Source organism: Lycium ferocissimum, chromosome 1, assembly GCF_029784015.1.
Source record: "Lycium ferocissimum isolate CSIRO_LF1 chromosome 1, AGI_CSIRO_Lferr_CH_V1, whole genome shotgun sequence".
Taxonomy (NCBI): Eukaryota; Viridiplantae; Streptophyta; class Magnoliopsida; order Solanales; family Solanaceae; genus Lycium; species Lycium ferocissimum.
The window spans coordinates 8144011-8214237 of record NC_081342.1 but is presented as its reverse complement, the minus strand read 5'-3'; the positions used below and the strand labels follow the sequence as shown (position 1 = coordinate 8214237).

Here is a 70227-nt window from a genome sequence, read left to right as displayed (position 1 = left end):
TATTAAAAATTTAATAAGGCGCTAGATATGATTAGAATTAGAATTTCATGCAGACGGATAATTTTTTGTTAATTGTGCTTTTGCAATGTCAATAAATACCGATTGAGTGGGTTCACTATTCATGAGTTTGAACTTGCATTTTTAGCCTTTAAATTTCGCATAATGCATCCCTTATTCTAAAATTAAATATATCGTTCTCAATTGATTAGCATGGCACTGGGACAAACTTCTACATGTGAAGCGTTTGCAAGTATAGCCGACATTGCTCATATTCACATGTAAACTCTATGTCGTTGAGACATAAAACAAAATAAGAAAATTATCAAGTTGAATATTTGGTATGACAATTATATTTATGTAACTAAATTTAGGTGTTCAAATGGTATCTAGTCATTTTACGTACAACTATTAAGTCGACATAAAACAAAATAAGAAAATTATCAAGTTGAGTGCTTGGTATGACTATCATATTTACGTAACTAAATTTAGGTGTTCAAATGATATCTAATCACTTTATGTTCAATTATTAAGTCGGTCAAATAGATTCATCGGTCATCAATTTGAGCTTGTATTTTAACTGTTACTCCCTTCGTCTCAAATTATCGGCTGCATTTTAATTTTACGCGCCCCTTAAGAAATATTAGCTAAAGGGGCATTTGACTAACTTTACCCTTATTTATGTCTTAGTTATAATCACTTTCCATTAAATATTTACTCTATTTATGTGTCATCTTCATTAATGAAAAAATACTACTAAGGATAAAAGGGAAAAAAATAATTAATTGTGTCTTGAACTTCTTAAACGATAAATAATTTGAGATGACTATTTTTAAAAATCGCGACAAAATAATTTGAAACGGAGGGAGTAGTACTGATAGCATGGAGAGCACGTGCAACGAGAGAGTAAATTTAAACGTGACAGTACAGACAATTTTAAGTCATCAGATTACATGCATAATTTGACAATCCAGACATATACTTACCCGCCTAGAAACAAAACACCCTGTATCTGACTGTACAACTGTGGGATTTGGGGAGTGTCTGACTAGAAGTGAAAGAAGCAGAACAAAGGTACCTCTGAACCTTCTTGGAGTGAACGAAAATGCAAAGCAAGCGAAGGAGAGGATACGATCCCAGTTGTGATCATATAAAGCAGCACTAGTGAGGAAGATGTTGTAGATCTCGTGGGTGATAGTAGCGATGAAGAGAGTTGTGGTAATTCGAAGAAAAGGAAGAAAATGGGGTTTTCTAGAGCTAACCAATCTACAGGTGGAGAAAATAGCAGGAAAAGGGAGTCCAAAATGTGGTGTCATCAGTGTAAGAAGAGTGACAAAGACAGAGTGGTGTGTTGTTCCAACTGTAACACTAAAAATTTTTGCCTTCCTTGCATCACTCGATGGTAAGTAAGCCTTTTCTTTATTTATCTTCCTCATCACGTTGGGACTTGATTGAGATTTTTTTTTTTGATGATGTAGCCTATTTTGGAAAGAACATAATTTTTTACTATCATTCCGTGAGAGTTGTTGATGAAATCCTGGACGATCATTTGCATTAATTGCAATGGGGCAAAGAGGAAGGGGTTTGAAGAAGCTGAGCAAACAATAGATATGACTTATGAGAAGGTTAAAACATAAATGAGTCAGGGCAAAAGCTTAAGCAAGTTAAGGCATGCCCTTCCATGTCCTGCCCCAGTTAAATCCCTAGTTTTGCTAAATACTTGTTTCATTGAGTTTTTTTTTTTTTTTTTTTCTGGTTGTTGAGGTTGTAAGCCTAATTGCCAATTCTTGAATATTTGGATCTTTGACAATCATATGATATGATAGTGTTTCCGGGGACTCTTCGATGATATATATCCTATCGAACAAGTTCCCAGAGTTGAGCTCACCTTGGTCAATGTTTTAAGAGATAATGGATCAAAATCCCCCTAAGTGTTTCCAGGAACTCTTCGATGATATATATCCCATTGAACAAGTTCCTAGAGTTGAGTTCACCTTGGTCGACGTTTTAAAAGATGATGGATCAAAATCCCCCCCTAAACTATCTACTTAAACTATGCCTAGTTTACGTTAAATCACCCCCCCCCCCCCCCCCCCCCCCCCAAAACCAAAGGCCTAGTCACTGTTCCGACATATTGCTACTTATTTGAACATTAACTCTGTTAATACTTTTCCTTTAGTCAGCCAAAATTGAGTAGTAATCACGCCTCTTTCTATCATGTTACATGTATGGTCGCACATGTAACCATTGGCTAGATCACCCCATCAAATTCTTCGGATGACATCTGTTTTTCTGTAACGACAGTTTCTGATTCTTATGTCATCATTAAGTTTTCTATTTGTCCTCTATGTAGGTACCCCGGGATGCTAGAGGAGGACTTCTTAAAAGCTTGCCCTGTATGTCATGACATTTGCAACTGCATAAAATGCTTGCGGTTAGATGGGTTAGCTAAAGTACGATTCTTTCAGTTCTTCTATTTGTCTAAGGCTCTAAAAACATTTAGTTATTGCTAATTGAGTGGTACTCTTGTTTGCAATACAGCATTTGATGAATGTAAAAGTGAAGTTCAGTGACGATGAACTACTCGAGTACTCTAAGTACATTGTACGAGCACTTTTGCCTGCTTTGGAACAATTTGATACAGAGCAAATGATTGAAAAGCAGATTGAGTATCAGATTCAAGGTATTAAAGCTCTCTATTTTATGGTAAGAAGGTTATACATTTATGAAGAGGTTGTCTCATTTAATACATTGTGTCATTTAATAAGTAGGCCAGTTTCTATCCATAAAGTTTCATTCTTGTCAAATGGAATGATATACAATTAAGAAGACTATGAGTTTTGCAGCAGTAATTCTTCAAGAAAAAGGTTCGTTTCAATTGAGTACCATTTTTCTTTCTTTGGGCAGGATTGGCAGATTCAGAGATTAATATACGCAAAGCAAAATACGAGAAGGATGAGCACATATATTGGTGAGCATTAATTCACATTTACCTTAGTCTGCTAGTAGTTGATAAGTTCACTAAATATTGAATGTCACCCGTTATTTGCAGCAACTATTGCAGTGCTTATATTGTTGATTTTCACCGGGGTTGTTCTAGCCGTTCCTATGAACTTTGCCTTACTTGTTGCAAAGAATTAAGGAATGGCAACCTGCAAGCAGATGCATCCGCAGTGAGAATCCAATATATTGATAATGGACCAGGTTATTTGCATGGTAAAGGTTGTAGAATAACTTCAGCTGGAACTACTGAAGTTAAAATAATGGATAAGACCAAGGTGGCAGTGGCATCTACATGGAAACCCAAGGAAAATGGTATCATTCCTTGCCCACCCAAAGATATCGGAGGTTGTAGTAATGGAACCTTAGAGTTGATAGTGAATGAAAGGAAAAGTAATTTTTTTATGTTTCTTGAAGTCCAATTCATGTCTAAATGGGTTTTAATGTGTGTGAGGGGACAAACCCACATTAAACCTAGATTGCAACAAACCCTATATATGTATGTGATATTATGAATGTTTTCCTCTATAAGAGATGCTTAATAATGATGGTTAAAGGTTGGTAATGATATTCTCATTGATGAATTAGGACATGAAAATCTTTCGTAAAAAAGTTATACGTTTTCAAAACATTGGTTGGAATGACTTATTCTTTCAATATGGCATAATGAACCGTAATGACAAGTTGACTATAAAGATGACTTGTATGTCTCTTTTAAAAATCCTTTTGACTATGAGGGTGATTTGTATGTCTATATTTCAAATTTCGTCTTTTCATGTATGTCTAGATTTTCCCAAAAATCTTTCTTGAAGTATGTCTATATTCCAAAAATCATCTATTCAACTATGTCTACTTGTGAAGTACGCTTATATTGTGAAAGCATGAATTATATTTGAGAATCCTTCCTTGATTGTTTGTATAAGTTATAACTCTTGTTTGGTGGAATTTATTCTGGAATTAAAGATGATTTCTTTTAGACAAGGTCATGCGTGTGTAGGGTCAAGCCCGCATCGAACCTTATACGAACTATACTACTTTGTGAAACTCGCTTTTCCCATTATTGGATGATTGAACTTAATCTTCTAAAGGTTGGACCTTAAACTTGTTTTGTTGTTGAATGGGTTTCTTGAACTTGAAATTGAATAAGATATTTGAATAAGATTCTAAATCAGTTATTGTAACACCCCGTACCTTTAACCTAAGCTTTGACCATGATCCTAGACTTAGAAAATTAGATAAAGGATGTGAGAATTGGAATTTCCCGTTCAACAGTAAGATGGAGGTTTACGCCCATGAACAGTGACCGTATTTCAGTATACGGTCCGTAAATCAAGTCGTAAACTGGTACCAAGGATTTCTGAACATTCTGGAATTTGACATTTTGATGTCACATGGTTAAATACGGACCGTATTTCGTTTTACGACCCGTATTTCAAAATGTATTTGGAATTTGGGAAAACTTCCTTGATGAAAGTTGTAGAGCATTGAAATACCTTTCTAACGGTATATTATGGGGGGGGGTCAAACGGACATCCGTGCAAAGAGTTATGGCCATTTTACAAGAGACGCAGTGCAGTCCATATGTCAAAATACGGACCGTATTTCAAAATACGGCCCGTATTTCAAAATACGGCCGTATTTAACTAGGCCGAAAATCTAACTTTTCCGAACAGTATATATTCATCCATATCAGTTCTAATCATTATTTTTCATTCCTTCAAGCCCTAGAACGACCTCCTACCCTCTCCCATCATCAAGAACACCAAAGTAAGCCTACTCTAATTATTCCAACTCAATTCTTATTCCAACTCAATTCTAACATATACTCTAATGATCTAAACAAGAAATTATCATTCCAAAACTAGGGTTTTCAAGAAAACCCATCTCAAGGTTCAAGAATTCAAGATTTTGAAAATCTTCTTCAAAGCTCAAGTCTTTAATTCAAGTTTTGGAGCGACTAAGGTATGTGGAGTTACTATCTACGTGTGGGAACATCCTTGTTTCTTCCCACGCCTCATAATCCATAAATTATGATTCTCTACTAAAACTAGGGTTTCTATACCATGCTCATGATAACCCTAGGTCCATGTCCATGATTATATTATGTATGAATTGTTATAATTCCATCATTGAGTTCTTAATATTTCTTTATGATTATTGAGAATCCGTCCGTAATTCATTAACCCATATCTTGTATTCCATGGGTTCTTGCATGCATGTTTTTAAATAAAAATGCTTATTTCATGAATATCCTATACGTCTACAAGTTTTCATGCAATTGTATTATATAACTATGTTCATGCCATGACTCAAGATACATACATGCTATTTACAAATTATTTCATGAAACCATGTTTACAAGTTATTTCATGAAATCATGTTTACAAGTTATTTCGTGAAATCATGATTACAAGACAAGTACAAGTTAATTCACGAAAATCATGGGCTTCTTAGCCAATTATATCATGTTCATGTTTTTGGGAGTTGCACGAATTACCGAGAAGGCTCAGATAGCCCGAAACTACGTAGCCACCGTAGGATAAGGATCGCTCCGCCCGCCAGGACGATACCTTAATTTTACACTGAATGGATCCATCAGGCACGTTACCACCTCATACCCTGGCAAGGTATGGGGGCTCTGCTGGTTCGGCGAGGTACCAGACTCCACGTACCCACGAGGTGATATCACATGGTCGGTTTATGAAATGCTCTCCCTACTTATCATGTTTTGCTTATGTTATATATATATATATGTACTCATGCTCATGTTCATGTCCAGGTTTTCAGTTTCAGTTCTTATCATGTTATTTCATGTCCCATGTTATTTCATTCAGTTGCTTTACATACCAGTACATTCAATGTGCTGACGTCCCCTTTTTTGCCGGGGCCCGCATTTCACGACGCAGTGCGATATACAGACGACACATCCGCTCGCAGGGACGCATTCGTATCGGCTTATCGCGAGCCCCATCTCATTCGGGTTTAGTCAACGCTTTATTTTATGATTAGTTATGCATCTAAGGTATACCGGGGGCTTTGTCCCGCAGAAGTATGTTTTCCGATCGTACTCATGATATAGGTTTCATAGACTAAACAAGTCGGTTATGTTATGTCGACATTCGAGTCGTATAGCCATTTTGGCTCATTCATGTTATTTCCGCACTCATGTTTAAACAAGTATTTTTATTAAATATTATGACTTACTACGTTTTATAAAGGCTCATCATGCATTCACGTTATATTCCGCTCATGTTATGCCTCATGATGATTCGGCACGAGCCACGTGGTTCGCTCGGTCACATGTACGCAAAGAAGGCACCGAGTGCCGTGTTTCGCCCAGGCCATGGTTCGGGGCGTGACAGTTATGACTTGAAATGCCTCTATTTTGAGATGATGACTTGACAAGTGAGATTCGGCTCTAAGCCATGATTGATGATTCAGTAATATGCCATGATTTGTATTTTGTTGGTGTTTGGGCCTGTATGGGCAAGCTGTGCTAATCCAGAGGACGATTGACCTCCGTTGCTTCCTAGCGCGGAGTATCTATTGTTGTGCTAGTCCAGAGGACGATTAGCCTCCGTATCTTTCTAGACCGGAGTATCTATGGTTGTGCTAGTCCAGAGGACGATTAGCCTCCGTTGCTTCCTAGCCCGGAGTATCTATTGCTGTGCTAGTCCAGAGGACGATTAGCCTCCGCGGTTTCCTAACCCAAAGTATCGATTGATTGATTAGTTTGCCTATGAGTGGCTTGTGGTGATACTGAATTCGTAAGTGAAATACTTAGCATGGTAAATGGTAAGGAGTTGTTAATATGTCTTTCGGTGATGGATTCTTTCATGACTCTTTAATGTTGCTGACTTATGTTATTCCTGGGTTTGAATTGTGATATTACTGACTTACGTTATTCCTGGGTTTGAATTGTGACATTCATTAATATCATTTTTATTATTTTTATTCATCATATCTTGTTTTGTAACTATTGCCCCTTAGACACTCACTGAGTACGAAGTACTTAGGCATACCATTGTTGTTTTTATGGTATGTTAGGTAACGGAGAAGAGCAGGTTCTTAATACTCACAGCGTTTAGGAAGGACTTGCTGCTGCAGCTGATTTGGTGAGCCCACACATTCATTCGTGGGGCACCCTATTTATTTAATTTCATTTATTTATATTAGTTTCCGGGCTGCGTCCTAATGAGTTAGACATTTATTCCTTATTCCTAGAAGCTCCTTAATATATATTCGAATGTGGGTAGAAGAAGAGTTGTTGTGTAACTCTTTTGGACACGTTATCATGTTTTGGTTGAATTATTTAAATTATAAAGACTTTCGCTGATCTAATTCATATATTTATGATTAGTTACATTTATTTTATAAACTGTTGGAGGCAAATATTGAACCTGGCGGATTCAAGTATTATTATTGTGTCGCTTAGGTTCTTCCGATGTTGTTCATGATGTCGGATGCCGGTCACGTCTAGGGTGGGTTTTGGGGCGTGACACAGCTAGGCTTATGTCAGAGGTTTCATAGACTAGTCAGTTGTGTTATGCCAAATATTCAGAGTCATATAGCCATTTTGGCTCAACATTATCATGTTTATTCAGACTAATTCCGCTTCATGTTTTGAACAAGTATTTTCATTTCTATTATGAGATTCCATAGCTATTCGGACTACCCCATGTTTTATATTATATTCTGTATTAGCTCATGCCCTATGTTGATTCAACAAGCCATGTGGTTCGTTCGGTCACATGCAGCAAGGCACCGAGAGCCGTGTTACGCCCAGGCCATGGTTCAGGGCGTGACAGTGTTGAATGGCCAACGATGAGAGATATTTTCCCCATATCTTGCTTTTGTAGGTTCCTAATTTTTCCTAATAAAAAGTGACGATAATAACCTTCAAATTTCAGATTTCCAGATCTGCGTTTTTAGCCACTTTTCTCATTTTCATCACTTTGACCTCTTTTTGACTTGTTTTTAACTTGATTTATTCATGATCACTTCTCAATCATATAAACCTATAAAATTGAAGCAAACCATAGTAAATGCACAATTTTTTTTCTATCAAACATGACAAAAATCTAAGATTAAAGAAGATATAAGTTGGTATTTACCAACTTATCAATGTTCATCAAAGAATGAATAATGGTCTTCAATGAATGAAAAAAAAGGTTCAAAGTAGCAGTTGTTTACCCCAAAAAAGGTACAGTTGAATTTATTAGTGGTTTAAAGGATACGTAAATTGATTTGTTATAAGTGGGTAACAGATAAAAACAATTAGTGATGAAATCAAGTAAACATAAAGCAAGAAAATAATAAAGTAAGCCTGGGCCGTATGAGCTGCGGAGAAGATCCTTTGTTGAATTTCCTTCCGGTGGAACACTTGGCTTTCAAGAACTCATATTAACTCGAACAAAAAAGAATAGTAAGAGAACAATTTTTCTTATAATTAGAATGGAATTGTATAACTGTGTGTAAGATGATTTATTTTTCAGATGCCTATTACACTGAGCTTAAGCTCCTTTTATAGTTGATAAACGTCAGCTTTGAGCTGTAAATCTAGCCTAATAATGGGCAATAATAACTAATAAATACTACTTTTAATACAGAAATGTAACGTTCAGCTCCGAAGCCGGACCGATTACGTAAAGTTAGTTGCTCATAAATGACCCGTATCAATTACTCCGTAATACTTGATCCGGCCTCATACGAAGTCACTTACTCCGGTTAAATCATACCATCGTTTGACTCCATCTGCCACATGTCCTTCTTTCTTCATGTCACGTGTAAAGCTATATTTTCGATGTATACAACATTTGTCATACCAAATTTAAGTTTTCTTTGGGATTGGAGAAGGACATCTTTGTTATTTTAATATTTTATCTTTGAATTAATAATTTCTGAATTGTTATCCTATATAGTGTGTCGTATAAATAATATTACAATTATGGTATAAAGAATATCAAAATTACTAATTATGAAAGAAAAAACTATCCAAACACGAGATGAAATAATCCTACAATCTGTCCAAAATTATTTTCTCTATTTCCACAAATCAAACAACCTAAAGAGTTCTTTGATTGATGGTTATAGTTATGTAAGTGTTAGTAATGCAGGATTAGTTAATTCATTTTAATTATTCCATCTTTTATCCACATAAAATGATACATAAATTAACTCATAATTCAAACTTGTTTTATTTACGTAGAATCGTAAAATGACAATCAAACATAGTACTTATTGTGTTGAATTTTATGCAGAACAACTAAAAAACTACTCCCTCTGTTTTGATTATTTATCTGGTTTAGATTTGACATGAAATTTAAGAAGTAAAGAACACTTTTGAATCTTGTGGTCTTAAACTAAAGATATGTTGAATGTACCCAAGTACCCTTTAATTTTGTTCTTTTAAATATGCCACATGAAAAGTTGGAATTAAGAGTTGCCAAAAAAAGGAAAGAAACATTATTTTTGAAATGGACTGGAAAAAAAAAAGTAAGACAAACAAGATGAAATGGAGGAAACTAAGTAGGCGTTTGGCCATAAAAACCACAAACTTTTTCACTTTTTTTGGAATTTTGGAGTTGGAGTTGTGTTTGGCCATAGTTTTTGCAAATAGTATTTTTTTTTTTTGTTGAAATGTACTTGTTTTGGTTGTGAAAAAGGTGAAAAACTTGAAAAACAAGTTTTTCTTGTTTTTCAAATTCCAAATACAACTTCAAGTTGTATTTGAAATTTTCATGGCCAAACACTAATTTTTGAAAAAAGTGAAAAAAAATTCCAGAAAAAAGTGAATAATTCTTATGGCCAAACGGATCCTAAATGTATATAAGGAAAAGGGTAAAAAAAAACTCTTCTACTTTCATTTATTAGCTAGTTTTGTCTTCGTTGTAAGTTGGGGCTTTTATACCTCTACCTTTATGAAAGTTAATAAAACTACCCCTTAAAATTTAAGGAATTTCTCCAAATCGACCTCAATTCTCCAATTTCACTCAAAATTACCTAATTTCTCTTAGGAATATTATGCTAATTTTAGTAGGCGTTTGGACATGCGATTTCATCTCATGATTTAATCTCATGAGATGAAATCAGCGTTTAGACATGCGATGAGATGAAATCCCAAATCATTCAAAAAGGCATGATTTGGAATTTCAAATCATGATTTCAAATTTTCTAAATGTAAAAGTTGACCTATAAGTTGGTAGATATACCAATCATGTTTACCCGCCATTTATATCAAAATTAAAAGATCTACAAGGTGATAGTATATTTATAACAAAATTACTCTTACCAATCATGTTGGAGGATTATATTAAAGAGTAGTTACATTACAACTCATGTTTAATTTTTCAATTTATTGAACTAAAATTTGATCAATTGATGTTGTATTTTTTAGAAAGATCTTCTAATACCGTATTAATTTTATTATGAACTATGACTTGCTCATTTGGTAAGATTATATAAGAATTAAAAAAGTTTTGATGTTTTCACAACTTGTGAGGTGTTTATGTCCGTAAAAAAAAAATACAACTTAAGAAATCAAAATTACATGTTCAAATATAATTTCATCTCGTAATTTCAAATTATGTCCAAACTACTTGTACGTGAAAAACTCAATGACTTAAAGTAACTATGTGTTGGGGTGCACGGTAATCCATGTACCTTAGCCCATCAAACCATTGTACATTACACTCACCCCTTCAACAAGAGCGTCAAAACACAAACACTCTGCTCTAAACCATATTTGACATATCCACCGTTCATACTGGCGCGTGTCTTACACTTCCTACATCTGCGAGTAGAATTACCACTCCTCAAATTCAAGAGCATCTAAGGGGTAGTTTGGACATGGAACTGTAACACCATCTTCTTGCAAATCAAACCCTAAATTTGCTTTTTGCTCTTTTTTTCATCTCAAAATCAAGATTTTGTATACATAAATTTGTGGGTTTTGTGGAATACACTTCAAAGGTTTGTTCTTTATTGGATTCTTGATTATATTATCCATAAATTTGTGGGTTTTGTTGAATACCCTTCAAAGGTTTGTTCTTTATTGGATTCTTGATTGTCTTGTCTTATCCTTGATTTTTCATTGATTTACTTTTAGGTTTTTTTTTTTTTTTTTAAAGATCAAACGGGGTTTACCCATATGTTGGTTCTTGGTATCTGCAAATTTCATTTTTTTCACTGAATTGGTTCTTGTGCATAAAAAGTTCAATCTTTGTGGTAATTCTTTGGCATGTCTAAGTGTTTTCAGAATTGTTAGCATTTGCTGAATGTTTGTGATTATATTTTCATTGATATCTAACTTTGGTTTCAGTGTTGATTTTCTTTGAAATTTATATTCATATTTTGATTAATTTATAGTTCTATATTTATGGGGATAAGTTAAACTTGATCTTTGATCAAAATTTTCTATACATAAATTTGTTGGTTTTGTTGAATGCCATTCAAAGGTTTGTTCTTTATTGGATTCTTGACTATGTTATCCTTAATTTTCGATTGATTTACTTTTAAGGTTCTGTTTTCTTGCTTGAAACACAATTATTTGAATTGGGTAAGCAAAATCTTTCATTTCTAGATTTTCCTCTTTCATATCAAATGGGGTTTACCCTTACTGTTGGTTCTTGGTGTTTGGAAATTTCACTTTTTCACTGAATTGTAACAAGTTCATTAATAGAGTGAGGAGATAGTGATTTGTTGTTTGCAGTAGTATATTGTTTATAAAAGATTTAATCTTTATGGTTATTATGTTAATTAGGTTTTTTTTCTTGCTTGAAACACAATTATGTGAATTAGGTAAGCAGAATATTTCATTTCCAGGTTGTCCTCTTTCATATCAAATGGGGTTTACCCTTTATGCTGGTTCTTGGTGTTTGAAAATTTCATTTTTTTAATTGTTCCCTTTGCTGAATTATAACAAGTTCATTAGTGGATAGTGATTTGTTATTTATATTTGTATCTTGTGCATAAAAAGGCTAATCTTTGTGGTTGTATGTGATAATTGTATGGCATGTATATGTGTGTTCAGAATTGTATCAGTGTTGATTTTCTTTGAGTTATTCATATTGTGATTTAATTTATAATATTTTTTGGGGAAAGTTAAACTCAATGTATATGTTTGTTTTCTTAAAAGAAAAAGAAAAACTCAATCTTTCTATGATTTGAGAATTTTATGTATGTTGAATATTTGGGTTTTTTGATCAGCCTATATTCAACTCACGAATCACTTTTCTTTGAGTTGTTCTTGTTTAATAAATATGTTTGGCTTTTTTCTTTTCGATAAGGATGTTTGCCTTTTCTGTTTCCAGACAGAGTTTTGACGCATCATGCAGCTCGACACATTAGGCGTGGGATTTTCACAAAAATCTTTTCCCTTTTTAAATTTTTTTTTTTTTTTTTTTTTTTGCTCAAGTGGTGGGGTAATACTTGCAATGTTTAGACAACACCAAATAGTGCAAATTAGCACCCACTAGTATACTATAGTGTGGATTAATTACACTAACACGTATAAATTGGGGATAAGCACATTCCTTTTTTGGATGTTAACAGTTCTTATAAACACCCCAACTTGTTTGAGACTAAGGTATCATTGTTGTTCTTGTGTTTGTCATTTTTGCGCTGTTAATTATGATATTTTGACTTGTTTTGGCGCCTTATATGATCTGTGGTCTAGTTTTGTATTAGTTACATTTGTCCACCAATGTGATATATCCACTTGCGGCTGTGTTGTGCAGATTATGGATCATGATAATCGATTGGATGTTCCTGATACCCCTAATAGATTAGCTGCTAAAAATCTGAATGGGAGGAGGTATGTCAATGTAGAGAGTGATTTATCTACATTAGGGCATTCAGGATATGGGAATGTTGCGGCTGAGAATGGAAATCAACTTAATGTTAATGGTCTTGGAAGACGAAGGTTGTTTATGCGTCCTCCAAGAAATATCACTAGCTCCATGAAATCTGAATGCCATGCTAATTCATCAGCTATTGGTATGGGGGATTCTTTGCCTTCAAGAAATGGTGTTCCATTCAAGGTTTCCTCCATTCCTAATTCCAAGGAGAAACATAACTTGCATCTTGCAAAAAGCGAAAACACAGAATCAAAAGGTCAGCAAGACCATCCTGTCATAGACTTGACAAAACAAAATGGGTCGACTCATGTGTTTGTTAAGGCACCTACAGTTGGAGTTCAGGATATTGGTCAAGTTGAAAAATGTAGATTGCGATCAACACCATCCAGCAGTGCCAGCAAAGGAAAGGAAACTGCTGATTTAGTTAAACTTGGTTCAAGTCTTAAATCTCATGGAGAAAAGGATTCTGCCACTGATGCGCAGCTTGGAGCTCGTAAGGATGGTTCTGTATCTCTTGTTAACTCACCAAGAGTAATTGGGCAGAAAAGATTGGTCCGAAATGGATGTATATCCCCACATAACATAGCTAAGGCCAAAAAGCCAGCTGGGATGGAGGACCACAGTGTTTTAGTCCATGGGCTAACTGATACCAGTCTTACAGTATCATCGGCTGGTACAATTTCAGATAGTGCTAAAGAAATGATATCTAAAGATGATATCTCTACAGTAAAGGGTAAGGGGGTGGTAATTCATTCTTCTCCTTCAAAAGAACGTGACACAACACATACATCTAGCAGGTATGTATTTGGTGAACTATATATATTCACAGGAAAGATAGTTTTAATTCAGTTTACATCAAATTTACTAGCTGTCCAAATAGGGAAAAATGACTACTTTTTTTTTTTTTTTTTTTTAACATCTTCTATGACACATTAGCATAGCGTGCATGTCAAGATGTACGACAGTGTAAGACCTGCTGAGGATCTACACTTTGATAATCAACGTGGAACACAGTTTAGCTTGTTTTCATGTATGGATAGATGCATGAATTCAGCCAGCTGCACAAGTGATGCATATAATTTGAGATCTGCATTTGGACATATTTGCTGTGCGGAAACCAATTCAGGAAAAATTATCTGTGCTTTGCGTACTCTGTTTTGGCTGAAATGAGCTTTGTTTGTAAGTGCTTGCTGCATCTTGTTGTATGAGATATTATTACTCCTATGTAACTTCAGAAATGATATGTGACGTTATTCTAGTCGTTTTACACTATTACTATCGTACCTAAGTTTGTGTGAAGCAGTTATTGTACCTTTGTTCTCTTCTTATCGATGTCATAAAAGATTGCTATTTGGTTAGGTGATTTAAGTTGCTTTATCATTCTTCATGCTTTAGAAATACATTTTCTTATCCTATATTAGAGTTGTGATGCTATAGCAACCTGCTAGATTTTTTTCTTTTTATTCAGTAGCATAACTTTCTGATTTCCTTTACTTTTTACTGTGAATAAATGTCCAACTATTAACTATTGTCCTCGTAAAGGTCTCATCAGAATTTTTTTTTCATTTGAAACCAGTGATTCCAGTAGAGACTTGTTCAGACACTTTGACCAATCAGGTGGATGGAGAAGTACGCGTAACCGTACTTCGAACATGGACTTGTCATTGTCCAATGTGCGCAGGACTTCAGAAAGAGATAGTGGTCAAGATTCAGCTTCTATTAGACATGTTTCTGGTGTATCTGCAGGGCCGAAGGGATCCCCTCGTGGACCTCAGTGTCGCCTAATTAATGGACATTGTACTGCACCAAACACAGTTAAGAAAAGACTAAAGCAGGGACCTGCCTCAAGCAGCCATGGTGAATGTTCCACATCGGTGTCTAATGATGTAGACGTCGTTTTGCTTACCTCACCTGAAAGTAGGGTTAATACAAGGTCCACCAGAAACCCAAGTCATGTAGGTACAGGCGTAGGACCAGTGATTGATGTGGACAGTCCCTCCTCTAACACAAGACATGAAGGCTCTAGTAGGAATGAAGATGCCAGAGCCAGTCAACTAGAAGCTGATGAAAGGCTCGCACGGGAACTCCAAGAACAGTTATACAATGAGGTCCCTTCCTTCGGGGGTGGCGAGGTGGTACTCTTTATGAAGAATAGTTTTAGTTGTTCTCCATCAATAATTAGCTGTTCTTGTCTTCACATCATGCTTGGATGTTTGATAATTTTTCTCTTCTTCCCAACAGATTGATGAAGATGTAGCCTTGGCTTTAGTGCAGGAGGATTTCTTGCGTGCTTCCTCTGGATCAGAGAACCAATTACCCGGTCTTGTATGTTGGGTTTCCTTAATTTTTATTCTCCTCTTATACTTTCCATCACTTCGTAGTAACATATGTGCCACCTAGGTCTAATATTGATATTGTCATCTGATATTCAGATATCTATACATGATGTTCATGTTTGAAAGCTTTATTAAGTTCAAAACTAATAAAAGAAAGGCTTTTAATTCCTACACTGCTTTCTTCCTGTAATGATTGTGCCTTGATCTCTGACTAAAATTCTCTCTTTTTCCTCTTGTCTTATTTTTGGGATGTCGGGATTTTGGTTTAGAATGGATCATCGGTCACAAACGTACGTAGAAGGCAACCAAGAAATGCACCCAACATATCTCGTAGAGCTTCTCAAGCTCGGGCGTCTACCTCGAATAGGATGGCAAGGTTGAGGAACAGTTTCCCTGGACAACCTCGTACTATCTCATCGTCTAGAGGAAGAAATTCACTGTTTCCTCCTAACATGGATGTGGACATGGTATTTATTTCTTTCACTTCTCGTCATAATTTTGGCCAGTAATAAAATATTTGGTCAGCTAAAGTTGTATTTCCTGTTATTTTACTGCGGCTTATGTTCATTTGATTTGGCTACACGTGATGGCCTTTGTTAAAAAATATTTCTTCTATTATTTGGGGCGCCCATGAATTTGTTTAAGTGACTTTTCGTGAGGCCCATATGGATATGTAGATGTCAATGGACAAATATAAACACTATTTTGCTGCTGACTGGCATTTATAATAATATCACTACTTACCAGTTTCAAAAAAAAAACAAAAAAAAAAAAACTCATGGAACCAAAAGCTCGCTCTAGAAGCTCTTTATTACTCTCTTCTGGGTCTGCTCCTGTGGCCTGATTGGTTCTTCCGGTCTCCACCTTTCTGTTCTTTGCTTCTTTCCAAAGAAACCATCAGCTTCTTCCAAAACAATTTCAGCGTCAAGGAGATGCTCTTTCCACCTTACTTATTAAAAGTATCATTTAACAAAATGATGGAAATGGGGACATGTCTAATTGCTGACCCTATATTTGCTTAATGTGTGTCCACGTTATCTGGCCGAGAATGTATAATTTACCTTTTCTGAATATTTCAGAGGATGCATATATTGGAAACATTAGAGGCTTTCAGTAATATGGATGTTGATAGTAATCTCCTTCAGACGCAGCGTGACTTCAATGAGTAAGATTTCTTATGTTTATCAGTGCCCATGTATTCTTTCTGATAATTAAATTAACTTTTGTTGCATTAAAATGTAAAAGGAGCCATTGGTGACTCAGCACTCAAAACTCTTAAATGTATATTTTTGTGTGATATTATTAGAAATTCCCTCCTCCTCCTATATCCTAAGTAACACAAATTTGATCCTCTCTGAAGTTAAGGTCCAAGGTATGGGTCATCCGAGGGAGAGATGATTTTTGTGAATGAATTGTCTACGTGGTGTTAGCTTCTTTGTTCTTTAATGTGATCCCACCTTATTTTTAAATATATAAGTGCGGTGTCCGGGCCATCTTGCGCACACCTCGACTAATTCCACAGGATACCTGTCACCTCCCACCAGCAACAGGTACCAGGTAACTCTGTCCACAAAGGCTAGGACAAATGGGAAGAAATCACCTGGTGTTTGTTTGTCTCTGCTGCGATTTGAACCTGAGACCTCATAGGTCTCAATCCACTTCATTGACCACTAGGCCACACCCTTGGGTGCTGTGATCCACCCTTATACTGGCAGTATTACCTCATTTTTAGCATTATTATCTTGGTTTGGGCAAAATATTTTCTGTTCTGTCTAACATGTCATTCCCTTCTTTGCTTTAGGAATGACTATGAAATGCTATTGGCCCTTGATGAGAACAACCACCAACATGGTGGTTCATCCGCACGACAAATCAACAACTTGCCACAGTCAACAGTTCAGGTAACTGCGATCTCCTTAAAGTATCGAATTCTTACCTAAGATTAAGCCGATCTCCCGACGTTCTACCATAATATTCAAAGAAGTGCACATACAATAGTTATCCACACTAGGAACATCGTTAAGTATAGATGTTGGTTTATGTGCTGCTTAAATCAGTGGGCAGCAGGAACTGCATGTTGCTTACCCTCTTTAGCCCTTGCAGAACGAGAGTCTTCAAGAACCATGTGCTGTTTGTCTTGAAGCTCCTACCATGGGGGACGTTATCCGCCATCTTCCTTGCTTACACAAGTTTCACAAAGACGTAAACTTCTGAATTTTCTCGCCTCGAGTGTTTTATTGTTTGTTAAAGCAACCAAATTACTAACAGTCATTGAACCTATTGCAGTGCATTGACCCATGGCTGAGTAGAAAAACATCATGCCCAGTTTGCAAGTGTTCAATAACTTAACCTGCCGTAGAGATGATAGTTGGAGTTCATGCCAGTTGCAGCTAGATTCTAATACAATCTTTTACTTTTCAAGGTTGTTCAGAACAAGTGTTTTCTTTTGCTATATGGTTTTTTGCCATTACTTTTTCTATACTTGATATCCTCAAATGCATAGTTTAAGGTTTCATTTAACGACATAAAAATAGACTTCTTACCAAATAGAGATGTTCATTTTTATGATGTTGATGAGTGATAGCACATACTAGCTGTTGGTCTTGCATGGATGTAACTTCATTTTGATATTCTTAACTTTCATGTTTCCGGATGAATGTGATTTACGCATATACCAATTCGCTCGCTAATTGATAAAATAATTTAGAATGATATTTTCTTTCCTCTTTGCACTACGTTGAAAAGGAAAATGTGATATCTCAAGCTGTTGATATAGAAACTTGGAAGACCAAGGAGGTGAATGGTGTTTATTAAAAATATTATCTGCTAACTCTGGAAAAGAATAATAAGTAATTGCTGAGATATGCTAAACTTGCTTTTGTGCCAGCTCGAGAATGGCAATTCCAATAGGCTATCTTGTATTTGGACGCTTTTACTGTTCAACCATGGATATGAACATATTTGACAAATACCAATCCATACTAGAGAATGAGAAAGGGAAGACCGTTTGATGCTTTTGCATAAACTCACCATAGGAGAAGTTCATAATTTTCACTCCAGCTAGTGGACAAGGTGAGCTTCGGTTTTGAGTAAATTCCGAAGTTGCTGAAATTGGTTATGATACTATTTGGATTTAGAACGATAATTTCCCAACTACAGCCAATGGTTCTTCCCTTGTCATTCTTTAGCTTTACTAAACGTTCATGAAGTGCTTTTTTCTTATTTTTTTTGGTCAAACCGGTCCACCATGTGTAATTAATCAAATTGGCAACTTTTGGTGTTGATTTTATAATTTTGGTCCTAGGCCGTTGGCTAAGTTATTAGTCCTTTAATGCGACGGGTGAGATGTTATTTCAGTCATTTGCAATTGGCCGAGCTCAGTTTCCACTCTCGTAATAGACTGACCTAAATCTTTCTTAGGTCATCATTTAAATTTTATCCCTATTTTACTAAATTGTGAAAACACAGCACTTGAAAAGTTATACTTTCGAACAATGGTAGATTATACTTTTAACACTTGTAATAACTTAGGTCATAAATTACTGTTTTATCATAAGATTTTAATTTCCACAAGATATTATTTTAATCCGTGAATTACAAGAAAAAATAAAATAAAAAACTATTTATTAAATAACCATCCCAAAAGAAAATAAAATCACAAAATTCCCCTCACAAAATAATATCTTGTGTTGAGTGTCTTTTTTACTTGATGGCTGTCTTTAAAAGTTTTGATTCTTCGTTAGTAAAAACTTACCCGCACTCAACTAATAATCAACCAAGTGATGTAATGCAGTAAAGAACATATTACTTTGTTTTCTCGCCCAACCAAAGGAAAGAGGGAAGCACTTTATTATCATCCCCAATCACTTCCAAACCAACAAATGAAAAGAACATAACTGCTCTTATATTAATAAACATAAAACAATGAAAGCAATACCCAAAATACAGGGGTCTTCCAACCAAATTAATGCAATTTTAGAAAACATTTCTTCCAAGAAAATGTCTCAAGACTACACTTATTCTTGTTCTCTGTAAATATTATTTAATGAAACTACTGTGTATGCCTTCTCTCTTTTAAAGAGCATCTTTAGACAGAAGGTTGTGGCTTTCAATTTGACGAGCATTGCGTAGCTCATCACAGGAGTCTCCTCTTTCAAAGACAGCAGCAGCCCCCATTCCAGTGCCTGTTGTGAAATGCAAAAGAACATGAGAAAACCATTCTAAAGATTTGATACAAGGAAATTCATTTCTGCATTTCGAGTGTGGAAGAGCGGTACAGAAAGGTTTAATCATACCTATGCACATAGAAACCACACCAAAGCGGCAGTCTTTTCCACGACGTTTCATCTCATGTAACAGTGTCGCAACGCATCGTGCTCCTGTTTGACATAATAGAAAATATCTCTCATGATAATAATTATTGATGTGAATAACTATTTAGGCTAACAAGTACATCCAGAGAACCGTCTCAATCCCGTAATGAGTAGTTCAAGGTGGAACAGGTCCTATATGCAAAACATATCATTGATCTGATAAGATTGTTGCAAAGAGCTGATAAAGATAGAGAGGAATATTCATACACCTATAACCTATTTGATTAACTGAATGACAATACCATATTTCTAAACTAAAGTGTTCTGGTGCAATACATACTCATACAAAAACATGATGCTTTTAATTAACCGCCATGATTATTATTCTAAGAAACTGTCAAATTTACCTGTAGCGCCTAAAGGATGACCGATGGCCATTGCACCTCCATTCACGTTGATCTTCTCTGGGTCAAGTTCAAGCTTCTTCCGGCAATAGACATACTGTGATGCGAATGCCTAAAAAAGAACCATAGTCAAGAAACTGTACTATGCACAGAAGACAGAGAGCTTATGAATTCAAGTAGATTACCTCATTTATCTCAAAGAGATCAATATCTTCAAGTTCAAGGCCTGCAGATTTAACAGCAGCTGGAATTGCAACAGCCGGACCAATTCCCATAATGGCAGGGTCTACACCAACGGCAGCAAAAGTCCTGCATGAACACTTGGAGTTAGTTCACTTTTAAGACAAATAATAGAATAAGATGCCAAACTTATACTAAACTTATACTACTATCTTTTCCTGACTAAGGTCAGGTATGACAAGAAGGGATTGTGAAGAAAACCATAGACTCTCTCTGACTGTAAGTAACATTACTCTAACTACATATTGCATACAAGAATTAGAAAGGGAAAAGACCTGAATACACCAAGGATAGGAAGCCCCTTTTGCATTGCAATACTTCTTTTCATAAGAAGTACAGCTCCAGCACCATCAGTAACTTGGCTGGAGTTCCCTGCAGCAAAGAAGAAAACTTCATTAACCAAACTCAAAATTTCAGTTAAATTGCAGACCTGAACAGTGAAGACTATCCAATTACCAGCAGTAGTAGTTCCACTCTTCTTGAACACTGGTTTCAATTTTGCCAAGTCTGCCACAGAAGCATTTGGTCGTATTCCATCATCAACAGAGATCGTTACTGGTGTCTCATCCCCGGTTTTTGGATCAACAATCTTTAATAGAAGACAGCACAAACGTAAGAGGGTAGTTCATATAGCTATTAATGGATTCCACACAGATTAAAATGTAGACAGATGCTACCTTTGTGGCTACAGGAATTATTTCATCTTTGAATTTTCCGGAAGCAGTAGCTGCAGCAGCCTTACGATGAGAATCAACCTAACAACGGAAAAAAAAATGAAATGAGAATATACGCCAGATAGACATGATCATAAATTTATTGGTCTCATTAACTTACTGCAGCCTGGTCTTGTTCCTGCCTTGTCACACCAAAACGGTGTGCAACATTCTCAGAAGTAATACCCATAGGAAGAAGACAGTCTTGAGCTTGTGCCATTTGCTTAACCTGAGATCAAATGTTATTAGGTTATGATGATCCTTCCAATAGAACTCATCTCCAAAGAAAATAGACCTAAAAATACATAAAGAAAAGTGAAACAATATGTTTTCATAAAACGAGGACATACTCTTGGGTTGACTGATCCTTCCCATGCCATTGGGTTTGTGGTCATAGACTCCAATCCAGCACCAATACCTGAGTAGTTAGAGGTAAGTTGGCCAAACATTACAAATGGAGAAACACCATATCCACGAGATACAGTTACAATAAACTATAGTAAAAAGAAATGGTAACACACCAATGTCATAAAATCCAGCTTTAATAGCTGCAGCTACATCAGCAACTGCTTGAAGTCCTGATGAACATTGCCGGTTCACAGTTCTAACTGGGACAGTTTCTGCTCGAGAGAAAGATAATTTAGCATCTTGAAACAAGAATCTCATACATGAAATGCCGAACTTCACAACATGACGGAAAAAAAAATACCAGGGAAACCAGCATAAAATGCAGCCATTCTGCACTCGCTCGCTCTCTGGGAACCTGGGGCCAACACTGAGCCGACAACAATATCCCCAACTTCACTAGGGCTCACATTAGTCTTTTCCATCACCGCCTGTAATGAAGATTTAAAGGAAGAATAAACGGTAAATATCTTCGATAATCTTGACATCAATCCGCAACTCAGCTTGTGTAACCCACCTTTAAAACTGGAGCAAGTAAATCATCAGGATAAGTATCCTTGAAGCCTCCTCTCTTTGCTTTGCAAAGAGGAGTCCTATATGCACTGCAAGGAACCAAAAAAAAAAAAAAATCACGGTAAGGATACGAAACCACATACGTTGGCAAATGAGAAAAACATGAATAATATGAAAAAGCAAGAGAGCATTGCAAAGTTACAGCTTGGGTATTAATTCAGAAACTGAAGCTATAGGTTTCAAAAAAATATGTCATCAGCTATAACAACTTACGCAACTATGACGACATCATCTCCAAAAACCGAAGTCCTCTGGTAAGCAGCACTGTCTCCAGCAGCGCATACAGATGCCTGGTTGAAAATTGAGAGAATATAAGGAACAAAAGGTATAACGTATTGCTTTTTAGGACACCAGATGTTTGAAAATAAGACAACCCTATTTACCGCTCAAGAAAGTAATAGAAGTCTCACGAAACCTGTGATTCACAGTGAAAGAAGTATCCAAGAACAAGCCAATTAACCAAAATAAGACTCAAGTATTACAATAAACATATGCCATAAAATTAACTGGACATTCCTATAGTCACTAAACGTCTAATTATATCATAGTCTTGAACAGGATCGGACATAATAAAGGCACATCCACCATTGGACGGATAGGATTTCACCGATGTTGCTCGGACTCTTCAAAACTGTTGATGGGAGCCGGTGCAACAGTACATTGGAAAGTCCAAGCAACATATGATTTCACCACCTGTTGTCCCTAAAATTATACTTATCTGCTTCACACAGTCAAACAAGTATTTAAAATTTCTCAGTTCCTAACCGATCAATCATAAAAAGTTTTTCTTTATGTCTTTTTTTTAAAAAAAAAAAAAAAAAAAAAAAAAACAGTAACATAACACAACACAAATCAATTTGTCAGCAAAAGATTGTGACTTGTAATTTTAAAAAGAGAAAGGGTAAAAAGTTGAACTTGAAAATGTGGTCATCCATGTCAGACTTTTGTTTTCCAATTATAGTATCCATCACAACTGTACCACAGAGGTACAGCTGCATTCCAAACAAAAGAAATTAATAAGTCATCGGATCTGCAGCAAAAATAATTCTACTAATAGTATAAAAGCACTATACAACAGCTAATCTTGCCCCCTCAACAAACATGAAACAATTAATTCAGTTAAGTACCCACGTAAAAACTATTACATACCCTACCCAAAAGACTCAAACTTTAGCTCAAAACATATACATAAAAAACCAATAAAAACCATATACAAATCTGGAACATAACTACAGCTGAAAACTTCAAACTATAGATCAAAATCAACCATACCCACATCGAATAATCTATCCAAAAAACCACCTCTGAAAAGAATAAAATAGAACAACCCCAACAAAACAAATTGAATTGTAACCAAGAAACAAAACACACCCGAAAAAATGCAAATCAAGAACAAATACAAATTGAAACAAAATGGTGGTTGATTTCTCATATGGTCACTCGATTAATAGTTATTAACCCATAAAATCACCTCTCTTCTTGATTCCAATTTTTTTGACTTTATGATATAATAGCTATTAGTCGAGTGACCATCTGAGAAATCAACTCAACAAAAAACAGAACAATCCCATAACACTAAATTAAAATTAAAGAACAAAAATCAAATAAAAATCTGAATAAAGAACTCACAGAAATGGATGAATCAATGTTTTCCAAAGAAGAAGAAGTTTGTGAAGGACGAAGATGTTGAAGAAGAACTCTTTGTCTCTCAATTGCTTTTTCCATATTTCAAGATTCTTTCTTAATCTTCAGTAAAGAGATGCAAAAAAAATTGATCTAATAATATGAGCTGATCGTCTACTTATTTTGTGTATTTATTATGTAGTGGAAAGAAAGAGGGAGAGAGGGTCGGTATGTTATGTGTGTGTATTGGGATTGTCAAAATTGGAGAAAACGTGAAAGTTTATCCTAAAAGGATGGGTATAATGCAACAAAGATAAGACTTGGTGACGTTGTTTGGATATTTTTATTGGGTTTAGGGATATTTTGTCATTATTTTTGGTGGCTGTTGGCTATTAAAATTTAATTTCTTCGTTTTTGGCGATTGATATCTACGCTCTACTTCTCTCGTTTGATTTCTTCAATCTGATTTTTTAAGGAAGAAATGAGAACTTTGATACTTCTCCTGTATATATTTCCGTCACAATTTAAGTGTTTTAATTTAATTTTCGTCACAATTTAAGTGTTTTAGTTTGATTAAGCGAGGAGTTTAAAAAAAGAGAAATTTTTAAATTTTAATTTTAAATTAAAGAGGTATATAATGTACTGAAATTTTTATCATGTAGGATGTTTAATTGTCAACGTATTAAATATAAAAAAGACACTTTTTTTAGGATAAACTAAAAAAAAAATAAGACACTTAAATTGGGACGAATGTAATATATGGTTTACTCGCATACAATATTTACATCATGTGTTTGGTTATAAACCATGCCTTTGAATTTAAAAATCTTTATAATTTTTATTTATAAATACACATTTTTTATTTTATTAAATTATTTAACCATAATAATTTGTATTATAAACACTCGGTGCAAGCAAGTCTTCATTGTATTTTTTACTTGAGCACATCCCTTAAAAATCACTCACCAAATTAAAAAATATATGAATTACAAAATTAAGTGGTAATATACCAAATTAAAATATCCATGATTTGACTTCAATTTTGGTATCTGCTTGGAAAATTTATGAATATGAAATGTGATTATGATATATTATAATACATAAAAATTTGTTAATCGTTACAAACTATAAATAGATTAATGAAAATTTCAGAATCTGTTCATAATTTTTAAGAAAGAATTTAAAATTATTTACATATAAAATTAAATAAATTGAAGGCAAAAAGTCATTTTTGAAGTAAGTTTTTAGTACAGACCTACACATTTTGCACCTTAAACAATCTCACAAAGAGTTGAGTAATCTGTGCAACTACTTGAAGGAATTAAAAGCGTATTTGTATATGTTGCTTACACTGAATTATATTAATTTATTTGCTTAACTGATTTAATTAGATGAAAAATATTTAATAATTAATCATGGTTTAATGAAAAGAATATTATCCAAAGACATGTAATGAATCTATTCGTCTAGCGTAAATGCACTTAGAGCCTGTGTTGGTTGGGCTTATTTTTTTGGGCTTATAAGCTGTTTTCAATTTATAAGCTGCTTTAGATAAGCTAAATCAAACGGACCCAATTATTTTTTGAGCTTTTTTTAAGTACAAAACGTCTTTAAGCTGACCAATCAAACACTCAAAAGAGCTAAAAACAGCTTATAAGTAACTTATAACCCAATCCAAACGGGCTCTTATTTACCTTAGCCAATTTTGTAATTGGAAATAATCAAAATTTCAGTGTTGTTGATAGTGAAAAGGAACTTCAGTTTTGCACCACGCGCCACAGGGGAGAGTGACAAATGAATGTCTTGAGGTGCGTGCCAAGTCGGCCTGAACAGGAGAAACTAAATCAGTACACTCTTCCGTTAGCTCACCAATGGCGGATCTATGATATTATTTGAGGGGATTTGAAAAATAAAAATATAGTGTTTGAGATTTGAATTTGGAATCTCAAGGTGAATTTTAATTTTCTAAATCACTGAATCAACCTCTACTCTTGTTTTTAGGGTGTTCAAAATCTATATATGTATATAAAATATATAAAAATATCTTACATATACCGGATAACTTTTTACCGAATCCGCTCCTAAGTCCAATATGGCAAAATGTTGACAAGGTTAACGGCTCTGATTTACCCAATCAATTTGGAACCACTACCAGTATTTTCTCACGAGTGCAGCTCTTTCTTGTTCACACGGAAAGAATGGGGATTATGATCATTTTGACCGAGTTTCTCCTATTTGACAACTTATCTTATTTGATAATCTGGTGTCGATGTATTTGGTTAAAGATGAGTTAAATAAACGTATATGATTCTACCGCACTTGATGATAATTAGACAACTTTTTCATTTATAAAAATATTTTAAAAGTAATATTGAAGAATATTTGTGTTAAAAAACGTTTTTTGGGGTAATTGCTAATACTACTAGTTGTAATTGAAAGTGGCATAACGTTCAAGTTTTATGAGTTATAGTGAAAGGGGGAGTCCGCGACTTAAGTAGCACTAAAAATAAAAAGTTGTCGTACCAAACTAAATAAAAAAAAAAAAAAATTCCATTAATATTTCACGCACGAATTCGTGCGCGAAAAAAAGCGCAAAATTTCACTTTTGGCCTTTCACGCACGAAATTGCAGTGCGAACGGGACCATAAATCGCCCCTCATCTTCCCCACGATCGCGACGTCTCTCTCCCACCCGCCATTAACCCCTTTTTTTCAAAGGGTCCCAACCCCCTTAAAACTATAATTTCGTGTTATTTTTCAATCCAAAACTCAATATTCTTGTGATATTGAAGTGAAATGTAAGTTTAAGGTTGGATTTCGAATAAATGCCATATAACACATTTTCAAAAACTCAAAAAAAAAGCTTCAATCTAGGTATTTCACTACAAATTTTCTATTACATTGTTAAATATATTATTATCTAAGCATGGTCATTGTATAACGTTGGTGGATTACTCGTTTTCCTTCTTTTTTTTTTTTTTTGGGCGATAAATGCACTGTTGGACCGCCCATTTTTTGGTTTTTTTTTTTTTTTTTTTTTTTTTGTTTTTCTATTGTTAATTAGTTAATTATTTATTGCTTGTTTATTTAGTATTTGTTAATTATTGGATTAGCGACTTAAGTATTTATTAATTGTTAGACTAGCTATTTCAATTGTTAGATCGGCTAATTATTTATTTTGTTTTTGCTAAGCCAATTGTTTATTTGTTAATAATTTCTTAATTGTTTTGTTTCATTAGTTAATTAATTGTTTATTTGTTAAATATACGATAATAATTTATTAATTTTTTGATTAGTTACTTAATTGTTTATTTATTAAATATATGATAATAACTTGTTAATTATTTGATTTGTTAGTTATTTGTTTATTTATTAATTATTTATACTAATTGTATCCTAACTAATTGTTAATTATTTAACTCATCTTTATATTTTAGGAATGAAAACCCTTAGTTTAGGATTCATAACCCGTAGCTTAGGATTGAAAACCCTTAATATAATTTTCTATAAAAGATTACGTAACTAATATTACTTGTTAATGATTTATTTAAAATACGTAAAACGGATGGGTCACCACAATCTTTAATAAAATTTTCGATAAAAGATTACATAGCTAATACTAATACTAATACTACTTGTTAATGATTTATATAAAATGCGTAAAATAGATGGATCACCACCCTTTGATCCGGCCCTTCACCGAGAGTTACTTGTGTATCTTCCCCCGAAACATAGGTCGCAACATATGTGGACATCCGACCTCACCGAGTCACGGAGTCCGACCGGTTGCCAGGGGACTCGCACGGGAGATCTTAGCCGCCGCCCCCACATCCTCGTGTCTCCGGATATACTTACGTCGGGGCGGTATCACCGCGCGTCGAAGTTGGTCGGGCACGGCACGACAGGTCGCTAGTGACGATTGTTGATTGAGAGGCGGCGACCGGAGACGCACACATTTCATCTCCGCACCCGCCGAGGCTACCATTACCCTTCGGTGACGCGTGGAGGGTCGTTTATGGCGGGCTGGGGTGTCGACGGACGCCCATTGTATATCGGGAGCCTCCCCGTGCCGCCGCGCTTACCGAGACGAGCCGATTAGGCTCACCCGCTCGTCGCTTCTCCGGATGGTCATATATCCGCCGTAGTCGCTTTTGTTGTCGCCCTTTATGCTCACTTGCGCCTCGCGCACACGCAAAGATCCGATTGGAGAGGACACGCCATCGGTGATGTCGATCGACGCGCGCGTCTATACCTACTCATCATATTCGAGTATCCTATTCCCGAACACTTCGGTTCGCATGAGCTCGAGGTATCTTCGTATATCGACGATCTCGCCGAGATAGATGTTATGGTGGGCGCCGCCGTGCCGGGCTACATGTATCGAGGATTCCGCCGATGTTCTACGGGCACGAGGGTAGGTCCCTGCATTTTGCTCGCTCCTTCAGGTTATATATTTAAGTGCGTGTTATTATACACAAAATATTTTTTTTTAAAACGACGACTGAGACCTTTTTTTAATTGACTATATCAGATATGGGTGTGGACTAGGTTGAGACCTTTTCGACCATACCACCGACCTTCCGCCGACTATCTTCTCGTCCCGATGCCATACGCGCGAGATGGTCGCGAGGCGTACGCCGACGCGTGGGAGACGCACCACGCCCTTCTCCCGTTTAGGGATCGGCAGACCGTGACGGCGCGAGGACGGTATGTTCATATTTTGGATTCACACGCTAGACCACACATAACACTATTTTTTAGTCTTATGTTGTTAACTAGTTCGATTCTTTTTACGAGCTTTTATGGACGGACGCCGTACATCGTATATTTTTGGATGAGGCTGTAGGCGTTTTTGTAGGCGGTCGCACGTGTGAATGTCGCGGTGTCCATTGATACGTATGGATATCGTTGGTATCACGCGCCCGTCGCGTGTTACGGCGGGTTGGGTATGTACGAGAATATACCCGCGGCTCGGTTTGGGAGCACGACCGACTATACGAGGGACGAGCGTGCGGGCGTCGATGATGCGTGGCGACTGCGTATGCGGCGAGCGGGTCCATAGTTGGGATGTGAGGATGGCGAGCACAGCGGTGGTCGGACACGACACTCCATCGTCCGTGTGTACATGGAGTGGTACGTGCGGATCACGTTATTGACAGCAGCCCTACTAGGCGTCGTCCGGATGGATTGGGATATGTGGGCTCGCGGGGAGCGTACGGCGGCTGTAAGTTTTATTAGTCTTAAACTTAAACATCGTCTTATGTACTACTTTACAAATTTATTAAATTGTTAATATTTGCAAACGTATGCGGTACGGACCGTTCGGACGATGCGCTATGAGACACGCTCGTACGGAGTCCGAGGCCCGGAGGTGATGCAAGGTACGGATGATTGAGCTTGCCGAGACCCCCCGGTATGAGACGTGCACATGACTTTGAGCGTCTCCACGAGCGTGTTCCGGTGCCCCACTGAGGGCAAAGCGGTGGCCGTGGTCGCCGAGCCGGTGGCCGGGCGCGGAGAGTGGTAGGGGGCCCGGGCGAGAGGTGATGAGGCTCATCGACTACGGATATCCCATCGACTTCTCATTCCGGCCGTCGACTTCGCGGGCACCTCTATATACGCCTGGGACCTTTTTCGAAAGTTGCTGTGCCCGGCTCACTTTCACATCCACCGCTCGTGATCCACGGGGTGAGCGGCCGATTCGTGATACGGGGTGGCCTTCACATGCGGTTCGACGACACCATTCGAGGACTTCGTGTTTGATATGGCACCACCGCATCCCCGCCGCAGGGGCGCTCGAGCCCTCTCACGCGAGCGTCTCGGGAGGCGCGATCGACACACGGAGTTTGACTTTTACAACAAAGTAAAGTAATTTATTAATTATTTGTTTATTTAAGGTTCATTTTACAATCAATCAAATCTAAATTATTTATATATTATTTCGATTCATTGTTCTACGCACGCGGTCCGAGAGCGACCCATCCAGGAGACTACCTCATATGCACCACCCCACCCATCTCGGGAGCCTGCTGACCCATCTCAGAGCTGCTCGGAACAAGTCCCTCAAGTCCAAATCCATTCATGGTAACACTTACATGGGACTTTGGTTAGCTTATGGAGACATTTTGAGTGGTCGAAGTGCGTCACGGAAAATCTAAGCCGACGATTTAATCAAGCTCACAATGAAAATTGGTAAATATGGTTTTGTTATATTATTATTATTATATGTAGTAGCATGTGTTTGTTGTATGAATTGGTAAATAACCGGTTTTCAAATCTTTATAGAACTATTCTCAAAACTCACCGGTGGTACCAAATATGGATGTTGGTCAATCCTCTCGGTTGGCTGGAGTTGATCATTCTCCACACCATGACGATCTGCTTATGAACAACGAGAAGTTCATCACCTTGATATTAAATTATCTATATATATGTATGATGTTGGTATTTAAAATATGTTACTTTTCATGTAGGAGGATGAATGCACTTAATAATGAAGATTTTCCTAATTATTATGAGTCATCATCAAGTGATGACGATGAAATACCTAATAATGCAGAGGTAACCGATGATGAAGACGATGATGATGTTCAAGTTGGTATGACCAACAATATTCCTCAAAGCCAAAACCAACAACAACCAATGCACCAAGACGTACCCACCACCGATGGCCGAAAACCCAACTTCGAAAGCCCAATTCGGTGGCATTCTAACAATATCCCTTATCTTGATAGCTGCGACCATAGGTCGTGATGATGCATTTGTCTTCACAAGAGAAGATTATGATAGTCGCTTAAAAACACCGGATTGAACCTAAGGATCTCAACAAAGATCGATGCTACCTTGCAAAGGAATGTTGTTCGCATCCAAAAAAGCTTTGCAACGGGGTCAAAATTTATTGTTTTAAGGACATGAGAGAGTTTAAGGTTGATCGGTCCAACCTCAAAGATATGGAGGCTAATTTGTAGACGACGGTATCAAGGCCGTGAGTGGTTGCTTCGGGGAATTGTTAGCTCGATGGTATGTGGGCTATCACAAAATTTCGCGAAAGACACACTTGTGATATGGAAGAAAATCGAGCGAGATCATTATAATTTAGATACAAACATGATTGCTCAAGTGTTACTTAAAGACATTGTCGAAACGCCAAGGTAACTTATCCTACCTAGTACATTATATGTCTTATATCAATTGAAAGATTATTACTAAAAGTTGTTTGTTTAAATTTGTGCGTTCCCCATTAAAGATTGTATTCGAAACGTTCAAGCCGTATATAGTAAAACTATAAGCAACAAAAAAAGGATTTCTCGGGCGTAGACGCTTTTTGAGATGGTCTTGGAAATTGGCATACTTCTTTCGATCGCCGCCAGGTATATGGCAGCTCTGCACAACATTTTAATCCTGGCCGTTGTAGAGTGGCGACTTATAGAGGGTAAAATCTTCAACTTCGTATTTTGGACATTCAAACCATGCATTGATGGTTTTGCTCACCGCCGACCAGGATATCCATAGATGGTACGCATGTATGGTGCCTACGACATCAAGCTCCTAATTGCAATAGGAATGGATGCCAATAGGTCAATATTTCCTCTTGCTTTCGCAATTGCCGCTAACGAGCAACGACACACATGGGGGATCTTTTTTGACCCATTTGAAAACTCATGTTATTAAGGATCGTACCGCATATGCGTCTTTGTCGATCGTCATAAAGGCATATTGCACAATATGGATAATTTGCCGGGGTGGCGGCCTCCCCTTTGTTTACCATCGATATTGTTTAAGGCACTTGAAGGCGAATTTGCAATCAACGTTTCACAATGGCACTCTAAACAAATTGATGTACGGAGCATCAAACAACGAAAATGGGAGCAAAAATGGATCCGATCGAGTCGGTGAGTGAACCCGCATACGTTTGGTTGATGAAGCTCGATGTTCAAAATGGACGCTTGTCTGATGGAGGAAAAGATGGGGCATGCTCACAACAAAATGCTCGAGTCTTTCAATGGATTGCTTGAAATCTGCTCGAGGACTACCCGTCACCGCAATGGTGAGAATGACTTTCAAGCAAGTGGTGGAGCGATTTGTTGTTAGACAAGGCAGCGTGAGCGATATTAGCCGCGGACATGGATGCCAAAGCCCTTCAAAACTATGGAGCATTATAGACAAAAATGTCGCCGTCACCAAATGACCGAGTATGACCCAATTCAACATGTGTATGAAGTTAGGACGGGTTATTATAACGGTAAGGGTGGAAACGTGCATACCGTTTATGAGGCAACAAGAATATGCACTTGTGGTAAGTGGCAAACGTACACATGCCGTGTTCTCATGTTGTCAAGTGCTTCGAGAGAATGAGAAAAACGGTAACAAATTATGTGGCGGGGGAATACAAGGTCCAAAGTTACCTTAGAGCATATTCCGGCCAATTCCACCCACTTGGTAATGAAGCTTATTGGCCAAAAACGAGCCGTTTTCGATGGTTGCTAACAAGATTACATTAGAAAATTGGGCATTAACTCACGGAGTCGTAGACCCAATCAAATGGATGTTAGTGAAAGAACTTACTCTCGCAAGTGCTCTATATGTGTAAGCAATATGGCCATGACAAGCGTTCGTGTGGGCAACAAGGCCGTGGTAGTACAAGCACGTCTCGAAGTAATAGAGCCTCTAGAACTTGAAGATTGTATTGTTATTGTAATTGTAATTTATTATTGTATTGCTTTGAATTAGTATTGTAATTAAATGGAATGAATTATTTTTTAATTAGTATAAACCTCTCGTATTGGATGAATTATTATTAAAACACTTAAATCAAAACCCTATAAATATTACAAGTTTCAAAACTTGCTTGGCACTTTAGAACCCCTAAAACGACGATCCAAACGTTTAGGTGGACTTGATGTAATGAGCCGACATTATTGTACGCAAAAAAAGATATTAAATTTTATATAAAATATTGATATTTTAGAATTTTGAAATATGACTAATCTTTGCCCAAAGTATGGAAAAAAAAAAACGTGTTTGGAAAAGGTAAAAAAAAAAAAAAACGGTTCAGCTCCTTTCACGCACGAATTTCATGCGTGAAAGGCTCAAACTGCATTTTTGCGCTTGTCCTTTCACGCACGAATTTCGTGCGTGAATACTACTAATGGAATTTTTTTTTTTTTCACACTAGTTTGGTACAACTTTTTATTTTTTGTGCTACTTAAGTCGCGGACTCGTGAAAGGGGCCCAAGCAAAACTTCTCATGAAAAGCTCACCTCGGAGTAAATTTTTAGTTTATATAATTTTTTTATTTTTTATTAGTTTATATAAAATTCATTTTTTGTGGTGGAGTTTGATTGAAACACTGTTTTGTTTTCATTATTTCGTATTCATGTTTGGTTGTTGCATTAAAATTAATTTGTATTGTATTGAATTGGGGATATAACTGTATAAGTATAAAAATAATACTGATATTGTTAATGTGATGGTTTATGTATAAAAATAGTGAGTACTAAATAGGATGTATAAATAATACTGATATTGGGGTGAAATTATTTCTTGGGTCGGGTCGGGTCTAATTTATAGGGCATGGGTAATTTTAGTTAAATGGGTAATTTTGACTGATTTGGGGATTTCCATCCACTCAATAGTATATGTGTATACTTTGGCTAATAGAGGGGTATATGTGACTACTTTGACTAACGGAGGCAAAGTTAGCTAATAAACTAAAGTAGAGGGGTATATTTGACCCTTTTCCCTAATATTGATCTTACTAATATCCAAATACTAAATATTTTAGTCTTCAAATCCAAATATATTAGATTTATTCAACCTTGAATCCATTTTAGTATTATTAACACTTGATTTTCTATTTTTTCTCGTTTTTTATCACTTGAGAATTCTTTATCTTCTATAGATACTTGACCTTCTGGTTCTTGAGCCTATATGGGTGAAACTATGATTTTTCCTATTTTTCTTCCGCTGTTTCTTACTTGCCTGCTTGTCCAATTCTAAGAAAAGGTGTCAAATTAATAAACTAAAGTAAAATTAAAAAATTCCTATATAATACTCCCTCTGTTTCAATTTATGTGAACCTATTTTCTTTTAGTCCGTATCAAAATGAATGACCTCTTTCCTAATTTGAAAACAAATTCACTTTATGAAATAATTTACAGCCACACAAATATTCAAGACTTATTTTGAACCACAAGTTTCAAAAGTCTTCACTCTTTCTTAAATGTCGTGCCCAGTCAAATGGGTTCACATAAATTGAAACGGAGGGAGTAAGAATTATAATTAATAAAAATGCAAATATCTTACCTATTTAAAGTGTAGGAAAGTTATTACTAATAGTCTTATTAAGCAATTTGTGTTCATCTTTTTATTTAAGTTATAGGTACATGTTTCAAAAACTGTTTATTTTCTGTTATAATCCTATACTGTGAACAAAGATATTCAACAAAAATATTTATTTTATTTATTAAATTTCATAAAAATAAATATATAAATACTAATTATTTATAATTTAATTTATATTTTAATATACTTAGTTATAGATATACCTCAAAAAAAATATAAGTGTAATTATAGCATAGGGGTGTCAAAACATCACTATAAGATTCTTAACTAGACTTTCCGTTGAATCACTATTAACAAAAGAAAAGGAACCATTTCAACCATTTCATCCTCCAAACATTCATTCTTGATACTTCAAGATTCTTAATCAGACTTTCCGTTGAATCACTACTGAGAAAAAAGAAAAGGAACCATTTCATCCTCCCAACATCCATTCTTGATACTTCAACATTCTTAACTAAAATCTCCTAGTACTGGAAAAAGAAAAAGAAATAACCATTTCATCAAGTTGATTCATTATTGGAAAAAGAAAAACCATTTCATCTCTCCAAACATCAAACAAGATACCCATGGATTTAATAGGAAACCTGCTTTCTTACCTACCGGTGAAAACATTAACGCGATTCAAGATCGTGAGCACCGAGTGGGCCGATACAATCCAAAGATCCGTACTTCATTGAGAGGCGGTTCCGTTCGTCTTCATAGTCACTATCAATCCTTTTACGATCTCAACATTTAGGTCCGTTTGAACATAACTATGCGTTCTTCGACACACGTGAAAACTTGGACGTCATCAATCCGGTTTCTTTTCAAGACATGAGTCTTGTTACGGTTTTGTTCGGTATACTTTGCTTTCCCAGGAGACTATTGGGTGATTTGATCACCCTTTGGAATCCCGCAACAAACGACATTTTAAAACTTCCGAGACTATGTCGTCGGCATCAGCGTCATCGCTTGCCTTAGCTTGGGTAGACGACGAAATTGTTGTGATAAAAACAGCTCTACAAGATTTGGGTCCGGAACTTGTTGAGATGTTTTCCTTAAAGATTTTATTTGGAGAGATCTTCAAAATAAGGAAGGCGGTGACATAATTAAAGATCCTTGTTAGTATGATCAGCTACCGTTTTTAAACTTGGGTTTATCATGACAATTATCAGTGATAAGACTACTCGGAAAATAAATGTTGTCATTCATGGCATAGAAAGGGTTATACTTTATTGGATGGATCTACAAGTGCTATGAAGGCAACTGGATCAGGTTCTAATTATGCACAACTATGTTGGAGGCATCTACCGGTTAAAAGATAAGTGATTGCAATTGATTTTTAGGTGACTTTTATCATAGAAGTAGTATCCTCTATTTTATTTATATTGGGACAGTTTCTTTCAAGTTAACAAATTATTAGCCATTTGTTTTAATATAATACCTTAGTTCTTGTTGTCACAAATCGTATTGGTAGATATAAAGTTTTGAGTAGTTTAATTCAAAGTTCTAAACTATCAGTCAAAGTTCTACTATCAAAAACTTGAAAAATTTAACTACAAGCTAAAATATTGGAAAGGAGATTTACTACATTCCTAATTTCATGCTCATACAAGGAAATAATGAATTTTTTGACACATATCGTAATTTTCTAGTGGTTATAAGAATTTTTTTTCTGAAGAATTAAAATTAATCATAACTAAATATACTGAAATAAAGACTTGAAAATTTTGAAAGGAGATTTAATGCATTCTTATGTCCCTGTAAAATAAACTATAAAGCTTTATATAAAAAAGACTTGAAAATGCTATGCTGCTGACTAATTTTCTTAATGTATTAATTTTTTGGGAAATAAGAATTTGAAAACTTAGAAAGGAAATTTCTTGTATTCCTGATGTCAAAGTCCAAAAAATAATGAAATCCTTTAATAATTAAAAAGGTCAAATAATGAATATAAGGAAATAACGAATAATTTTAAAAATTAATTGTAACTTCCTAACAAAAGTTGGTATTTTTCTAGGGATATAATTTTGTATAAATAAAAAAAGTTAAATAATGAAGTTTTTCAATGGTTGATTGTAATTACAATTTTATTTAACATTCTAATACACTTATGAAGGACTAAAAGTTATCCACATAAATCTGTGTTGGAGTTTCGTGCTTGTATAATAGTATATATATTATATGAAATTTTCTTCATTATACTAAACAAAAGGCGTCGATTTTTTCTTAGATTTAGTTAGGATTGTTTAAATGAGTGGATCTAATTAAGTCAAGTTTCTATCTCACATATCGTAATTTTCTAGTGGTTAATCTATAATATTAGAGTTCTTTATGTTCTCGACTAGCATATACATTTCTAACAAGCCTAAAAACTTCCTAACACACATATTGAACTTAAAGTAAACATACTAACGTGACCAAAATAATTCCAACTTTTGGATATAGTCTATATATCTCTCAAACACTTTCATCAATCCTATCGTTCAAAGTGCTATAGATAATTTAGAGAGACTATCTATAAACTTTTGAACGATTGATTAAGTTTTTTTTTGGCTGAATACATTGACAACTCTTAAACTTGTTAGTAAATTTCATTTAGATACTTGAACTACGACTTATTCCGATTGAGTACCTGAATATATGACAAAAATGTTCCTATTAGGCAGTTTCGATTCAAATTTTGGAAAAACTTTTGCACGTGTTCTCAAGTGCTAATTACATGGTTAAGTTAACCACTTAAAATATGTCACTTCCTTTAATTATATGAATTTGCCTCAATAAGCTGTAAAATGTCTCAAGCATGTTCCAATTGAGGTTGAGGTGTATAATTAAAAGAGATGACATATTTTATGTGGTTAACTTAACTACCTCTGAGTGTCTAAATGAGTTTACTTGACAAGGTAAGGGGCTATTATGTATTAAACCATTTTTTTTTTGAGTTAATTTCGATTTCCTTCATTAGTAGATGAAGCCTTAGTTTGTTTAACAATTGAATTATTGAACATGTACAACTAAATTGATTCACGTGTTGTAGTAATTTGTAGTCAATGACTGCACTGAGCAAATTTTTGAGGTTCAATAAATCTTGGAAGCTTACATAATTAACCAAATGCATTATATCCCTGATTCCTTCTTGAGTCGACCACTTCGTTTGTCACCAAAACCGCGTCTAGGATTTGTCTTTCTTCCACGAACACATTCTTAAGAGATAGCAAGTATCTTGTTTAGCGCCTTCTTTAGTCCACCTGCAAGCAGCTTGGAGATTATCTTTTAGATGCTTCCTAGTAGACTTATAGGCATATAGTCCTCAATGTTCGTTGTTCGCTCCTTTTTCGGTGTGAAGACAGTGATGGACACCTTGAGGTTTCTTTCGCTGTCGGAAGAAAACCAAGGTGAATCCATCTGGTCCGGGGCCTTGCCTTCCTCACCCCATCTTCTCTGATTGCTCTCTCCAAACACACTCTCTTATCTTCTCCTATTTGATCGAACACTATCCCTCCCATTTTCAGCTTCCAACTGAGCCCCTCGTCATACGAGTGTTCATAGATATCCACTATCGCCTCTCTTACCTCATCCTCATCCCCAAAATGTCCAGAGAAAAGTAATTTAGGTGGGAACACAGTCAAACCTCTCTATAATGACATCATTTGTTCGGATATTTTTGGCTACTATATATAGCAAAATGTGGTTATAGAGAACATATAATATAACATAACATGAAAAATCGGTTCCAAAGAAATCTGGGCTGTTATAGTAAATGTTGTTAAAGAGGATGGCTATTATAGAGAGGTCTGACAGTACATGGAAAATTATGATTTACCACAAATATCAGAAACCAATAAAATGTTGATAGAAACAAAGCCATAAATTGGTCACACAATGTCATAACCAGTGACTTGAAAAGAACTAATGGAGGAGTAAAACTTTGGGCAGTTTGCACAATTTCATGTCAAGTCAAACACAATAACAACAACAAAGAGGGACAAGTGAAGTAATTTGGAGACGTAATCTCGTATACCAATTATGCATCCAATGTTCAAAATGATGTGCTCTTCATCATTTACACACAGGAAGCTGAATGTTTTAACAGAAAGTAAAAAACTATTCTTTTCTTTTTCCTTTTAAACTATTCTTTACAGGCACGAGCTGTACAATTTTTATGTCCTTACTCGAGTCTTTGGCTGGAGGGCTTGTGACATGGCGCGCAGTCTGTTTGTTATCTCCGTAAATGACGGTCTTGCTTCTGGATCAGGTGACCAGCACTCTTCCATCAGTTTTCCCCACTCAGGATCACAACGTTGTGGTACGGGAGGTCTCAGTGTGTTATTTACAATGCCACCTTCATTCACAATTAATAAAATTAGTTCAATCTTCAAACTTGCCCAGTAAGTCTCAAATTGTCTTGCAGCAGAAGGAAAAATGTATTATTTCCCTTTATACCAAACACACCCTTAATGAAGTTCCAGTTAACTTGAAATGCTATACGGTATTCCAGAAGCTTACCAATAATAGCACCACAATGCAGGTTTGCATAAGGCTCCTCTCCTGTCAAGATCTCCCACATTGTGATGCCAAACGAAAACACATCAACCTGCCAAACGGATTAATGACATTACTTCATATCTGGAATACAAATGTTCTTCCAGTTTGAAGTTAAGCATATTAACAGAGAGATCTTACCTTTTCAGAAACCCGACTGCTGTTTCCATTCAATAGCTCCGGCGCCATCCATGGAAGTGTTCCTCTAACACCACCCGAAACAAGGGTATTTCTCTTAATCCGAGATAATCCAAAATCACCAACCTGAAAATTAGCGTAAAATTAAAATTTGCTGGCTACTGACTATATACCAGATAAAGTAACACTTGAGAGGAGCTTGGTATTTTATAATCAAAACATACACACATTTGACTACCTTGCACACAGGGCGGTGTGGATCTCCCAAGTTGACTAGCAAATTTTCACATTTCAAATCGAAATGAACAATATTTTTCAGATGCAGGTACTCCATGCCAAAAGCAGCATCTAATGCAAGCATAAGTTTTTTTCGCCGATCAAGCGCTCTACAAGAACTGAGTAATTCCATGGGTTATATTCTGAAAAAAACCAACTAGTTTCTTCGATCAAATTCTTTGAATGTGACAAGTGTCATGTGCAAAAATTATTGAAGCTACAAATAAGTGGATATGAGAAGCAGCAAACTCACCGATCCTTCCTAGCCAGGACATGCCTTAATGACCCATTAACCATATATTCAGTAACTGTAGCCACCGTTCCACCAGGTCCATCTGGAACCACCCCATAGAGTGCCACTATATTTGGATGGTGCAGTTTAGAGAGAATCTTAGCCTCTCTCCAGAATTCTTTGATCTGCAAAACACTGTAGTTAGAAATGTACCGATAGAGGATTACGATAAACATTTGTCTTTTCTCTTTAGAATTATTAACTCGACAAAGAATTAGTCAATATGGCTGATTTATTTATGAGTAAATTGTCTTATCATGTTTAGGAATTTTATCTTTCCATCCATATCTAAATGCAAATTGACTCTATGAATCTGAGTCGGGGCCTACCAGTCGTTCTTGCTCCGACGAACTCCCAGCAAAACAACTTTGTTTTATTCTCTTGATAGCAACATCTGTGCCCCTCCACTTTCCATAATATACTGTTCCATATGTTCCAGATCCCAATTCTTGTAGCTCTTCAAGATCACTGTTTCTTATAATCTGCGAGTAGTAACTCACAGATTTTAGTTCAAATTGAGAGAATCCTCTTTGTAAGTGATGTAAAATTTTAAAAAGAGGAAAAAAGTACATAAAAAGTTCAACTTTTCCATTAATTGAGTTATACACATAACTACCTATTGCAGTTTATGACCACAAAAAGCTTAAACATTAAAATGAAACAGAAGTTTTTGAAAATTAAGTGCATATTTTAACTGTGTATAAAAGGAAAGACACTTTCAGAATTCTTGAAACGATCAGTCCCCTCTGCATTGTATTGCCTACTCGTGCTTTCTTGTTTATAGTATCTGAAATGAAAGTGAAAAACACGAATGTTTCTGCAGACTTATCGTGTACTATTTATATGTGGTATCTGGTGCTTCATTCACTATCATATAGTAGGTAAAGTACTAAACTTGAGAGATCGAATGCATAAAGAACAGAAGATATCAGACTTTGTGGCTCTGGAAGCATCTGTATTGGGCAAGGGATAGGAAAAGTAGCATTCACTATATATCAGAAACAAATATTAGGTTTCATTGTTTAATGGAATTAGCTCTGGACCTGCAAGCCATAGATCCCAGCCTCCTTTTCAATGATCGCAGAATCAGAGACAGATTCTTCCTTTCCATTAGAATCATTTTTTCCATCCTACAGATTCATAAACTGGTCAAGTTTATTTCAAAAACCAAATGAGAACTGATGTCAATGACTCAAGAAAGATATTTTATTAATACCTCATAATCAGATTCTTCAAGAACATTCTCGACGTCGGTTTCTTCTTCAGCAGATGGAAGCCCAGCACTAGGTTCGTCTTGCACATGTGGGACTACTGTCAAAGATAAAGGTATATCAGGAGGCACACTATCAGTTACATCTTCCACAATAACAGCAATTTCTTGTAATTTGCTGTCATAGGAATCATCTGACGGCTGCAAATGGAAAGCAATTCTATCAGCATTTCCCCTTTCCACAGACTTATGAGGACCATCCACAAGTGTCTGATGGGAAGAGACCTCACGAGTGTAAGCCACATCTGTAGCTGAATTTGGATTTTTCCAATCCAAATAAAAACTAGACTCCTCAGATGAAAATGGCACAGAATTTATTTGGAGGTCATTATTATCCTTTATTATGGAAGGCTGCAGCTCAACATATCTCCCTTCAGTAATATTTGTTGAATATTCATGAGAAATATTAGATGGTATAGCAGTTTTTGTGCCTCCACAGGGTTGAGTATGAGGTGCTGTTATTTGAATTATATCGTCATCCATGTGGTGCTGTTTGGAAATGACTATTGAATTCTTTTGAGAGAAAGGTGGTGAAGAAGTGTGTCTTTCCACTTGGATTTTGGGATCTGATGATGATGTGTAGACACTAAGTTCCGACTCCGAGTAGCATAGAATTTTTGGCAATTTCAACTCGTGTTCCACAGCATTAGCAGTTGGTATATTGCTGCTTTGACCCCATTCAGCATACTCTCGGTTGCGTTCTCTGTCTTCTATATTTGTCTGATTCTCCTTCCTGACAATTAGGCGATTTTCACCTCTCACCTCATGCTCTTTCGTTGACCATTCTTGTGATGAACTAGACATTGCAAGTGATGGAGATTTTTCTGGTAGAAAATCTGAAGGGGATGAGCTTATTGATTCTTCTCTTGATAAATTGGGCCTCTCTCCCAATCGTGATTCAGGGGCATCTTGATGCATGCCGAAACCAGATGTCATTGCCCTTTTGTTTGACATTAGCTTCTTAGAATCCAACTCTGTTTGACCAAACTGTGTAGAAGACACAGACTGTTTACTAGGGTAATTTGTTCTTGGAGTGGTTTCAATGGGACAATTATAATAGTAGCCTGTGGTATCAACATGATAGGAAGTTTCATATAGTGGTTCATCTACTGCATATGGACTACCGGCATCAACATTATCATATAAAAGGACATGGGAACAGTTAGGATCTTTGATCTGAAATGTCGCTGGGGATAAAGGAGACGATTGAACATATGAAGTAGAGGGGACCTGAACATAAGAAGAACTGGGATTTCGGAGCAGAAACTTCACATTCATTGAATTACCTCCATTACAGTTCTCAAACGGGAGATAAGTTGGGGAATCTCTTTGGCCAATAGGACTACTAAAGTCCAAAGCATTTCCAAATTGACTTGCTTGGTTTGCAAATATCTCCCTGCTAGTGCTTCTACGATGACCTGGCTCAAGCATTCCGTTTACTGCAACAACATACTGATAATCAGCTTCACTTTGCTGTAATGGCATTCCTTCAAAGGAACAAGGGCCCTCAAAAGAATCAGCAGAAGGCACAAGAAATAACCGTAGCCTTTGAGAACTTTTTCCCAAGTCGTGATATTCCTCAATCATGTGCTGAAGATCCTCGTCGGATGACACAGATACAAGTGCATCAAGATCTTCTTCAGGAAGCTGATACTTAATTGTATGAGGTTGATTACAAATTGCTGTTGTCTTTTTGATGAGCTCATTGAAAGTTAGGTTCTTCCTAATTGATATAATTCTCGTCTCCCCACCCACATATCTAAGCTTCCCATCATTCGGCCTTGGTAAGATTCTACCCCCATAGCTGCAGAGTAATCTCATCTTTCCATTGCCACAACTCTCAGAAACTCCTGCCTCGGGGTTATGGATCTGATGTGCATGAGGGGACTCCAATACATGAATGTTTCGACTGGTTGAGCAGGGAGCTACTATATCTCTATTCCTCTCAGCCGAGAATCTTGATGGTTGTTGTCCACTCACATTATATTCCCTTTCAACACCTTCCGGTGCATATGCTATCCTAGGAGAACAATCAGAAAATTGTGTAGTGCAGTCAGAATCGCTTCTCTTTATCCCCAGGAGGTCATGAAGCTCCTTAGATACAACATGACAATTTTGAGATAGATTCGAAACGCCTCTAACTGGTTGATTTTGTTCTGTATCTCTTACTATGTTTGCTTTTCTTGGTGTCAAACTTTTTCTAAGAAACTCTTCTGAAAATTCTTCGCCTGTCTGCATGGATACATTATGTCTATGCCTGTCATCATGATTTTCAGCATGCGGAACAACATTGCCAACGTTTTGGCCTGAAATTCCACAGGACTCACTAGTCATGGTCTAAACTTAGCTGTACAATATCCTCTCCTTATCCTTTGACCCTTACTTCTCGAACGTTTAACCAAATTCATAACCAACTATACAAGAGCTTCTCGAAACTTCTGCTACGAGCTCGCGACCCCAAATAAATTAGTCTATGTTCAAACTCAAACCCAAAAGGGTATTGTGGAATTTGCCTCTCTGCTTCCAACAACTCAAACGTCACACAAGAACCAGAGGCAGATCCCGGACTTGAAGTTTATGGGTTCCTACAACGACCTCATGTTAATATACAATAATAACTGAGTTCACAATCAAATATTTATAGATATTTAGTGGATATTTAATACATATACATGGTTTGGACAAAAGCTACTAGGTTCCTGTGAACCTGCGTGTTACTCTCTGAATCAGCCCCTTGACGCGAACCAACTGAACAACCAGAAACAAAAGGTTATTCACCAAAAATTTGGTCAACTAGATTCATTAAAAATATTTTTCATATTCACAACACAATGTAATAAACTCCTCCTTTCTAACCAGCAGCTACACATACCTAAAACACAATTACCCACAAAATATTTTTCATATTCACAGCACAATGTGAGTCCTCAGCAACTATACATACCTAAAATACAATTACCCACAATGTTTTATCAATTATCACACAAGAAGGGACAAGTTCACAATCACAAAGAATTTCTTACACACCACCAATAAAATTCAACAGTTTCAATAAACATTAAGACAAAAAGTCAACTAACAATTGGTAAAGACACAATCTTTTTCAAACCCCACAAACATATAATGCAATATGAACATTTTGAAAAAAATAACAAACTTTTTGAAATGGGAAAAAGGTAAAGATCATTTGTTCTTTAGCCAAAAAGTACCTTTTTTTGTTTGGTTCTTGAAATTGAACCTGGTTTTGAGGCTCTTGAAGATTGCTATTTTTTTGGAAAAAGGGGTTCCAAAAGACATAAAAATGGAACATGAAAATGTTTTTTTTTTTTTTTTTTTTTTTTTGGATATGTGAGGTAAAGATTGATGATGATGAAGGGGGATGTTGTAAAATGCACAACTTTCGGAATATCAAAAGAGGAGAGAAGTGGGAGAGCACCACTCCTTGCAATTACGCGCCATCAACTTAGGACCTAACTATATTATGAAATATCACCCACCCCCCTCCACCCCCACATAGCCGCCATCCTAAATTTAGACACACTACAATTTCATTTTATTTGTTTAGTTTTATCAGACTCAGAATTGAGAATATAAAAAGATATGATTAAATTTTGTGTTTTTAAATTAAAGATGTATTATATAATATGCTAAAAAAAAAATTCTTTTTTGTTTTTAAAATGAGGTTGATAGTGCTTTTGGTTCCTCAGTTATTAATAAATTCTTATTTTCACTCTTGTGATATATGACTAAGCGTATTTATCCTTCAATTACTTGAAATATGCACTTTTGATCTCTTTGTTTGTGCAAAAACACAGATCTCCTTAATGATTGATTGTTTCGCCATTTGGTTACCTATGTGTTATGTTAAACTTGAATTATTACTCCATATTTGAGAGTAATGTACTTTTAAAATAGTCTAAATATAACATATTTACCGCACATTTTAACTAATTGAAGGTTAAATGTGTTGAGTCACGTATCAGAATAATGAAAAATTGAAATTTACCCATAATTGAGGGACTAAAAATGCTATGATCCCTTTAAAATATTTTATCTACCAAGGAAAATATATACAATTATATTTTTATTTAAAAAAAATAAAAAATAAAAACAAAAAAAAACTGAGAGTTGGCTAGACTAACGTTCTGTCATATATAACCTCCTTTCCCTACATTACATAAAATACAAAATACAATTAAGAATAAAAAAATTCAACAATCTAAGATGTCCAGCTATTTAATTTCTTGTTGCAGCTCCTTAGGCAGTGTATCTCCTGGACTAATACTCTGCTAATCAAAGAACAGATATTCGATGAATTAATTTCTCAGCAACTAATAATAAACTAATCTGTGATAATCCGTCTGTCTTTTTCTTACATATTTTTAGTTTGGGCATATTTTCTTCTTAGGGACCAGTTAAGCAACTCAAATTCAGTTTTTCCTACGTTGAGCAGGACTAGGATTGATTTGCCTATTTATGTAAGTCACAAATTTTGTTCCTTTTTCTCACTATAAATACATCCATTCATTCCTCCTAGGTTTCATTCCCATCTCAAACACTTTTGATGAATATGGAGGCTATTTTCACATACAATGATCATCCCTCCTCAGTTGCAAGAGTCGTTATTCGACAATCAAGAAACAATAATGATATTATTAATCCTTTAGCCGTTCAATTTCAAAACTTAAGCATCAACAACCATAATAATAATACTCATATTACTAATTTACCCACTTTAGCCATTTACTTTCACCTTCATACTCATGACACATATTGGTATAGACCTTCACATCATGAGAGTTTACAATTTCAAGGACAACAAACTCATATCAAATCACGTACTCTCAATCTTGACCCTTCAGAATACATGTCATATGGTATGTTCTACTCTTTCATGCTAGCACATCTACTCGACGACGAATGGGGTGAGGAGTCTGATCGTAATTATCGTTACGTTGTCATCCATGATATGATTAGTACATTGAGGGAATTTGCTGATCATGAGTCTAACAAGGGTCGTCAGAAGTTGAAGGTGTTCGTTGGTGTAACTGTGACCGTTCACCATCATCTTGATGAGAGAATTTTGTTTGAAGAGTCGTCAAACAATAGGATGATACCAGCAAGCAAGTCATCAATGCAGTTGCTAAAGAGAATGGAAGTTGATGGAAGTATTATGATGAATGAGGACTGTGTGATTTGTTTAGAAGATCTTGGAAAGAAGCAGAGAGAATTGTTGTGCATGCCTTGCTCACACATCTTTCATGGAGATTGCATTACAAAATGGTTAGAGAATGGTCATTGTTGCCCCATTTGCCGCTATCAAATGCCAACCAAATAGCTAGCTTTCGTCTTCTTACAACAACAACAACAACATACTCAGTATAATCCTACAAGTAGGGTCCGGGAGTAGTCTGTACGCAGGCCTTATCCCTACATCAGGTAAAGAGGTTGTTTCTGATAGATCCTCAGCTTAAAGAAAGCATTTCAAAAAGCTTCTTTTCCAAAATATATATGAAAGGAAAGAAATTAAGAAGCACCAGTTTGTATGGTCTCACAAATAGTTGTCGGATATGTATTTCTTTTTTCTTTATTGCTTCAATGGATATGAACAATGGTTGATTTGAATAATTTGAGAATTCCAAGCTCACTCATTGATGCTCTTCATTTACATTGATATATTATTGTATAAATTCATTATTCATGTTACCCTATTACTACAAACTTTTCTATTTGATGTAAAGATCTTTATATGTTATAATTACATTGGAATTAAGAGTCTACTGCATTGGCATGAATCTGCCCAAAAATCTTAGTCAATATTGGTTTCAAAAATTATCTCTCAGAATTTTACTCTCTCCCGTCCAAAATAATTGAGTTTTTAGCCTCTAAAAGTTGGTCCAAATAAATTGATGTTTCACAAAACCAAGAAAGTATTTAGTTCTTGTTCCCAAATTTGCCCTCAGACACATTCTCATATCCCCATAATAATTAATTCAACCTAAAAAGAAAAGAAAATCTAAGGGCATTTTAGTCAAATCCCCTCTTATTCTTTTAGGAGTTGGTGAATTCTGTAATCCATGTGTCTAATTAACCTTAAAACCTCAATTATTTTGGACCGGAAGGAGTATTTTTTAAGTATAATTGAAACATATGATGACACAGAATTTCAAGTCAGGCCAAGATTTTCAGAAGCAAATTAACCACATACACACAAAAAAGAAATATTCAACAAAAGACTATTAATGTGTTGGCCCAAGACAACGTTCAGTTGAAAGCCAATGTCACATCTTGATGCAAAAGCTAAAAAATCTTGGCCTCATAATATTTGTCATAGCCAGAGGTTGCAAATACACGGAGAGGAAAAGTTCATCACGAGACCAAGGGCCTGATTTTCACATCATGTCTACCTATATGAATCTGGATTATGCTTCGGTTTGGTTTGAACAACAGCCTCAATCTTCGCCATCACATCGGGTGTTAGCAATGGAATAACATCGATAGCTTTCATGTTATCTAGAATCTGTAGCAATTATAACAGGTAAACAATTAACTAGGATAAGTTGACAGTAATCAAGTGAAAGATGACAGCACAATAAAAGACACAGAAGAGGGGCTTGCAGTTAAAAAGATCGATGAAAATGTTAGTCATCAAAGCTTAACGACCACATAGCTTCTCATTTTCTACACTATAACATGCGCAAGTTACATGACTTGGACCTCTTTTTCGAATACATGGTCCTAGTAGCTGAAGAGCAGAATCTAGTTAATCAATGTTGAAGTATCTGTTTAGTCTTCAACTTAAGGCAAAAAAGTAGAGCCGGTGGTAAGTTTTAATGACTAAATCTGCAGCTTTTTTAAGAAATGTAAAGCATAAATTTGCCCAGTCGGAAAAATACTGTGAGACATGCTCGGAAATCATGTAGGTATAAACTCAAGAAATTTCCGACTCAATCAAATACTAAAAGAGGAAGTGTGATAATCCTTCTTGCGCAGAAATCAGTGGCAACTAGGATTGAAGAAAGAAATTCAAATAGAAAAGGTTAAGCTCATGAAATGCATTGGCATAATTTAAATTGACCTGAGACTCTTTAGTGGCACCAGTAATAACAGATGAGACATTAGGATTTGACGCACACCAGGCGATTGCAAGTTGAGATAGAGGAACACCTAGTTCCTCTGCAATTGGTTTCAATCCATTCACTTTCCTCAAAACATCATCCACCAATAATCTGCTTGCAAGACTCTGCAAGGAATATAATTACAACTAAGTTTGCTTGAACATAAAACGGAGATAGAGAATTGACAACAAAAGATAAATAGAAGTGCATGCATTACAAAATAATTTATACACACATCCATATCCCCATATGCTTACTTATGGAAAATTGCACTTATAAAACCTATGTTCTTTTAAATGTGCCAAGCTAGGATAAGACCAGTAGCATTCAATGAACTTAATATATGGAACTATCTAAAAGGCCAAGGTAAGGGATACTCTTGGATACATCCAGATTTGGTTGGGTAATATGAGAAAAAAACAACAGTTTTGTAATAGAACCTTAATTTATGAAATTGAGGACACAAAATTGGCCAATGCTTCCATGATAAACTTGGTCAACTTAGTGCACAAGCACTCCTTTCTTTTTCTTTTACTATCCTATTGGTCTTAATAATAAGTTGATTAGCCAATATGTTCTTCCGACTTCCTCTCTTTTTTCTTTTTCCAATTCAACTTCCGTACGGAGAGTTTATGCTAAACATTGTACGCCAAAGTCATTGCTCAAGAAATTGTTCAGATTGGCATGAGGGTGCTTATCAGCTGTCTAGAAGCTAAAACCAAATTTCTAATAGGTAGTGTCCTATGACGGCCTCAGCTGGGTCTGACAAGTATGCTTTGACGGAAGCAACCCCCCCCCCCCTCCTCCCTCTCCACCATGGGTGTTTTCTCTCTTAAAAAGTTATAAGACTTCTATTTCTGTTAAGTGAAACATCTCAGCTAAAATGCTACTTGAAATCTTTAAATGGAATGCATCAGCCCCTCAATTACCACCAATTGAACCCCTATAAAATCCCAGTATCCCACTGACTGCTGTAACTAGTAGACAGCTCTGGTGCAAAGAGAATACGTGTAACCAATTACTGAAGATAACAGGAAAAATCTCGATTGTGTGTCTGGGAGTAAGTAGGTATATTATTGATATAAACAGCAAAGCACTAAGAAAGTGCTTTGTAGGTACAAGTCAGACAACCCCTGTGCAAAAAGAAAAAGCAAAAGTCTTAAACCTACTCAAATATTAGCAGATCAAGTCTACAAGGTAAAGAACGAAAAAGGCGAAATGGGAACCAGAAATGGGGTACAATTCTTCTTGTGGAATGATAAGCAAAGTTAATCTATACCTTGTAATTTTCCAGTGCAAAACGACTATCAGGTGGAATGTTCTTAGCAGTATATTTTCCAGTGAGGACTCCTGAAGCAAGAGGGCTCCATGTGGTGAGACCAAGGCCATATTTACTGTACAGAGGGATATATTCAGATTCAACCTGCAGTTCAGATTATTAAAAAATGAATACAATGATAAACTGCAGACATGAAAAGAGCTAACTTCTTAGAAATTTGTTATAGGATATTGTGACCTTTGTTCATCTCCTTCATGGGAAATGAGAAAATATTGCAGTTCTACTCCACCTTACACCTAATTAATGGTGTCCATAACAAAGCAAAAGGCCATGTATTCATATTGTATTAGAGGGTCGTTTAAACAGAAAAATGTCATACAATGCTCCTTCATCCCTCTTTTACCATGGAATATCTGATATCAGGCATATAAAGAGGAACCTACACAAATTTGCTTCTTGCTTCAATATATTGTTACTCTTTCCTTAGCATGGATTCTAATAATACAGTTAAAACGTTGATGCAATCAAGAAACTAGTATTAACATACAAATAGGTTGACCAAGCACCCTCTTATGTGATTAATAGCAACTCAATACTCTAACTGCAAATGATGCAATCAAGAAATTATAGGCAGATGACCACCCATGACTGTCCACCACTGCAAATGAATACTAAATATTTTCTGCAATTTCACAAAACCACCAACAAACTAGAATTCTTTTTGTCTCTTTCCCTAATCTAGACTCTAGCAAGAACCAAAAGTAGGGGTGTCAAATGGGCGGTTGGGCTGGATTTGGATGGGTTAAAATGGACTAAGATAATATGACCCACTCAATAGTTACTTGGGCTGAAATGGGCTAAAAAGAGGATCATAATCCAACCCGACCAATTCTTAAAATGTATAATTTCTTTGTTTGTTCTTTAAGTACCTAATAAAACTATTACTTTTCTTTATTATGGTTAAATATAACATATCAAATTAAAAAAAATTGAAAATATTTTAATAAGGTTCCTATGGTCAATTGGGCTACATATAAGCTACATATCACCCTGATTTTTAAATGGGTTGGGCTAAAATGGGATAAGCTAATAAATTAACCTGTCCAAACTTAAACGGGTTGGGCGGAACATGTTTTGATGAGCTAATTTTTAACACCCCTAACCATAAGCAATGTGATAAAGATAGAATTACACAGAATACAAAGCAGAAACAATCAAAACAGCAAGAAGATTTTAGTAAAGAAGCCAAAACCAACAAAAGGAAAAAAAAAACAAGATAAAGCACAATGATAATAATAATAATAGTACCTTGTGCCTGGAAAACAAATTGTATTCAGGCTGTTCAACAATAGGTCCAACAAGATCCAATCTTTGAGCAACAGACCAAGCTTCACTAATCTGTTGAGCAGACCATTCACTAGTACCCCAATAAAAAGCCCATCCATTATCAATAACATAATTCATAGCTCTCACAGTCTCTTCAATAGGTGTACAAACATCAGGCCTATGACAATATATCAAATCCACATAATCCATTTCAAGTCTTTTTAAAGAACCTTTTGTACCTTCAATAATATGTTTTCTTGATAGACCTTTATCATTAGGACCATAACCACCCCAGAAAATCTTTGTAGAAACAACTATGTCTGAACGTTTCCAACCAAGTTCAGATATAACTTGTCCCATGATTTCTTCAGCTCTACCATTAGCATAAACCTCTGCATTGTCGAAAAAGTTGACACCATAATAACGACAGTATTGTATGAGTGATTTTGCTTCTTTTACATCTATTCGGTTACCAAATGTTACCCATGAACCGTATGAAAGTTGTGATACTTTTAGGCCAGATCGACCAAGATTCTTGTACTCCATTTGCGTTGTTTGTGAGGCAATCAAGAATCACAGAGAGGAGAGAACAGTAGTAGCCTAGCAAGAAATGTAATGCAAGATTAGTGCTCCCTCCATTTCGAAATACTTGCTCCGTTTCAATTTATATGAACCCATTTGACTGGCCACGACATTTAAGAAAGAGGGAAGACTTTTGAAACTTGTGGTTCAAACTAAGCCTCAAAATTTGTGTGTTGTAAATCATTCATAAAGTGAATTTGTTTCCAAATTAGGAAAGAGGTCATTCATTTTGGCACGGATTAAAAAGAAAATAGGTTCAAACAAATTGAAACAGAGCGAGTATGTAATTTTTGGAGGTGCACACACCATTTAAGAAAGTTAATTAAAAACATTAATTAAGTGTTGAGAATTGGGTGTAATTACACCCTGTAATTATAGAATTACTTTTTAATTTTTTTTCTTTTTTATTTCAATTTATTTTTATTGCTATAAAGTTAGTTTGGAAAGTCACTCATGTAATTGGAATTAAGTGTAATTGGGTGTAATTACATAGTTTTGACATATTTGTCAAGTCAAATAATTACATTGTCAGCATGTAATTGGCAGGAGGTAATTACAACCAATTCTCAACTTTAATTCTCAATGGGGGTTGAGAATTGGGTGTAATTACACCCTGTAATTACAGAGTCACTTTTAGATTTTTTTTCTTTTTATTTTAATTTCTTTTCTTTGAATTTATTTTTTATTTCTATTACTTTTTATTTTTTAATTTGCACATTTAAATTATTTTTATTTTTTAAAATATTATTTATATTATTTATCTTTCATTTTCTTTCTTCTCGTTTTCAACCTTTACTTCTTGTGATTCCATGTAATTACTCATATTTATTTAGTTTTTTTTCTTATTTTCTTCATTTAATGTAAATACGTTATTATTTTAGTTTCAAATACACTTCCTAATATTAAAAAGAAAGAGTCATTAACAAACTTGACACATAACGAATGATATTATTCAAGTAGAATTTCGTTGTTGAATGAGGTTATAGACTTATAATATATGTTTTCACTTTATTTTGAATTATATTTCTTAAATTATGTTGGAACTTATTTTATGTTATGTTGGAATTTGACATAAATATATAACTGTATTTATTTATACCAAATTTAACTTACGATAGTGAAGTGATTTAATATTGTGAAAATATATATGACTAATTAACTATGATTAAGTGATAGATTTTTATGTATAAACATATGTCATGCATATATTCGTCTAGTGTAAACACCTAGTGGGGGTAAGTTTTAACATCTATAAATTTGAAGGGTTTTTTCATTCATGACACGTCTTATTCATTGAAGTCTTAGAGCATGTTTGACCGGGCTTCCAGAGTGCTTAATTATTTTGGAAAAGTGTTTGTTGTTGGAAGTGTTTTCTTAAAAAGTACTTTTGAAGACCGCGTAGCAATTTGTGTTTGGTTAGACGATTTGAAAAATACTTTTGCCAATATTAGAATAATTTGTGGTTGATCAAGATTTCAAAAGTACTTCCTAAGAAAAGCTACTTTTTCAACTTCCTCGAAATAATTTATAAGACTAAAAAAGACTTACTTTTTCTCTTAACTGTTTGACCAAACAGTCAACTCCCTTTTATAAACACTTTTTAAGAAAAATAAATATGTTTAGCTTCCCAAAAGTTGGTCAAATAAGCTGTATCAATTAATCTACGACGTGATCAACTAAATTATATGATGCGTGAGCCATGATGGTACTGATGATACAGGCTCTTATGCGTGCACCAAAAAATACAAAGAAAGTGGCGTTTTGCATAGGCTTATTAGAATCAAGGAAAAATGTCCAAATTTACTCTTATTGTTTACTGTTTGTTATAATATATATCATTATTAATTTATCAATTTATCGGAGACCTTATGGGTATGGCGTTATCTTTTGTTTCCAATAAATACCTTTTCCACAAATAGTTTTCTACCTTGAAAAAAATGATTTGATTCTAATTTTGTGAATGATGACTAAGCAAATTGACAAAGCTGTGAAATACAATTGAAAAAATCAGCAACATTTCCAATATGGCGTTATCTTTCGTTTCCCACATACCCTTTTCCACATTATTTTGTTGAAAATACTACTCTTACAACAAAATTGTTCTGTGGAATACAAAATAGTTTAGAGTAGGACCCTATATTTGATTCAGCGGATCATTATGCATGCTCGAATATTTTCGACGAAAAGTGACATGTGGAAATTAATTGATAAGTTGCCACCACATTATATTATGGTCACTTTAAAGCAAATATCATTGTACGTAGTACGTACCTAGCTGACGGAATTTTTATATGTTCATTCTGAACTAACCAGTTTATGTGTTCTTAATTGTCTCAAATTAAAAAAGATAACTTCTTTATATGTGCCCGAGGGGAATTGAATCCCCATCCAAAAGGCTAGCTAAGCTAAGCGGGTTCCATCACGACAGCTGGACCAAGACACCACGATTTTACTAGGTCCCCAATAGATATTTTTTATATATTTAATAAATTTCTCAATATAAATACAGAATCTGTGGAAAAGTTACTGGATTCTCCGATACCCTAGATCCGCCCCTGACTAGAAGTTTTTTTTTTTTTTTTTTCTCTGGGAATTTTCATATGATCAAATTATTTCTTACTTATTTCACGAACGGTGAAAAAAAACTTTTCTTTTATTAAAATGGTACAAGTGACCACGATATATTGGTATAATCTTAAAGATGTTAAAGCAACTTTTTTTTTTTCTTCTATAGATGTTAAAGAATTAACCTTAAATTTCACCAAAAATGACAAATGCTTCTATAGTTACCCATCTAATTAATTATGAGACAAATAAATAAAAGCCAAAAGAAATTAGAAATAGTTGAATAGGATAAAGCTGTATACATGAACCACATATAACCAAAAAAAAATTAAAAAAAAATCTAATTTACCAAAAACAACATTTAAAAAATATGCTCCAAGTCCACATAACAAAACAAAAAAAATGGTGGTTTAATTGGAACAGTCCATCAGGTTTTGTTGGGCCTGAAAGGCACCCGGCCTGCTATCCTTCCACTACACAGAGCGGGAGCTGTTCGTTGCTCTGTGAAGCCAGCCTCACGCTGTCCGCCCCACTTTAGGAACCAGGCAGCCCATTCTTACGTTTGGGCCGCATGATCCAACTCTGTGCTTGGACAGGGCAGGCCAGAGTGCCCATCAAGCCCTACCATCTGGCAGGGCCCAACATTCTACCAACTTGATGCCCCCGTTTGGGTTACAAGCTATTGAGCTCGGCATGCAGTGTAGATCTCATAATTAATATAACTAATCAAAGATTAATATTAAAAGAGGATGTGGGATACTTGTTCATTCCACTAGTAGCAAAGCATCAAAGGTTATTAGTGTGATGCTCCATTTTTCAAAAAATAACTGGTGTTTTGACAATAAATTATCTCAACTAATTAACATGGACAAGGCAACCAAGTTTAGAAAGTACTAGAGCAAAAACATTCACGAAACAGTGAAACAAAGGAGGATTTCAGCAATATCATTTACGAAGTGAGGGTATTTCAACTTTTTCATTAACTATCTAAGGAGATCTTTTATGCCATGGATTGAACAAGAAATGTAAAGCTGTTCAAAAAATATTTATATTTCCATATCAAGCATTTTCATAAACCAGCGGATATACTTGTTTTAGTAATCCTTGTTTCCTAAGATCACAAAATTTTGATCACTATCTCATACGAGTCTGGGTGTCTATCAAATTCGTTATGTCTTTGATGAGATAAATGATTGTCTGGGTGTCAAATCTGTTATGTTTCTAATGAGATGAATGATGAGTTCACACGTGTGAACCATCAAGAATCTTTCTATGAGCCAGTGGCTTTCCCCGTCGTCTAGCCATCTACTAGCTTCGACCAACCAAGAGGATTCTTTATATAAAGGAATAAAGTTTCAAAGAGTGATCATGCGCACTCAACCATTGAAATCTAGATACCAATTCTATGAATATAATAAATTTGGTGTCTCATTCCATAACTTATTTTATCTTACAATTCTGAAGAACTAAGTTGATGACTCAAATATCTCATTGCTATTATGAATTTTACATGAAACTTCTTTTCTTCTCTTACAATATACTCCCTACTCCTTTAACAGTACTTTTCGGTGTGTCATTACCCAAAAAGTGACTTATATCTAAGCACTCTTAGAGTAACTAAACTTTGAATTCTTTAGAAACTCATCTCTTATAAATATTTTTCAAAATTTTTGATTAACTTCTACTCCATTTGAAGAAGGAAGCAACTGAAGTTTCACGTTTAATCCAAAGATTAGTGATCAGTCGTGTGTGAGACTTTTATGTCAATGGATTTTATGAAAAATATGAAAGATATACGCCAAACTTTCAGCAGCAAAGTAATCACACACGAGAAGCAGAAAACTTCAAGGCGAATCACATTTAAGTTACAGTCAAGAAGTGCATATCTAAAGATACTTATAGTACAGCTAGCTGCTGTACATCTTTTTGTACAGATGATACCTTCCCACACCTCCAAAAGAAACCAAAACCAAAACCAAAACAGAAAGGCCTTGCAGCTAGACGTAAACCAAAAGACCGGAGCAATACAGAAGGTGGCTAAACGCGACCCTCCCACAGGGACTCATTGCGAACCTTGCTAGACCTTAATAGCCGCTCCACATCCGTTGGAGGGTTCAAACCAAGTTTCTTAGCACGCTCCCACCTGTCCAGTCTGCCCATTCCAAGGCATGGCCCATAAACCATATTCATGTCGAATTGCCTCAACACTTCCTCATTCTGATCATAATTATCTGCAGATTTGACAATAGCAAAGTGAACAAAAGCAACCTCTTTCAGATCACATAATATATTAGAGAAAAGAGAGAGAGAGAGAGAGAGAGAGAGAGCAATAACTTTCAGAACTTAAATATTCCACACTATTTTTTGTGAGCTCAATATTGAAAGAACATAAAGATTGCACGTAGTGTCTGTAAATTGTACATTTCTTAGTTTTGCTTCCGAAGCTATTAAATCCAAATGGTCACCAATGAAACAGAAATAAATCTCAGTGGTCATTCCCCTAGCTTCACTATAATTTTATTTGTAAGTACAGGCAAGTTCTTTTCTTGCTAGACCATATAGACACAGTTACAAGCCAATTTCAGCCGCCATGTTTTTAATACATCTGTAGTAATGATTAATGATTAAAAAGATGAGAAAATAACAATTTGACCTCTCCAATCCCCTTCCCACCCCGAAAAGGAATAGCACATTGTTTCATAGGATAACATTTTGCCCAAAAAATATTGACGAATTAGTTCTCTTGAATCACAGAATTCAATATGATCTCGCTGATTAATTAAAGATATGAACTTCTAATGTTAGTATGGCAAGGCCATAGGCAAAGGACTGAGGCAGGATCAGAGATGCCAGTTATTGGACGACTTTAACGTCTTTGAATCCACAAGAATATAGACATGTTTTTCTAATTAAAAAAATTGTGTTTGCACACTCTTCAAACATTTTACAATTATTCATCAGGAACATGGCTTATTATTTAAGAGGAACAAAGTATCTTAAAGAAGATATTCAAACAAATTGAAGAAATAAATTAGGAGATGAGATGATTGGCTAAAAAGGGAAGAAACAAATATTGGTAATCATTTTATCTCACAATAACTAGATCTTGGGAATGTTAGCTTATTACCTTGGAGTAAATCTCCTGTATACTCCCTTTATTATCAAGTGTGACTACTATATAAAAAGCTACCTTTTTCTTTTTGAAAACGGTAGTGTCTGGTCCAACTTGAGCACACCTCGACTATTCCACCTTACTTGCTGAATGACTACTATACAAAACGCTGTTGAGTACTTCTAATCCCTAGTCGATCAATATTGATACTAGAAGAGCTGTACCCGCAAACAACATGGGAGTAGGTGAGGCTATTCGCTATCTTGCTTGAACCTTCGCTTAAAGAGATTCGCCAATTCTAATGAGTGCAAATTTACAGAACTCAAATAATGTTTTCTTCGTTTCCCTTTTTCTTCCAAAATTATATCAATGTGAAGAATGTTTTCCCTATTTCCTTATCTTAATAAGTCAAAAGTTCCTCCTCAATCATATCTCAAGGAAAAAGTTGGAAGTGTGTCCCTTTTTCAATAGAGCAAAACAGCAAGTATATGTGTATTTCGCAGTTCGTCTTCATCTTAGTCGCCTCGTAATAATTTAGTCCCGTCATCCATTGAAGGAGTATTTAAATTTTTATAATGCATTTGTTGGTGGGTTTGGTATGCGATTAAGGTTTAGAGAATATCTATTTGTAGGAACCCCTAATTTGTAATCAACCAAAAGCAAGAGTTCAATAAAGGGTCAACAAAATTCAAAGCACGAGAATGTGTACAAAAAAGAGAGCTCCTAATTTACCTCAAAAAAAAGAAAACGAATAAGTCCCAATTTATGCGGCACATTTTTTATTTCGGTAGTCAAACGAGTTTTTATTTGACCACGACTTTTTCATATGCCTTCTAAATATTTGGAATGGTTAACTATAGTAACTTATACTCGCACTTCTTCTGTAGCTTTTAAACATATAAATTTTTGTCCGAATTCACAGTCAAGATTAAGAAATTTGATTATGCCACGTAAATTGGGACAGAGGGAGTAACGAAATTTAAACATGGAAAACTGCGCTCTATGTCTACTGGAAGAAAATATTTAAGCCACGTAGCCCATACTTTGAGTTTGCTACCTGGTTTAGCCCATATTTGTGTATAAACACATTTTTATTGTATAGTGCTTTTCCCACAGTATAATTTTGTACATATTGTATAAACTGAAAATATGTCTACTTGGCATAACGTTTTATGTTGGGCTGTATATTTCCCAATTTAACAAACCCTAATTCCAAAATTAAAAAGTACCCAATACACAACATAAATTAAAACCAAAAAGGGTTGAAAGCAATTGATGTTTTAGATGGGAAAAAAGAGTGACCTTGCAAATCAAGAGAGCCATGAGAGATGAGTGCTGAAGGTTGAGTAACATTAGAGCCAATTGCTGCAGCATTTTTTGGTGCCGTTGATTTCTTGGTAGATGTTGTTGATTTTGATTTTTTAGTGATGCCACCACTATTCTTTTTTTGCTTATAGAAACCTTTCATGTCTGATTTCGACGCCATTGTTTTTTTTTTTTTTTTTTTTTTCTCTGAGATTTTTGAATTTTGAATTTGTTCTTGTGGAGAATTAAGTTGGAGAACAAGAGTCTGTTGGAATATTTTGAGTTTAGTTATATGTCGGATTTTGGGCCTTGTAATGACTAGCATTGGATTCATGTTTTTTGCGCGGATTGTCCTTCTTTTGGGGTGGTCTTTAAATTACGTACCTCGTATTTGTGGTCTTTGAATTTTATCCTTTATATTTGTGATCTATAAGTTTTGCCCTTCACTTGAAAAGGTAGACGAATACTTGAGATTCTAAGTTCGAACCCCCACTTAGACATGAAATAAAAAAAAAAATCACAAGGCAAGGCTGAGGACGTGTATGCCGGATCCAACATACACTCCTTAAGGAAAAACTAAAGTTATGCCGGATTCGGCATAACTAAAATTTTGCCCCATAAGGCAGAACTTTTCCTTAAGGCATAGTTTATTTATGTCTTATGGGACACAGTTTTAGTTAAGGCATAACTAAAAGTATGCCCATAAGACGGAACTTTTCCTTAAGGCATAACTAAAAGTTTGTCTTGAAAAATAAAAATTAAATATATATGCCTCAAGGTAAAGTCTATCCCCTCCGATAGACTTTTGGTTAAGCATAACTAAAAGTTTGCCAGAGGGGGCAGAGCGAAATTCAAACTCTGCCTTGTGAATCTTTTTTAAATTTTTGACTGCACGGGGGTTCGAATCTGAAACATATAGGTTTTAGGTGAGGGCAAAATTTAAAGACCCGCAATTTGAGGGGCAAAATTTAAAGACCACCCCAAAAAAAGGGCGAAATTGGATTTGGATAACTTTTGGGCTAAATTGCTTGAAGCATTGGGCCTCTTCTTCGTATCCACAAAACAATGGTGGATATCTAAGGGTAAATTGCAAGAATGATCATGGTGGTTTTGAACTTGTGGCCCTGCTTAGTGAGATCTTAAAAAATGGCTTTTATTGCTCATTAGGTATAAATTGTAAGTATATAATTTAATTTTGTCTGTGAAGAAGGATTTTGGGACAATTTAATACAATGAACCTACTCAGTTGCCCGCAAGTTCTGTGCCTCATTCATAAAAATTGTATGTAGTATTCAATTGTTCACATGTCAATATAACTGAAATGCATGTCTTATAGGCAACACATTACACTATCTCCACTTATTGTAACTTCTTGAAACGTCCATTTATTGTCTCATAGGTAAAACTAACTTATTTGTCTGATGGACAACAAAGGTTATTTTAGAAAGATTTTATTAAGCGGAACTAAAAGCTCAATAGTATACTTTATGATGTCCTTTTCCTACTATTTCCTGGGTATCTTTCTATTTTGATTTACCTTCAACTATACAGTAGTTAGCAGGTGTTCTTCAATTCTTTAAACTTCTAATATATTTTTGATAAAACTAATGTAATGTTAATAGTTCATCTCATAACTTTGTTGAACTTCATGTCATGTTGATTGACGATTCTAATCTTTAGAGTTGCAAGTTCAACTGTTTATATATCTATCAATTTTATTTTATTTTATTTTATTTTTTTCACGTGTATCTATAGGATCCAAGCCAGACACATGTATGTTCAATTGATTCTCAACATGTATCGAAGTCTGTTACTCGTCATGCTCGTTGAAAAGAACGATTTAAATATATCATGTGAGTAATGAATTAACATAAAGTGTATCTTAGTTGATTTTTTCTAGCCAAATTCATTTAGTTCGTTATGTGAAAATTCAAATATGAACGAAAAATATTTGCAGGTAACGTATAGTATAAGAACCAACGCTTATTTTATTTTGCTTTCTCAATTAGATGGGTTAAGAGGAATGGGAGAGGGAGGCGGCACAAAATGTAAGAATGAAACATGTAAAGCTAAGTTTTGACATATATTTATTTTCTTTTTGTAAAAAAAAATATTTTAGTAATTTTGTTAATGCACAAGAAAATAGTTTAAAAGGAATTAGTGTAATCTATCAAAATTAATGACAAAAATCAGGTAAGGATATAACACAACGCAAAATTCATATAGACATATCAAGTAATTTGGTTTAAAGAGTAGTTATTGTTATGTTTTATGATATTGTTACCGAAAGTATTACTACTATTAATCTGAGTTAAAAAATCTTCCACTAGTAAATAAACGTGGTTAAAAAATCTTCCACTAGTAAATAAACGTGTGGAATTTATATAAGATCTAATCACAACAAACTTATTTGAAAGATAAGTAGATGTGAGAATAACTTTGGTTTGAAGAAAAGATAGGAATAGCTCCCGAAAATTCATATAACTAACTCCAATTTTTATTTAGAATTGAGACATCATTAATTGATGGATATTCCTAAAATATAAACTAATTTCCCCTTAATTTAATTTTTAGGCACGAAATATTAGTACTACCAGTAGTACTATCACTTTATTGCATCACTAAGCCCCTTTTTATCATTTTTTTCCAAGACAAAAATATTTACATCTGGTACTTTCTTCTCTACTCTAAAAAAACAACCTTAGCGATCTCTAGACTGGCCGCACCTTGTTCTTTTTCACTACCAGGTTTGTTCTTCTTTTTCTCTACACCCTTTTTTTGCTTCACCCTAAATTCTTTTATGCAGTAAGAAAAAGGGAAAAAAAAAAGAGAAAAGAATGGTAAAGTAGTTGTTTTTACTTGTATTTTTCTTGTACAGATTCTTGAGAAATAGCTTAGCTGAGTACCCTTTTGTCTATGATTGGTTAATTGGTTCTTGCATTTTGCTTATATGGGTAGTTTAGTTGAAGAGTTTTAAATAGAAATAAGTGGAAATTATGAGTCTTTTGGGTTGGAAAATTAGGTATACTTAAAACACTGTTAATTTGTGTGATGGGGTTTGTTGAATCTCGCTGCTTGTATGTTTCTATCAAAAGTTTTCAACTTTAAGTACTCCTAAGATAGTAAAAAGTTTTAATTTTGGAAGATGTGGGGGGGTGGGTGTTCATGTTGCATATTGTAGAAGGAGCTACTAAATTCTTCTATGCAGTTTGAAATTAACAACTGAGTAATAAAAAGGGGAAAAGAAAAGAAAAGAATGGTAAAGTTGTTGTTTTTACTTGTGTTTTTGCTGAGTGAAAGTATGAGTCTTTTTTTAAAATTTGGGTTGGAAAATTAGGTATACTTAAAACACCGTTCATTTGTCTGATGGGGTTTGTTGAATCTTGCTGCTTGTGTGTTTCGATCAAAAGTTTTCAACTTTAGTACTAAGGTGCTAAAAAAAATTATTAACTTTTTACTTTGGTGGATTGGGGGAGAGGGGTTCATGTTTGCATATTATATAGGGAGCTACTATTTTTTGCTAACCTCATGCATGATTGATGAAGTTGTTTTCTAGGTTTTGGATTCTGGATTGATTTTCTCACATCTACTGTTGAGAAGCTTATTTCTACATTTTCTATCTTCAGTTGTGACTTTTTTGTTTGAACACAATTGATTAGGTTCTTGCTTATGGTGTATCCAACATTGATTTAGTTGCTATGGTGGATCCTTCTTTTTCCTCATTTATGGAAAAGTATTATTATTATTGTTAGTATAGAAGAAAAATACTTTGAATTCAAGCTTTAGTTTCTACAGGCAGGACGTTGCACTTTTTGGAGGTGAAGAAAAGATAAGATGTTTGTGTGGCCACATGAAGAAATCATCTTGGTTTTTGAAGTTGACAAAATATTATCATAGTTCTTCCCGATTGTTGTTTTCGTTGTCTTATATTGACTCTTAGACTGTCTCTTTAATTTTCTCCATTTTTGAAGCTGGTTTTTGGCCAATTCTGTGACTAGTTTGGGATTGAGGCGAAGTGGCTATTCTTGTTGTTTTTTTTTTTTTTGGGGGCTAATTTTTCCAAAGTAAACCTAATTTGGCAAGTCATAGTGGCTCTAACCCTTCTTAGTATTTGCCTATGGTGGTATCTTCTGTTTCTATTTGGGTGTTGATATGAAATTATGCCTTATTTATTGGGTTATTTTGAGAATGTATATTCGCTATTCTAAGTGAAAAGATCAAAATCTGGGGATTTACGTCAACCTCCTTTGCCTGGTTGTCAATCCGTGTTGAGATTTACTTTCTGCTGCTGAATTGTCTTCCTGTCTTTGCTTTTGATCTATTATAGGTTTAGCCTTACTGGTTTATAGCTTGGACAATGGATGCTGGAGGAAACTCCTTAGCATCTGGCGCAGATGGAAAGAAGAGAAAAGTAAGTTATTTCTATGATCCTGAAGTTGGCAATTACTATTATGGACAAGGGCACCCAATGAAGCCGCATAGAATCAGAATGACACATGCTCTTCTTGCCCACTATGGATTATTACAACACATGCATGTTCTGAAGCCAAATCCTGCTAGAGATAAGGATCTCTGCAGGTTTCATGCTGATGATTATGTTTCTTTCTTGAGAAGCATAACCCCAGAAACACAGCAAGATCAGCTGAGGCAGCTGAAGAGGTTCAATGTCGGGGAGGACTGTCCAGTTTTTGATGGTCTTTATTCCTTTTGTCAAACCTATGCTGGAGGTTCTGTTGGTGGGGCCGTTAAGTTAAACCATGGACACTGTGATATTGCCGTAAATTGGGCTGGTGGATTACATCATGCCAAGAAATGTGAAGCATCTGGTTTCTGCTATGTGAATGATATTGTGCTTGCCATTTTGGAGCTACTCAAAGTCCATGAGGTTGGCTTCTTATTTCTGTCCTTACTCACATTCACCAATGGAGGTTGATTGAGTGATTCAAAAATTTTAGACAGAATCGGTCACCACGCATTTTTCACATTTTCTTGCTATTCATTTACTTTTCACACATTGACATCTTGTCAACGAGCTATGTTGTGATATTGTGATGATCAGCCATCCAACCATGCCATGATCAGGCTCTTTTATCATGTAGTCTTCAGGAAATCGCTTTAAATAAAATAAAAAGTCTCATTGATTAGGTATCCTTCCATGGTTATGAAGAAGGAATTTATGAAATGGAGGGATTCATGAAGCCATCCTTTAATCTCCTTGCTTGAAAAGCAGCCTATGTATAAATATGCTGGTTGTATCCATTTTATAACTGCATGCAAGGAGATAACATTATATTTCAATTTGATCGTCCAATTCACCGAGAGATGATCCCAAAAGAGAATTTAAACGTTTACACCTTATCCTCATAATTGTTGGAATATTAATGACAGTAAATGCATGATGAGACTAAGCACCAAGTATACCCTCATTTTAGCTTTTCCTGGTTCTACGTAGCTGATGGCAGCACACAGAGCATTAGGTTGCTGGATGCATCATATTTTGTCATTTAATCACCAAAGCTTCTCTCGTTCGTTGAACTATTCATTGAGTTCTTCTTTGCTCATTTCATCACCACTCTCTTTTGTTGAACTATTCATTGATTTCTTGATTGCTAATTTGCCTTATTTAATATTTTTTGTTGCAGAGAGTGTTGTATGTGGATATTGATATCCATCATGGTGATGGCGTGGAAGAGGCTTTTTATACTACAGATAGGGTCATGACAGTTTCCTTTCATAAATTTGGAGATTACTTTCCTGGTACAGGGGATGTACGTGATATTGGATTTGGAAGTGGAAAATACTACTCTCTTAATGTTCCACTAGATGATGGAATCGATGATGACAGTTATCAGTCCCTCTTTAAGCCAATAATGGGCAAAGTTATGGAAGTTTTTAAGCCTGGAGCTGTGGTCTTGCAATGTGGTGCTGATTCCTTGTCTGGGGACAGGCTAGGCTGCTTTAATCTCTCTATTAAAGGTCATGCAGAATGTGTCAAATACATGAGGTCTTTCAATGTGCCTCTATTGTTGCTTGGTGGAGGTGGCTACACAATACGTAATGTTGCTCGTTGCTGGTGTTACGAAGTAAGCAAGTCGTTTACATTATCAATTTGCGCATACATCTAATGAGTGATGATTGTATTTAGGCTGAGTTTTCTTCTTTCCAGTATCTTTTTGATTATGAATATGTTATTGAATGAAGTAGCCTACCTAAGAGGGGAAAAAGGAAAGAAAAAAAGAAAGATGTTTTGACTGTAGTAGTTTGGCAACATACATCCCCCTCCCAGAGAGTAGAACGGAAAGAAAGACCATCAGGTGGAGGATAATGATTAGAATCTCAAATTAACTTGCCAAGTTTTGAAGATGATTTAAAAATTAAAATGTTGAGATCCTTTTATAACCCATGAATAGGGCTGTTCATGGTTCGGTGCCGGTTTTTGGTTCTAAAGAAAATCAAACTTAAGCCACACGTTGTATTTTTGTTCGCATTTTAAGCCCCAAACATGCCAGAGTATGCGAGTTCAGTAAATGTATGTCAACTAACTTGTGTCCAACATGTTTGCCTCTTGTAGTTTGATTTATATCTGCATGAGTATAAATGGATACGCTCCTTCTATTTCTAATCAAATGTCTATTATTGTTGTTGAGTTGAAAATGCATGTTGTTTGGTAGTAGAAGTGGGTAGCATGTGGGGCACAAATTATTACTTTTAATTTTCTACTGTAGAAAGTTAAAAAGGAGACTACTGTGGAAATGGTAGATGTTTGCGCTTTAGGAAATTGACCTCTTTTGAGGAGTTTGTATTTTAACATGTGCCAACTGGGCATCCGAATCACATTTAACTCTACTTCCTGCCACCCAAAAATTGAGCACACAAGAAGGGAGAGAGAGTTAAAAAGAATACTACTGTGGAAATGGTAGGTGTGTGTTCTTTAGGAAAATAGACGTCTTTTTGAGGAGTTTGACCATGTTGTGGAGGAGGATATTGTATTCTATGATACTCCGTGAACCTATTGGGCCTTTTCCTTATAAAGAAACTGAGCCTTTGACTGTACATTGTAATGCCTGTTGTGGTTTTCTTATACTTATGAATTGTTCTTCTGTGTTTGAGCAGACAGGAGTTGCATTAGGAATAGAGCTTGAAGATAAGATGCCGCAACATGAATATTATGAATACTTTGGTCCAGATTATACCTTGCATGTTGCTCCAAGTAACATGGAGAACAAAAATTCTCGTCAGATTTTAGAAGATATAAGATCAAAGCTGCTTGAAAATCTTTCAAAGCTTCAGCATGCCCCAAGTGTACAGTTCCAGGAGCGACCACCAGATACTGAATTGCCCGAGGTTTGCTTTCATTTCCCTAACATCGCTCTTAGAAGAATTACCAGTTTCTACTAGGTTTTAGTAGCTAAGATTGGGTTATAATTTGAGACAAAATCATTGAATCTGAGCTGCTATTTGTTTCCATATTTGCCACTTAATGTATTTTTGCAACATTCAGGCTGATGAAGATCAAGAGGATGCAGATTCAAGATGGGATGCTGATTCTGACACAAATGATGAAGAACGGTACTTTATTTTTTCTATTTTATTTATCTTGACAGATATATTTGTTCTTCAACCTGCACCCCGTTATCTTGTTTATAATGAAAGGGTGATTCGTGCCATGTTACTTTCATACAGTAAGCCCATTCCTAGCAGAGTGAGGAGGGAACATGTTGAACCTGAAGGAAAAGGAACGGTATGTATCGGCCTTTATTTTGTATCTGAAACAAGGTTTAGATGTGATCATCTTCTTTTGTGATGTATGGCAATGATTCAATTTGGTGTCTGCCGTGTCTGTGCAGGCATTAATTTACTTCATTTTTTCCTCGGTTCATTTCCAATGTGCTACAAATTATCTGCTTAATGTTGATGGTTTCCCGCTTCGTATACTGTAATAGGAAAACTGTTGCTTGTGGTTGGCATTCTGTCCATTTTGAGTTTGCACTTCTCCCTTCTGTTAATATCATTTTGGTTAGATCAGTATAGGGGGTAACTGCATCCGTGGTTGAGGATTACATGTAGTGTTTTCTTATGCTTTACAAGATAAGTCCAATGACTTCTTTTCGCGGGCTTTAAACATGGGGAAGTGCTGTTTTGCATTCAACTTTATATTTTTATTTCCCTGATGTTCTATCTGTCCAAATGAAGGATATGATCAAATACTTCTAGTGATGGAAACTTCAAATGAGTTGATCTGCTGTTCCATAAGTTAATATTGAGAACATGCCCCTTTAGCTGTTACAGAGTGTTAGTTTCGACTTAAAAACAGTTTTCGTGGTGCTATTTTCTTTTCCTTCTTTCCTTATTTTGTATTGATTAGATTTGATGTTACTGGTGAAGATACTAGTTGGGAATTCACTTGTAAATATGGTTTTAGTAAAACCTATGTACTGACTTTATTTAAAAATACATATATGTTACCACCTAAAAAGAAAGTTGGGAATTCAATTTAGTTTGTTAATACATTTACTTTAGGATCTATGCTTTCTAGGAATCTTTAGCGCTATTAGAGATTCTTATGCTGGTGGGAAGTATAGTGAGTTTCTAGTATTTTTTTGTTTGTTTGTAAAAGTGCTGCCTGAGAATAATTTAAATGGGAACATCGTTAGTGAGAATTCATATAGCTAACCCCAACTTGTTTGGGATTGAGGAGTAACAGTAGTAGTAGTAGTAATAGTTGTTTTTGGTGAAGAAAGGTTATGGTAAATTGATAACAATTCTAATCACTGTTAGTTGGTTAGAGAGTAGTTCAACAATTGGAAGCTTAAAGCTTTACAATCAACCCCTTCATAAAAATAGTCCAAGATCTTGTTTAATTTGATGTTTTTAGTTTTCATTAATCTTCTATGTCTGGGTAGTGACCAAGACCAAGTTGGTAGTTTTGCGATTTTTTTCATATTTCTCCTACCATTATGTAGGAGAAATTAGCAGCTTTCTATTTGGCTTCCGTTTTTTGTAATAGTCATTAGTAGCGTACATTAGGGCGATTAAGGACATGTATGAGGGAGCCAAGACTAGGGTAAGGACAGCGGGAGGTGACTCGGAGCACTTCCCAGTGGAGATGGGTTTGCACCAGGGATCAGCTCTTAGCTCATTTTTATTTGCCTTAGTGATGGATTGTTTGACGCGGCAAATCCAAGGTGAGGTGCCATGGTGTATGTTATTTGCGGATGATATAGTCTTGATTGACGAGACACGCAACGGAGTGAACGCTAAGCTGGAGGTTTGGAGACAAACTCTGGAGTCTAAAGGGTTCAAGTTGAGTAGGATCAAGACAAAGTACATGGAGTGTAAGTTCAGTGACGTGACCAATGAGGCTGGCGTGGAAGTTAAGCTTAGTACCCAGGCCGTCCAAAAGAAAGGAAGTTTAAAAAATCTTGGGTCTATTATACAAGGAAATGGGGATATTGACGTGATGTCTCACATCGTATTGGTGCAGGGTTGGATGAAATGAGAATGTTGCGATGGATGTGTGGGCACACCAGGCGAGATAGGATTAGGAATGAAGATATCTGAGATCAGGTGGGAGTGACATCAGTGGAGGACAAGATGCGGGAAGTGAGACCGAGATGGTTTAGGCATGTGAGGAGGAGAGACACAGATGCCTCAGTGCGGAGGTGTGAGAGGTTAGCTATGAATGGTTTTAGAAGAGGTAGAGGTAGGCCGAAGAAGTATTGGAGAGAGGTGCTTAGGCAGGACATGACGCAGTTTCAACTTACCGAGGACATGACCTTAGATAGTATATTATGGAGGATTCAGATTAGGGTAGAAGGCTAGTAGGTAGTCGCAGTTTTGATATATAGTCTATTGTCATTTGATGCTTGCTACTATGTGTTGTTTCTTGTACTTCAATTATTTTATTTATCTGTGGTAACTACTGCTTCCTTTTCTCAGACTGCTCTATCATGACTTGTTCGCTTTCTTTAGTTTCATTTTCATTTTGCTTTGAACTGCTTGTGCTTACCTGACCTTTTCTTATGTTTTCTCTTGAGCCGAGGGTCTTCCGGAAACAGCCTCCCTGTCTTTCGAGATAGGGGTAAGGTCTGCATACACTTTACCCTCCCCAGACCCCGCATTGTGGGATTTTTCTGGGTATGTTGTTGTTGTTGTTGTTGTTTCTGTAGTAGTCATTACCAGTTACTTGAGGATGCTCTACTTTTGAAACTCCTCTTCTTTCATTTACATTTTCTTCCCTCTTGTATGCGATGTCTCCTCTCGTTCCTGCTTAACACCCTTGTCAATCATTTTCTACTGATGCCATACGGAACTGCTATAATAGTTTGTTTTCATTCAAATTATCAGGAAGACATGAAAACCGAGGAGCGTCTAAGAGAAGTAGAGTCGGCATTTGCCGAATCAACAAGTTTGAAGGTATAGAGCATTATATGCACATTTATAAACCGTAAAAAAAGGTCGGATAGATCTAACAATTTTCTCATTAAATGTGTTTTAATCCAGGGTGGCAATTCAGGTTCTGCACTGATAGATGGAGGACAGATAAAAATGGAACAAGGATGCTCTAACAAACCTTTTGATCAGCCAACTGATATTAATTCTTGATTGAACTTGTCTATCTTTTGAACTCTATTGTAATGTATGATCTTTAAGTTATACATTTGAGTCTACTTGTCATGCACACTATTTTGCAGATACGATTGTGATCCATGACCCTCCCCCCCCCCCCCCCCCAACAACCAAAACCACGACCACACGCGCGCACAAAAAAAAAAATAGCGCTTCATTCTGTCATGTAAGTAGAAGAAAAAAGCATGCAAAATGCCAATATGTCAAGATTTTGCTGGAAATGGGGTTTAGATAGGTTGTGGTGAATCATATATGTTGGATCAGATCAATTTTATTGCTTGTGATCTGTGAAGTTCTTTTAGTATTTTATTTTTGTTTTCAAATACCCACTGTCCACTGATTTGAATACATATCGTCTCTAGTTATAAATTTGGTTCATTTCTTCGAGCTAAGATAGACATATTGCTAGAGAGTCATCTTCTGCGTATTTACAGGAAAAAGAAAAAAAAAATGAAAACAACAATTGTATGAATGAGTAGGCCTAAACAGTCATATGCATTATGATTTACTTTCTATATGCTACTTGATAGTTTGTCAACGTTGCAAAACTAAAAAATGCATATTAGCAGGCTAAACTAGTGAAATCTTCGGTTGTCTCTTTCTGGATAAGTATTTGGTAAATGATCTTTTTTAATTTTTCATATTTTATGGACCTTTTAAATTTTAGACCACACTCATTGAAAATTTTATGAGAAAACGTTAGACCACGTGTCTAGTATTATTAAGTTATTGTAAATGTGAGATAACGATCTAATGTTTTGTTTGTAAGAATGAGTAATATTTGAGCAAATTTAGATCTAAATCTAATGTTGTCAAATGTTTAAGAAAGGAGATTTTTTGTTTGTAAGAATGAGCAATATTTGAGCAAATTTAGATCTAAGTCTAATGTTGTCAAATGTTTAAGAAAGGAGATTTTTCAAGGGAAAATAACCTAATAATACTATTTAAGATTCTATATTACAAAACATAAGAATATTTTTTCTTATTTACAAAATATACTAACAAAATTACAAAGTATACCGGATTTGCGTTTTATGGGATACCATTGATTTTGGGCTTTTTTTAAAGGAAGGGAATCTGATTTTAAATGTGTGCTTAATTTTAGGATAGTTACCGATCAACTTCTTCTTCTTTTCAAAAAGATTTTTCTCTCTCTCCCTCTATGATAGATACCATTTCCAGCCCTAAAATTCATCTTCTCTCCTAATATAAATTTTTAAACCAATATAACAAAGTATTTTTTTTATACTGACTTGTGTATTAATTGTATATAAAAATTGGTTTCTATCGTTTTGAGATATGTGGGTCATTGATGTTTGAAATCTATATAAATTATATAAACTGTAGTTTTCAAAAATGTTGAAAACTAGTATATGTATGAAACACATATGAAATCTGCTATATATCATTTTTTAGATATATGCGGCACAGTGTGTATGAAATGCGAATAAATTCGATATGAATTAATCTTAAAAATGTTGAAAACTGATATGTATGGAATCTGGTTTGTATCAATCAGAAAACTTATTATACATATGTACTTTCTCATAATCTATACATACTTTGATCAGATTTTATAGAATTTATATGTACTTTATCATAATTAAAATATACACACAACTTTTATACATAAAAATTATAATGAATTTATACAGTTATACATATTGAATACAAAAGTTTATACATATTTATTTTCTGGTGTATGGAATCTGTTTTTTATCAATTACAAATTTATTATACATATTTTCTCAAAGTTTATACATATTTTGATTAAATTTTATACAATTTATATGTACTTTATCATAATCAAAATACACATACAATTTATACATATTTCATATATAAAAATTATAACAAATTTATACAGATATACATATTGCATATAAAAATTATACATATATGTTTTCTGGTATATGAACTTTGTGCATAAAAATTACCTATTATAATTGACTTTTTGAATAAAAGTTGGAGAAAAGTAGGGAACAATATCTCTTAATTTGAATGGGAAGA

The 70227-nt window shown here is 35.3% G+C and overlaps 8 protein-coding genes across 10 annotated transcripts; 4 read left to right on the top strand and 4 right to left on the bottom strand.

Moving 5' to 3' along the window:
• The first annotated feature begins 1238 nt into the window (after positions 1–1238).
• On the top strand, positions 1239–2972 carry LOC132061672 (lysine-specific demethylase JMJ25-like). Its single transcript, XM_059454425.1, has 4 exons — positions 1239–1399; positions 2351–2450; positions 2539–2680; positions 2905–2972. The coding sequence occupies exons 1-4, from the start codon at positions 1239–1241 to the stop codon at positions 2970–2972; spliced, it is 471 nt and encodes a 156-aa protein (XP_059310408.1).
• A 7688-nt stretch (positions 2973–10660) lies between these two features.
• Positions 10661–17862, top strand: LOC132046053 (uncharacterized). Of its 2 annotated transcripts, none has more exons than XM_059436628.1 (9): positions 10661–10968; positions 12735–13651; positions 14431–14986; positions 15096–15179; positions 15460–15657; positions 16270–16355; positions 16992–17091; positions 17294–17392; positions 17477–17862. In XM_059436628.1, exons 2-9 carry the CDS (start codon positions 12738–12740, stop codon positions 17537–17539), a joined length of 2100 nt encoding a protein of 699 aa, XP_059292611.1. In that variant the 5' UTR covers positions 10661–10968; positions 12735–12737; the 3' UTR covers positions 17540–17862. The 2 variants fall into 2 exon arrangements, with proteins under 2 accessions (XP_059292611.1, XP_059292667.1); XM_059436684.1 differs by having other exon boundaries at positions 10661–11038.
• Positions 17863–19069: 1207 nt separating this feature from the next.
• LOC132045965 (3-ketoacyl-CoA thiolase 2, peroxisomal) lies at positions 19070–23637 on the bottom strand. The gene is made up of 14 exons (XM_059436553.1): positions 23468–23637; positions 22052–22128; positions 21783–21867; positions 21570–21696; positions 21382–21480; positions 21211–21278; positions 20982–21089; positions 20825–20902; positions 20604–20736; positions 20423–20519; positions 20093–20216; positions 19911–20019; positions 19486–19569; positions 19070–19374 (listed from the first exon to the last, which is right to left on the bottom strand). The coding sequence occupies exons 1-14, from the start codon at positions 23561–23563 to the stop codon at positions 19265–19267; spliced, it is 1395 nt and encodes a 464-aa protein (XP_059292536.1). The 5' UTR covers positions 23564–23637; the 3' UTR covers positions 19070–19264.
• Positions 23638–37706: 14069 nt separating this feature from the next.
• Positions 37707–43314, bottom strand: LOC132045805 (uncharacterized). Its single transcript, XM_059436407.1, has 9 exons — positions 42974–43314; positions 40248–42886; positions 40075–40161; positions 39361–39513; positions 38993–39156; positions 38702–38858; positions 38467–38589; positions 38290–38377; positions 37707–38125 (listed from the first exon to the last, which is right to left on the bottom strand). The coding sequence occupies exons 2-9, from the start codon at positions 42633–42635 to the stop codon at positions 37944–37946; spliced, it is 3342 nt and encodes a 1113-aa protein (XP_059292390.1). The 5' UTR covers positions 42636–42886; positions 42974–43314; the 3' UTR covers positions 37707–37943.
• Positions 43315–44871: 1557 nt separating this feature from the next.
• Positions 44872–45639, top strand: LOC132061656 (uncharacterized). The gene has a single exon (XM_059454424.1). It carries the CDS (start codon positions 44872–44874, stop codon positions 45637–45639), a length of 768 nt encoding a protein of 255 aa, XP_059310407.1.
• Positions 45640–46497: 858 nt separating this feature from the next.
• On the bottom strand, positions 46498–50666 carry LOC132045881 (probable voltage-gated potassium channel subunit beta). The gene is made up of 4 exons (XM_059436479.1): positions 50007–50666; positions 48699–48842; positions 47380–47544; positions 46498–46821 (listed from the first exon to the last, which is right to left on the bottom strand). Exons 1-4 carry the CDS (start codon positions 50568–50570, stop codon positions 46705–46707), a joined length of 990 nt encoding a protein of 329 aa, XP_059292462.1. The 5' UTR covers positions 50571–50666; the 3' UTR covers positions 46498–46704.
• A 4299-nt stretch (positions 50667–54965) lies between these two features.
• Positions 54966–57861, bottom strand: LOC132045726 (uncharacterized). Its single transcript, XM_059436330.1, has 2 exons — positions 57586–57861; positions 54966–55402 (listed from the first exon to the last, which is right to left on the bottom strand). Exons 1-2 carry the CDS (start codon positions 57767–57769, stop codon positions 55209–55211), a joined length of 378 nt encoding a protein of 125 aa, XP_059292313.1. The 5' UTR covers positions 57770–57861; the 3' UTR covers positions 54966–55208.
• A 2370-nt stretch (positions 57862–60231) lies between these two features.
• On the top strand, positions 60232–68269 carry LOC132045596 (histone deacetylase 19). 2 transcript variants are annotated; one of them, XM_059436246.1, is made up of 8 exons: positions 60232–60335; positions 61916–62473; positions 63231–63671; positions 64702–64932; positions 65090–65157; positions 65272–65329; positions 67936–68004; positions 68092–68269. In XM_059436246.1, exons 2-8 carry the CDS (start codon positions 61946–61948, stop codon positions 68191–68193), a joined length of 1497 nt encoding a protein of 498 aa, XP_059292229.1. In that variant the 5' UTR covers positions 60232–60335; positions 61916–61945; the 3' UTR covers positions 68194–68269. The 2 variants fall into 2 exon arrangements, with proteins under 2 accessions (XP_059292229.1, XP_059292190.1); XM_059436207.1 differs by having other exon boundaries at positions 60316–60428.
• Positions 68270–70227: the final 1958 nt, after the last annotated feature.

Excerpts from the sequence above, each read along its gene's own strand:
- LOC132061672 (XM_059454425.1), top strand. The coding sequence starts at position 1,239 with ATGGGGTTTTCTAGAGCTAACCAATCTACAGGTGGAGAAAATAGCAGG. Across the intron at positions 1,400-2,350 it reads CTTCCTTGCATCACTCGATG|GTACCCCGGGATGCTAGAGG; the intron begins GTAAGTAAGCCT and ends TCCTCTATGTAG. Across the intron at positions 2,681-2,904 it reads GATTGAGTATCAGATTCAAG|GATTGGCAGATTCAGAGATT; the intron begins GTATTAAAGCTC and ends TTCTTTGGGCAG.
- LOC132046053 (XM_059436628.1), top strand. The coding sequence starts at position 12,738 with ATGGATCATGATAATCGATTGGATGTTCCTGATACCCCTAATAGATTA. Across the intron at positions 13,652-14,430 it reads ACAACACATACATCTAGCAG|TGATTCCAGTAGAGACTTGT; the intron begins GTATGTATTTGG and ends ATTTGAAACCAG. Across the intron at positions 16,356-16,991 it reads ACGCAGCGTGACTTCAATGA|GAATGACTATGAAATGCTAT; the intron begins GTAAGATTTCTT and ends TCTTTGCTTTAG.
- LOC132045965 (XM_059436553.1), bottom strand. The coding sequence starts at position 23,563 with ATGGAAAAAGCAATTGAGAGACAAAGAGTTCTTCTTCAACATCTTCGT. Across the intron at positions 21,868-22,051 it reads GATGATGTCGTCATAGTTGC|TGCATATAGGACTCCTCTTT; the intron begins GTAAGTTGTTAT and ends GGTTCCTTGCAG. Across the intron at positions 21,279-21,381 it reads AGCTGGATTTTATGACATTG|GTATTGGTGCTGGATTGGAG; the intron begins GTGTGTTACCAT and ends CTAACTACTCAG.
- LOC132045805 (XM_059436407.1), bottom strand. The coding sequence starts at position 42,635 with ATGACTAGTGAGTCCTGTGGAATTTCAGGCCAAAACGTTGGCAATGTT. Across the intron at positions 38,590-38,701 it reads CACACCGCCCTGTGTGCAAG|GTTGGTGATTTTGGATTATC; the intron begins GTAGTCAAATGT and ends GCTAATTTTCAG. Across the intron at positions 38,126-38,289 it reads GCATTGTGGTGCTATTATTG|GTGGCATTGTAAATAACACA; the intron begins GTAAGCTTCTGG and ends TTGTGAATGAAG.
- LOC132061656 (XM_059454424.1), top strand. The coding sequence starts at position 44,872 with ATGGAGGCTATTTTCACATACAATGATCATCCCTCCTCAGTTGCAAGA.
- LOC132045881 (XM_059436479.1), bottom strand. The coding sequence starts at position 50,570 with ATGGAGTACAAGAATCTTGGTCGATCTGGCCTAAAAGTATCACAACTT. Across the intron at positions 48,843-50,006 it reads ATTTGTTTTCCAGGCACAAG|GTTGAATCTGAATATATCCC; the intron begins GTACTATTATTA and ends TCTGAACTGCAG. Across the intron at positions 47,545-48,698 it reads TTGCACTGGAAAATTACAAG|AGTCTTGCAAGCAGATTATT; the intron begins GTATAGATTAAC and ends TATTCCTTGCAG.
- LOC132045726 (XM_059436330.1), bottom strand. The coding sequence starts at position 57,769 with ATGGCGTCGAAATCAGACATGAAAGGTTTCTATAAGCAAAAAAAGAAT. Across the intron at positions 55,403-57,585 it reads TGGCTCTCTTGATTTGCAAG|ATAATTATGATCAGAATGAG; the intron begins GTCACTCTTTTT and ends TCAAATCTGCAG.
- LOC132045596 (XM_059436246.1), top strand. The coding sequence starts at position 61,946 with ATGGATGCTGGAGGAAACTCCTTAGCATCTGGCGCAGATGGAAAGAAG. Across the intron at positions 62,474-63,230 it reads AGCTACTCAAAGTCCATGAG|AGAGTGTTGTATGTGGATAT; the intron begins GTTGGCTTCTTA and ends TTTTTGTTGCAG. Across the intron at positions 65,158-65,271 it reads GACACAAATGATGAAGAACG|TAAGCCCATTCCTAGCAGAG; the intron begins GTACTTTATTTT and ends ACTTTCATACAG.